Source organism: Arachis hypogaea, chromosome 10, assembly GCF_003086295.3.
Source record: "Arachis hypogaea cultivar Tifrunner chromosome 10, arahy.Tifrunner.gnm2.J5K5, whole genome shotgun sequence".
NCBI classification, from domain to species: domain Eukaryota; kingdom Viridiplantae; phylum Streptophyta; class Magnoliopsida; order Fabales; family Fabaceae; genus Arachis; species Arachis hypogaea.
Genome location: NC_092045.1, coordinates 61,725,014 through 61,797,102, shown reverse-complemented (window position 1 = coordinate 61,797,102; position 72,089 = coordinate 61,725,014). Strand labels below are relative to the sequence as shown.

The 72,089-nt window shown below is 35.7% G+C and overlaps 1 protein-coding gene across 3 annotated transcripts; it reads left to right on the top strand.

The window, feature by feature from the left end:
• Positions 1 to 41,915: 41,915 nt before the first annotated feature.
• On the top strand, positions 41,916 to 47,428 carry LOC112715630 (E3 ubiquitin-protein ligase MBR2). 3 transcript variants are annotated; one of them, XM_025767406.3, is made up of 7 exons: positions 42,064 to 42,376; positions 42,778 to 43,055; positions 43,625 to 45,359; positions 45,737 to 45,787; positions 46,388 to 46,486; positions 46,564 to 46,707; positions 46,912 to 47,428. In XM_025767406.3, exons 3-7 carry the CDS (start codon positions 43,644 to 43,646, stop codon positions 47,041 to 47,043), a joined length of 2,142 nt encoding a protein of 713 aa, XP_025623191.1. In that variant the 5' UTR covers positions 42,064 to 42,376; positions 42,778 to 43,055; positions 43,625 to 43,643; the 3' UTR covers positions 47,044 to 47,428. The 3 variants fall into 3 exon arrangements, with proteins under 3 accessions (XP_025623192.1, XP_025623191.1, XP_072060976.1); XM_072204875.1 differs by lacking the exon at positions 42,064 to 42,376 and adding an exon at positions 42,385 to 42,585; XM_025767407.3 differs by lacking the exon at positions 42,778 to 43,055 and having other exon boundaries at positions 41,916 to 42,376.
• The last annotated feature ends 24,661 nt before the right edge of the window (positions 47,429 to 72,089 follow it).

Here is a 72,089-nt window from a genome sequence, read left to right as displayed (position 1 = left end):
AAAAGTATGTTTTTTATACTTAAGCACAAATTAGGAGAAAGTCATGAAACCATGCCATTTCATTGAATAAATGTGAGAAAAGTTGATAAAATCCCCTAAAATCAACACAAGATAAACCCTAAAAATGGAGTTTATCAACCTCCCCACACTTAAACCAACCATGTCCTCATGCTAGAATCAAGAAGAAAACAAAGGGTATCAACATTTATTCAATGCAAACTAATTAAATGCAACCTATCTACATGCAATCTATCAAAATCAATGCAACTACTTGGTCAAAATAGATCAATTTCCATGAAAACATATATAAGCATAAGGGCAAAAGTAATAGCAATCAAATCAAATCCGCAACTGAATTGAGTTATTGAATATTTTTACAAACTTGCAAGAAAAATGATGATCTTAGGTGAAAACATGTAATTGAGCAATCGAACCCTCACCGGATGTGTATCCGCTATAGTCACTCGAGTGTTTAGGGTTGATTCACTCAGTTCTTCTCTAATCATGTTTTCCAAGATTTGTTTTTCATCTAATAATCAATAATTATTCAATGCATGCATATATATATATATATATATATATATATATATATATATATATATATATATATATATATATATATATATCATGAGGACAGGGGCAGAGCTAGATAAAATATTAGAGGGGGGCCAAAAATATTTATACAATAAACTAAGACTAAAATAAAATTTTAAGGGGGGCTAAACTGAAATTTACATATAATTTACATGTAAAAAATTAAAATTAGGGGAGGCCATCGCCCCCCTTTCCCACCACCTAGCTCCCCCCTGCATGAGGACTTATTCATATGTTGTAATGGGGTTAGGGTAAAGGTAGGATTGTATATGGTAAAGTGGACTTGAATTTTGAATCTTTGATTAACTTAAACTTCCTCACCTAACCTATATAACAACCTATAAAAATCAAAGCTAACCTAACTACCCATTCTTCACTTTTTTTTTTACACACTCATGCATTTCTCTTTTCAATTCACATCCCATATGCATTGATATTATTAAACTTTACCTTGGAGCATTTTGTCCCCTTTTTATTGCATTTCTTTTTCTTTTTTCTATTTTTTTCTTTTTTTTCTTTTTTCTTTTTTTTCTTTTTGTTTTTCTCATTTTTTTATCAAATGAAAATATATACAAGAGCATCAATGCATATGATTTTACATTTAATTAATACATGAGTATACACCTAATTCCCAAATATAGAAATACAACAAACCCTTTTATCCTAACCCAATGTTCTAAACTTTCCCCAAACTTGATGATAAACACTCTCACTAGTCTAAGCTAATCAAAGATCCAAATAAATGATATTTATTATTTTTCGCTTAAGGCTTGTAATGTGCTAAAATTAAGAACAAATGGGCTTAGCATAGGCTCAAAGTTGGCTAACAATGGAAGATAAAAGGTAAGCCTATTTGGGTAAGTGAGCTAAATGAAATGATGGCCTCAATCATATAATTGCATTCATACATGGAATAATGGACATAAAGAATCAAACAAATCAAAGATTAGAATCATAGAAAGAGAACCATGCACACAAGAATGAAAATAAGTGGTTAAATGATGTAACCACACAATTAGGCTCAAATCTCACATGTTTGTGTTCTTAGCTCAAAACATATTCCACAATATATAATTCAAGCAAGTTCAATGAAAAGTTTTTACTCAAATCAATTGGGATGTTTGGTGCACGGAATTGTAAATCACATTTTTCACAATTCCGGTACAACTAACCAGCAAGTGTACTGGGTCATCCAAGTAATAAAACCTTACGTGAATAAGGGTCGATCCCACAGAGATTGCTAGCTTGAAGCAAGCTATGGTCATCTTGTAAATCTTATCCAGGTGGATTCAATTGGTTATGAGTTTTGATAATTGAAAGATAAAACAAACATAAATTAAAATAAAGATACTTATCTTCATCCAATCATGCGTGCTCCCTTCCATGGCAAGCTGTATGATCCTCTCAATGAAAATGGTCCAGCTACGGTTTCTGTACGGCTAATCAACTGTCAGATTTCTCGTCTTGGGTGAAAAATACCAGGCACAACTACCGCACGGCTAATCATCTGTCGGTTCTCACTTGTGTCAGAATAGGATCTCTCTATCCTTTTGCACACTGTCACTATGCCCAACATTCGTGAGTTTGAAGCTCGTCACAGTCATCCCTTTCCGAGATCTTACTCGGAATACCACAGACAAGGTTTAGACTTTTTGGATCTCAGGAATGCTGCCAATTGGTTCTAGCCTATACCACAAAGGTTCTAAACTCACGGATTCGGTCCGTAGATCAGAGACCCAAGAGACTATACTATGGCTGTCGTCCAATGACTACGTTGAACATCATGTAGACCGCTTGTGGTTGTCAGCCACGCGGATCTTGGCTAAGCGAGTAACGAAGATAGTGGGTGATTGTCACAGATCACCCCTTCATTCTGACTTAACTGAATTAAGTACGAGAGTATATCTTGGAGAAGAAGTAGGCGTGAATTGAAAGAAAAACAATAGTACTTGCATTAATTCATGAAGAATAGCAGAGCTCCGCACCTTAATCTATAAGGTGTAGAAACTCCACCGTTGAAAAATAAATAAGAGAAAAAGGTCTAGACATGGCCGAATGGCCAGCCTCCCCCAAAGTGATCAAAAGATCAAAAGATGATCCAAAGATATCCTAGTCTAAAGATAAAGATACAATAGGAAAAAGTGCTATTTATACTAAACTAGTAACTTAGGTTTACAAAAAATAAGTAACTAAGTGTAGATAGTGTAGAAATCCACTTCCGGGGCCCACTTGGAGTGTGCTTGTGCTGAACATTGAGCTTTACACGTTGATGGTGTTTTTGTGAAAAAACGAATTTTCCAACACACAAATCCAACCGGCAAGTGTACCGGGTCGCATCAAGTAGTAATAACTCACTTAGAGTGAGGTCGATCCCACAGGGATTGATGGATCAAGCAATTTTAGTGGGTGATTAGTTTAGTCAAGCTAACATTGAAGGGATATTGGATGAAGTGTAGCCAACAGAAAGTAAATATCAAGGAAAATTAAAGTGCAGAAAGTAAAATTGCAAGTAACTTAAATAATAAGAAAATAAAATAGATGAAATTTAAATTGCAAGAAAAGTAAATTACATGAATAGTAAAGGGGCTGGGGTGCTGGAAATTAAAATTCAACAAGAAAATGTAAAGAGCATTCAAGCTGAGAGCTAGAATATGAAATGGATGCAGCAGATTTCAAATAGAAAAGTAAAAATGCTTGAAGAATTAAAAATAGAAAGCGATGTTTAATTTGCAGCAATTTAAATGAATGTTGAAGATCTCAGGGAATCAATGAGACTAGAGAACAAGTCTAGATCTCAAGCCCTTCCTTGATCAAAGTAGAAAGCAGATTGAAGAAGAAAGAAAGATGAAAGCGTAGAGAAAAACTTGGATCCAAAACTCAATTCACTGAATTATGCAGAAAATCAACAAAGAGCAATCTTAGATCAAGAATGAAACAGAATTCCTTCAAATCTCAATCCAAGATTCAAGATAGAAAATGAAAATTAAAGGAGAGAGCTATCTAATACTACTACTCCTAATGGAACTGGCCTCCTCTCCGAGCTCTAATTGATGCCTTTATATAGGCTTTACAAAATAAAAAATGAAAATGAAATTAAAACAAATTACAAAAATGAAAATCCTAATTTAATTGATCCATGTGCCTTTGAGTGATGATGTGGGCTTTGCTTGCTTTGGATTTGAGGAGAAATGGGTTTGGTTGGCTTTGATTCAATTTGGTGAGGAATTGAATTAAATTGAATTTTGGCCCATATTGCTCCCAGGAGGCTGCCCTGCCCTTGTGGAGGGCAGGGCAAGATTTGATGCGTGCGGCCTTGGTGCGAGCGTGGTGCGTTGGTGTGTGCTGCAGGATGCTGCCCTGCCCTCGCGGAGGGCAGGGCAGAAAATTCTGGTGCACCAGTTTGGTGCCTGTGCGTGCTGCTGGTGCTGCCGAATTGTTCCTTGGTGCGCCAGAATGGTGCTGGCCGTGCCACAACAAAATGCTGCCCTGCCCTCGCGGAGGGCAGGGCAGTGTTTCTAAATTGAAGTCCCGTGTTCGAGACTTGGCCGATGCACACGCTACCCATTTTTCCTTGGCTTTCTTGGCACCAAAGTAAGGCCTAGTTTCTTGCTTCCTCATGGCCCTTAAAGATGCCTTTCGTTCCTGCCTGAATTGTACGTCAAATATGGATTGCTATATATCGTTGGAAAGCTCTGAATATCAGCTTTCCAATGCAACTGGAAGCACATCAATTTGACGTCTGTAGCTCAAGTTATAGCCCTTTGAAGAAGGCATGGTCATGCTGTGAGCGCCCAGATTTTACCTTAGCGAAATTCTTGCTTCCAACCTCACTTTGCATCACGATTCTGCCCTGCCCTTGGCAAGAGCAGGGCAGTGTGCGTGCTGGCTGCTTCCTTCTTTGATTTGGTCATGGGCCACGCTTTTAAAAGCGTGGCCTAAGGCTCCAAAGTGTACCCCAACTTCAAAGTGTACCCCAAAGCTCTTTTTTTCTCCTTTTTTTGTGCTTCTTTGCTTCTTTTTCTTCTTATTTTCTACAAGATTTATAAAATTAAAATATCAAGAAAATATATCATTTAAGTACAAAAGCATTCAATATTTAAGCACAAATCATCAATTTCTTGTATGAAAAAGCATAGAAAAATAGGTATATGATGACTTGTCATCACAACACCAAACTTAAACCTTGCTTGTCCTCAAGCAAGAAAAGAATCATGCAATAAAGATTGACAACCCAAGGTAAGAAGAATAGCAACTCAATGTTCATGGTAAGCTAGTTTTCTATGCATGCTTCAATCACAAAAGAAATGTAAATGATTGATGCTTCCATCTAGCTCAATTTATGAAATCTTTTTCTTATAATTCTTCCTTGAAACAAGCTTTTGATTTATTTATTTATTTATTTATTTATTTATTTATTTTATTAGCTTCTCCTTTTGGGTGCTTTGCCCCATGAGTTGATAACAAAGCTACGACTTCTAAATGCTTTGTCTTCAAGTATTACCACTTGATACATAAGCACCACAAGCATTTAATTAGAGGACTTCATTAAGCTCATTTTTTTTTCTTTTCTTGACTCTCTAATCATTGATGCTCAGAGCCTTGAGCTTTGAGGGAGTGCTTTTACACTTGAGCCTAGCCTTGACTTCTAAGTGTTTTGTTTTTAAGCATTTGGCTTGATACATAAACACCACAAGCACTTAGCAAATAAATTGCCATTGGTACTCAGAGCCTTCAGCTTTCTCATTCTTTCCCTTTTTCTTTTCTTGCTTTAATTGTATTTGCTTCCTCAAGGTTTTCATGATTTCAAAAGATTTCACAAAATATACTAGATGAAAAACTTCAATTAAATAAAATCCAATGCAATTGAGCAACAATCAATCACACTAGCTTTCCAATACTTGTATGCACATGCTAAATTCTTCTTTAATTCCTTGTTTGTTTATGATCATGATGCTTTTTGCTTTTGAATTCACAAAACTCAAGTTGGTAGTCATAATGTCACAACAACATATTTCAAATCAAATTCAAGCTATGCTTAGTCATACTACACATGTATACAGAAAATATAAAGACAATTATGCAATTTAAAGTGCTGGAAATAAATGAGAGGAAAAGGAACTTTACAACCTTGTAGTCCATCTTCTCTATTGTTGTCATTTTCCTCCCATTCTTCTCCTTCCCATACCAAATCAGAATGCTTGCTCTTCCTTAAGCAACAATGAGAACAATGGTGGTGGGGTCTAAAATGGATCATGAATGTCTTACACAATGAAATGTTAGTAGCACATGTGTTTTAAGCAAGCAAAAATAAAAAATAACAATCAAGGCACAAGAGACAGCGACATTTGATTGCAAGCATAAGAAGGTGTGCACAATACTTTGCATAAAGAATAAGTGGCACACCAAACTTAGTGTGACACTTTCACTTGGAATTGATGCAAGTATCTAATAGATATTGGAACCAAATTTTGTTGCATAGCAACACCAAACTTAGAATGCAATCATATGTCAATTTTATTTAAAATAAAACTAAATGAAACTGTTGTATGTTAAAGACAATCACCAAGCCAATAATCTGTCATGAATAAAGCTCTCTTGGTAATGTATTAACAAACACAGTAAATAAGCAAACTAAAATGAAAGCATTAAAAACAAAGAATTAACTAAAGTAAACAGAATAACAAAATATCAAACCAAAAGAAAATTAACACTGCAAAGACATTATAGTTATGCAGACAAGTGGTGTTGCTTGAATGAATTGCATAGAAAATAAGTGGCACACCAAACTTAAAATCTTGGTGTGTCACTTTCATTTTTGATTTGATGCAATCATCCAAAAAGATTGAAAACAATTTGTTGCAAGGCAACACCAAACTTAGAATGTAACCAATTTATTGAATTTAAACAAAGCAAAGAACGAAAACAAAGCAGAGAAGAAATTATACCTACGGTTGGGTTACCTCCCAACAAGTGCTCTTTTAGTGTCATTAGCTTGACATGTTGTTCTTCACTTTCTTCCTCTTCTTCCAATTGGTTAAGAGGAATGACTTTAAGGGGGGAGAAGTTTCAGTTTTTGTCCCCTTTCTTGGTTTCCTCTCAGCAAGCTTTCTTTTGAAATTGGCTTGGTTGAGCTTGCTTGCTGACTTAGGGACAGAATTGGTGCTCTTGTTAGTTGCCTTCACTTCTTTGATGTTAAGACATGGTTGCTGTGTGATTTTTGGAGTTTGATCTTCATCCAGAGCCTTTTGAATTGGTGGTTCAATGAGCTTGTCCTTCATGTGCCTCTCTGTTTCCCTTGAGTTTGGACGTTCTTGATTATCCTCCTCACTAGCTTGTTCTTCCACTTCCTCTTTTACACTCAACATTTGCTTTAATAGCTCTTTCATGGAGGAGGTTTGTTGATCTTCCCAAGCTTTCTTCATCTCCTCTTCATACCTTTCAATCATGGATTCAAGTGTTGAGGTATTTTGGTCCAGGGAAGTTTGTGAGAGTTGTGAGTTGTCATGTGCTCTTGTCATCTCAAGGACAGTTTCAGGTTCAAATATTTCCACCACCTCTTCCTTCTTCACTAAAGATTCACTTGACTTAGTAGCCTCTTCCTCTTGTTTTTCCTCTTTCCTTGTTGCACTCACCAATTGAGCTAACATTATTTCCATGTTTTTGAATGAATTCTCTTGCTCGTTCCAGGATATCTGTGCCTCCCTCTCATATTTTTCAATCATGGTCTCAAGCTTTGAGAGGCTTTGGTTCATGGAAGTTTGTGTGGGTGGTGAATTTTGATAGAGGCTTTCTGTTGAAGCATGGTCAAGTGATGATATTTTTGGATGAATATCATATGGAGCATTAGAATTTCCTTCCCAGCCACCATTAGAATCATGACTAGCATCATTTTGTGGTGGAAGAAAATATACCATATGATTTTCTTGCTCATCTTGTGTCTGTGAAGCAAATCTCCATGGATTGGAGTGCTTAGAATCTGTGATTTCTTGGTGATATTCCCAACCACCATTAGAGATTGGTGATGGTGGGTAATATCCCATAAAATTTGTTTGATCATAAGATGAGTTGAACTCCATTTAAATTTTGGAAAACACAACACCAAGAAAAATTAAAATTACTCATATCAGAGATGAGAATTTCTTAGTGAGGCAAAAACTCAAACACCTTGGTTTCACTTTAAAACAGAGAACAAAAACAAAAAAAATGCTTGATCTAGACTTCTTACCCACTTAATCATTGTTGATCTAATCAATCCCCGGCAACGGCGCCAAAAACTTGATGGTGTTTTTGTGGAAAAACGAATTTTCCAACACACAAATCCAACCGGCAAGTGTACCGGGTCACATCAAGTAGTAATAACTCACTTAGAGTGAGGTCGATCCCACAGGGATTGATGGATCAAGCAATTTTAGTGGGTGATTAGTTTAGTCAAGCTAACATTGAAGGGATATTGGATGAAGTGTAGCCAACAGAAAGTAAATATCAAGGAAAATTAAAGTGCAGAAAGTAAAATTGCAAGTAACTTAAATAATAAGAAAATAAAATAGATGAAACTTAAATTGTAAGAAAAGTAAATTACATGAATAGTAAAGGGGCTGGGGTGCTGGAAATTAAAATTCAACAAGAAAATGTAAAGAGCATTCAAGCTGAGAGCTAGAATATGAAATGGGATGCAGCAGATTTCAAACAGAAAAGTAAAAATGCTTGAAGAATTAAAAATAGAAAGCGATGCTTAATTTGCAGCAATTTAAATGAATGTTGAAGATCTCAGGGAATCAATGAGACTAGAGAACAAGTCTAGATCTCAAGCCCTTCCTTGATCAAAGTAGAAAGCAGATTGAAGAAGAAAGAAAGATGAAAGCCGTAGAGAAAAACTTGGATCCAAAACTCAATTCACTGAATTATGCAGAAAATCAACAAAGAGCAATCTTAGATCAAGAATGAAACAGAATTCCTTCAAATCTCAATCCAAGATTCAAGACAGAAAATGAAAATTAAAGGAGAGAGCTATCTAATACTACTACTCCCTAACGGAACTGGCCTCCTCTCCGAGCTCTAATTGATGCCTTTATATAGGCTTTACAAAATAAAAAATGAAAATGAAATTAAAACAAATTACAAAAATGAAAATCCTAATTTAATTGATTCATGTGCCTTTGAGTGATGATGTGGGCTTTGCTTGCTTTGGATTTGAGGAGAAATGGGTTTGGTTGGCTTTGATTCAATTTGGTGAGGAATTGAATTAAATTGAATTTTGGCCCATATTGCTCCCAGGAGGCTGCCCTGCCCTTGTGGAGGGCAGGACAGGATTTGATGCGTGCGGCCTTGGTGCGAGCGTGGTGCGTTGGTGTGTGCTGCAGGATGCTACCCTGCCCTCGCGGAGGGCAGGGCAGAAAATTCTGGTGCGCCAGTTTGGTGCCTGTGCGTGCTGCTGGTGCTGCCGAATTGTTCCTTGGTGCGCCAGAATGGTGCTGGCCGTGCCACAACAAAATGCTGCCCTGCCCTCGCGGAGGGCAGGGCAGTGTTTCTAAATTGAAGTCCCGTGTTCGAGACTTGGCCGATGCACACGCTACCCATTTTTCCTTGGCTTTCTTGGCACCAAAGTAAGGCCTAGTTTCTTGCTTCCTCATGGCCCTTAAAGATGCCTTTCGTTCCTGCCTGAATTGTACGCCAAATATGGATTGCTATATATCCTTGGAAAGCTCTGAATGTCAGCTTTCCAACGCAACTGGAAGCACATCAATTGGACGTCTGTAGCTCAAGTTATAGCCCTTTGAAGGAGGCATGGTCATGCTGTGAGCGCCCAGATTTTACCTTAGCGAAATTCTTGCTTCCAACCTTACTTTGCATCACGATTCTGCCCTGCCCTTGGCAAGAGCAGGGCAGTGTGCGTGCTGGCTGCTTCCTTCTTTGATTTGGTCATGGGCCACGCTTTTAAAAGCGTGGCCTAAGGCTCCAAAGTGTACCCCAACTTCAAAGTGTACCCCAAAGCTTTTTTTTCTCCTTTTTTTGTGCTTCTTTGCTTCTTTTTCTTCTTATTTTCTACAAGATTTATAAAATTAAAATATCAAGAAAATATATCATTTAAGTACAAAAGCATTCAATATTTAAGCACAAATCATCAATTTCTTGTATGAAAAAGCATAGAAAAATAGGTATATGATGACTTGTCATCACACGTGCATAGGCCTTTTCTGGAGTTAAACGCCAGCTTGGATGTGAGTTTGGGCGTTTAATTCTAGTTCTGGTGCCAGTTCCAGCGTTTTATGCCAGAAAAGGGTCTCTGGTGGGCGTTTTAACGCCAGTTTGGGCCATCAAATCTCGGGCAAAGTATGGACTATTATACATTGCTGGAAAGCTCAAGATGTCTTCTTTCTAACGCAATTGAGAGTGCGCCAATTGGACTTCTGTAGCTACAGACAAACAATTAAGATAAATGCACAACATCAATCAATAAATTGCCTACTCAAAGAAAAGGATTCAAATCACATGGTGGCCAAATCATGCAATTCCAAAAAGATTTAAGAAGCTTGAAGGAAATGTAACATGTACTTAGTATTCACAGATGTTAAACATGAAAAACTCAAAACCAAGTAGCAACATATAACCTCAAGAAAAGGAAATCCAACAATGAACATCAAAAACAATTATGCTAAATAGCATTCGGTTAATAATAAGCAGCACTAAACGGCAAAAAAAAATTAATAATCCAACACTTATAATGAAAAATAGAAAATAAACAAACTAACTAACTAACTAAAAGAAATGGTTATAGATGGTGTTTGGTAGTGTTGGATGATGATTGAAGGGTGGAAAGAAAGGAAGAGAAGAAAGAAGAAGGAAAGAAATGGAAAGAAGAGAAGAAAAGAAGAGTGGTGAAACAGGGCAATCCACGTGTACGCATGGAATGACGTGTAAGCATGGATAGGTAAAATGGTGTTGACGCATACGCGTAGGTTGCGCGTACGTGTGGTGGATTATTCAGAGGGGCGACACGTACACGTGGGTCGTGCGTACGCGTGGGTGAACTTTATGCTAGAGGCACAATTCTAGCCCAAAACTCGCACAACTCTCGGGTTTTCGTATGGAGGGGTAAAAATTTTGTATCCAAGAAAAAGAAGAAGTAGATCTAAATCTAAAAAGAAAAAAACTAAGAACCCTAATCTAGAGAGAGGAGAGAGCCTCTCTCTCTAGAATTCTACATCTCTCTCTAAAGCTAAGTGTGTGAATGACCCCCTTCACTCCTCTTGAATTCTACATGTAATAAGCTCAGAAGTAAGTTGGATTTGGGCCTGGAAAGCTCAAAAATCACCCCTAGCGTTTTCAATTTAATGAGGTCACGTGCGAGCATCGACGCGTACACATAGATCACGCGTACGCGTCACTTGACATTTCTCATCCACGCGTACGCGTATGTCACCTGTACACGTCGCCTTGCGACTTCATATTCACGTGTTCGCGTCTGTTACCCGTGTGCGTCGGTGAGTGCACCCCAAATCCTTGATTTTATATGAGTTCTCCACTTTGCATGCTTTTCTCTTCACTCCTTTGATCCATTCCTAGCTTTTTCAACCTGAGTTCACTAACAAACACATCAAGGCATCTAGTGGAATCAAAGGTGTATCAAAATTAGCAAATTAAGGCCTAAAAAGTATGTTTTTTACACTTAAGCACAAATTAGGAGAAAGTCATGAAACCATATGCCATTTCATTGAATAAATGTGAGAAACGTTGATAAAATCTCTGTAAAATCAACACAAGATAAACCCTAAAAATGGGGTTTATCATATACTACCAAGTTAATTCTTGAAGCTTCCACAATCCTAGGTACCTCAACTCCATCTTTTGCTTTGAGGTTCATTCCTTGGGAACTTATGTTTTACACAAAGCACAAGGCAATAGTGCTCAACATCTATCTTCTACAAGTTTTTAAAGAGGCAAAATCAATGAAGCAATAAGCAAAGGCTATTCGAATCTTCACAATGGATTACCATAATATATATGGGAATGTGAACAATGCTCTGATGGGGACTAACCTTGACAATCCGTCAACGTTTGAGATGGTGTTGTTGGATAAAGAGGGTTAAGGAATTGGTGGTGAAGATTTAGAGAGGTTCGTGAGAAAGGTTTGGATGGTGGTAAAGGATTGCAGATTGGGGATGGGGGTGGAGTTAGAATTATGATTGGATATTTGGAGTTAGGTTAGGTTAGGTTATGTTAATTTTAAAATTTTTCAATAGCTTTCAGTGTTTGAGTATAATTATCCATCAAAAGCCATCTTTTGTAATATTATTTTGAACAAAGGCAACAAAACAACGATGGAGAGCATATAAAGAGCATTTTACTAGACCTGAAATACTTAGGATAGAAAATCTACCTGTATAAATTATATTTATTTTTCTATCCTCATACAATCATACTAATCAATAAATAAAAAAAAGAATTAAATATATCTATTGAATCACTTGTGAAGCTCCGAATGAAAAGTGTTTACTTGACCTACCTCAATCATAAACAAATCAACGAACCAAATTTTTCAACATCTCAAAGATAGGATGAAAAAAAGCCTAAGGCCAAAAAGAAATAAGTCTTTTTAAAATAGAAAAAAAATTACCTCTGCCATCTTCGTCATCTCTTTTTCCCCTTTTATCTTAGATTTTCTTTTTTTTTTTTAAGCAAAAAATTCAATTGTTATTGTTAATATGACTAAGGGTAAATGGTGGTAGTGGGGTAAGGAAAGAGATGTGGTGGTGTTGAGAGCGAAAGAGTGGGAGGAGGTGATAGTAAAATGATAATGGGTGATGGTGGGGTAGGTAGTGAATGATGAGAGAAAGTAATGGGGTTGGAGGTTGGCAGTCATATGCAGTGGGAATATGGAGTGGAGTTAATATAGATGGGATGAGAAAGTTAGAGGGTTAGGGTTAGATTTGGGCAAATGATTAGGAAAAAAATTAAAAAAAAATCAATCATTGACTATCTCAAAACTAATAATAATGTATAGTTAAAATTTATTTAAAATATTCAGAGTAAAATTGAATCAAATTAAATATTATAAATATTTTTAAAAATTTCAAAAACATCAAGAATAAATAATATACTCTATATAATTTCAAAAAAATATATTAGTGTATACTTTATAATTGATTTAATATTTTCGAGTGTAAATTTTTCATCTTGCCAAATTTTACATTGCTTTAAGGAAGGGCATTTGATATGAAAAAACTAAAGATGGTTAGAGAATTGATTAAGAACTAAAGAGAGACTTAAAAATAGGGAAGGACAGAAGAGACCAGATTTCTAATTTAAGATTTGGTATAATTTAAAATTAGAAATTCTAATTCTTCGAATTAAAGATTTTTTATTCTAGGTTGTATAATTTAAAATAATTAACAATGCCAAATAATTAAAGAGTACTCATAATTTGTCATGCCATTTTTGTTGTTAACCAGCTAAGTGTTTTTTGCTAATAAAAATGACAACAAATCACTGTTAATATTTTTGTCAAACTTAATAATTTTTTAGAAGCTATTTTATTTTTGGCATTTTTTAGGTTTAGTTTTACCGATAATGCTATACATACAAAATTTTTTGGTAACCAAATGAAATAAGGTTGGCCCAAATCTAGTAAAAATTACTCACACAACGTGCATGTGAAATACACACTACTTCTTCGCGCAATTCCTCCTCCTTATGTTGGTTTTATTGCAGTATTCTTTATTTCTAGTTCTTCTTCATTTGATTTTTTCTTCTTTTTTTTCTTTTTTTATTCGTTTTAAAGGGTGAAACAAGAATAAGAGGAAGAGGAAAAAGATAAATAATTATTTGGGAAAAATATAAAATAAAAAAATAGTGACGAAATTTTCTAATCGTGACATAAGAATTTTTTTAACCAATTATAAGTTATCAAAAATAAAAATAACAATGAAATTTCTTAACCAACTAGAAATTATCATAAATAAAAATAGCTCCGAAATTTCTTAACCATGACACAATATCTATGACAAAATACATATATGTTATTTTCTTAGTTTGCGTATTTATCTTTTATTTTATTGAATCTCTAAATTGATAATAAATATTTTGTCCATGATAAAGGTTTGAATATTATTGTATCATTGTGTTTTTCCTCCTCTTCTTGTTATTTTTTTTTTAGAGAGAGAGAAACAAAAATTTAAAAAAAATCAAAACAAAAAAGAACAAGAAGTTGTAGGATGATAATACAAAAGAAAAGAAAGAAGAAAAAGAAGATACAAAAAAAAGAAAAAAAGGCAAAAAAAAGAAAGACATAAACTAGGGATGTTTTCGAGTCGAATTGGTTTGAAGACTTGGCCCAAACCCGATTGATTTTGGTCAAATTTGACTTGGTTTTATTGTAAGTCGGGTTAGACTCAAAGCCTAAACATTCATCCTAGGTAAATCATACAACTAGGTTAAGCTAAAACATGGATCACTTGGCTCACTTCAACCCAGTTGAATTCAAAAATAAAAAATATACATTACAATGCCTTGGATTATGACTATGATATGGTGAGTATGTTGGTTACGAGGTTGGATTATGCTCAACCTTTAGATAAGATGCAAGAGTGTGTTTTGTTGTAAGGTTATGTTTGTGTTTTAGATGTAGATAAAATTTGTTGTAGTACCTCATTGTTATAAAGGATTTTTGTGGAAAAAAGACTAATTTTTTACATATTTTAATTTCATCTTTTAGTTATTACTTGCTAATATTTTTTATTTAAATATTATAATTTTGTTATAAGTTTCATATAGGCTCGATTTTTATCTAATCTTGACTTGATGTTATTGTGGCATGAAATAATGAGATTTTATTAGGTTTAGAGACGAGATAAAAATTTTAAAAATAAACTCGGTCAATATTTTAGACACAATCTATGTTAAGACAAATTCGATTTTAACCAGTCCAAGTATACCCCTAACATAAATAAAGAAGAAGAAGACGATATAAATGAAGATCACGTATGAAGAGAAAAGACATGTGTATAAGTATAACTTAATTAGACTTTTTTTTTTAAACAAGGGAGCTCAACACCAAGGTGGAGCAAAACAATAACAAGAAAAACTAACATAAACAGAATCCAGCTAGTAGCTTACAGAACTAAACAACCCCAATGTCATCTTCGGCATATCCATCAACAACACAAGGGATCTTTATACCTCCACTCCTGGTAACTAAGAAAGGACATGTCAATAATGTCTTCAACGCCTTTTTCTTTATTCTGAAATATTCTCCTATTCCTTTCCAACCAAATGTTCCAGACTATCGCAAAATAGCAAATGAACCAATTTCTGGACTCCGCCTTACTACCGGTAGCACCTGTCCAACTTTGAAAATGTTCCTTCACAGTACTAGGAAAAGACCATTTCCGCCCGAGATGAACTAACCAAGCACACCAAACTTGCCAAGTAAATTCACATCCAAGAAATAAGTGATGAACATTTTCAACATCCTTTTTACATAGAGCACACAGATTATCTTCCTGATTAATTATCCCAAACCGACACAATCTTTCTTTCGTATGAACCCTGCTAATCAAGACAAACCAAGCAAACAGCTCCACTCTTGGAGGAACTAAGCCTTTCCAGATAGTCTTGGTGAAGCTATAACTTGTTATATCCTCCGAGAGTGTTTCCTCCTGCAACACATGCACAAATGAGTTAGTAGTAAAAATACCTTGTTTGTCAAACTTCCACACAAGTCTATCATCTCTGTCAGCCGCTAGTTTAACCATTCTCAGAGCGTCATGTAACTGATTCACACTTTCCAACTCCCATTGGAACAGCTCATGCCTCCATTGGAAGTTCCATATCTACTCTAACCCATCCCAGAACCCACAATCCCCAATGATCGATCCTTTTTGGATTGAAATCGAGAAGAGTCTTGGAAACATATCCTTTAGAGTACCACTACATAGCCAAACATCCTCTCAGAAATGGGTTCTTCTACCATTACTAACCTCCATGGTAAGTCCTGTGATCATCTTATCTCTTACATGTTGGTTCTTGATCTGTAGCTAACAGATATCCTTCCATGGTCCTCCTCTAGTAGGTAATATCTGGGTGGAAAGTAGCTCCATAGGATTGAGATTATAACAAGAGCATATCACCTTCTTCCACAACGGACATTCCTTCTTTGAAAACCTCCACCACCATTTAAACAAGAGTGCTATATTCCGGATCATTGCATCTCCAACACATAAACCACCTAGCTTCTTTGGAGCCTGGACCACTTCCCACCTAACTAAAGCTATGCCATTACTACCGTTGATGAGCGGATATTTTATACGCTTTTTGGGGGTAATTTCATGTAGATTTTAGCATGTTTCAGTTAATTTTTAGTAGAATATTATTAGTTTTTAGGCAAAAATCATATTTCTGGACTTTACTATGAGTTTGTGTGTTTTTCTGTGATTTCAGGTATTTTCTGGCTGAAATTGAGGGAGCTGAGCAAAAATCTGACTTAGGCTGAAAAAGGACTGCTGATGCTGTTGGATCCTGACCTCCCTGCACTCGAAATGGATTTTCTGGAGCTACAAGAGTCCAATTGGCGCGCTCTCAACGGCGTTGGAAAGTAGACATCCAGGGCTTTCCAGCAATATATAATAGTTCATACTTTGAGCGGGGATAGACGACGTAACTTGGCATTGAACGCCAAGTACATGCTGCTGTCTGGAGTTAAACGCCAGAAAAACGTCATGATCCGGAGTTGAACGCCCAAAACACGTCATAACCTAAAGTTTGACGCCAAGAAAAGCCTTTACACGTGGAAAGCTTTAATCTCAGCCCCAGCACACACCAAGTGGGCCCCAGAAGTGGATTTCTGCACCAATTATCTTAGTTATTCATTTTCTGTAAACCTAGGGTACTAGTTTACTATTTAAACAACTTTTACAGACATTTCTTGTACCTCATGACATTTTCAGATCTGAATTACATACTTTGTGACGGCATGAGTCTCTAAACTCCATTGTTGGGGGTGAGGAGCTCTGCAGCGTCTCGATGATTTAATACAATTCCTTTGTTTTCCATTCAAACACGCTTGTTCTTATCTAAGATGTTTATTCGCGCTTAATTGTGGAGAAGGTGATGATCCGTGACACTCATCACCTTCCTCAACCCATGAACGTGTGCCTGACAACCACCTCCGTTCTACATCAGATTGAATGAATATCTCTTAGATTCCCCAACAGAATCTTCGTGGTATAAGCCGGATTGATGGCAGCATTCATGAGAATCCGGAAAGTCTAAACCTTGTCTGTGGTATTCTGAGTAGGATTCTGGGATTGAATGACTGTGACGTGCTTCAAACTTTAACCTGCTGGGCGTTAGTGACAGACGCAAAAGAGTGATTCTATTCCAGTAGGAGCGGGAACCAACCGGTGATTAGCCGTACTGTGACAGAGTGCGTGAGCATAGTTTTCACTGCGAGGATGGGAAGTAGCCACTGACAACGGTGACACCCTACATAGAGCTTGCCATGGAAGGAACCTACGTGTGAGAAGAGAAGTTCAAGGAAGAGTTGAAGTCAGAGGACAAAGCACCTCCAAAACTCCAACATATTCTCCAGTGCTGCAAATCAAAGTAACATTGTTCCCTCTTTTATCAAATCTAGTAATTTCACCCTTAATCCAAATAACCTTGTTGACATCCTAACTAAGACTAATAAAATAAATATTGATTGCTTCAAACCAATAATCTCTGTGGATTCGACCCTTACTCACGTAAGGTATTACTTGGACGACCCAGTACACTTGCTGGTTAGTTGAACGGAATTGTGAACAGAAAGTAATCAGTTAGTTAAATTAGTTCTCTTTGGCACATGCCAAAGAGCCATTAATTAAGAATCACAATTTCGTCCACCAAGTTTTTGGCGCCGTTGCCGGGGATTATTGAGTTTGGACAATTGAAGGCTTATTTTATTTCTTAGATTAGGAATAATTTATTTTTTTATTTTTATTCTTATTTTTATAGAGTCTTTAATTCTTGATAGGATAGTTTCTTTTCAAAAATTTCTTTTCAAAATTTATTATTTTTCTTTTAATTAATTGCTAATTTTCGTGAGTTTTAGTGTCTTGTTCTAAGTTTGGTGTCAATTGCATATCTACATCAAGTGTCATATTTATTCCCAATTGGCTAAAACATTGGTTTATATTCTTGATAAGGGAGCACCAGTACCTTTGAAAATATTTTTCAAAAATAATTTTTCTTGATTTAATCTTGAGCCAAACTTTAAGTTTGGTGTTTTCTTGTTAATCTTTTCATAATTTTCGAAAATTTTATTAAAGTTTTCTAAAAATTTTAAGTTTGGTGTTCTTCCTTGTGTTCTTGGTGTTCTTGTGAATATTCAAAGTGTTCTTGAGTTTTTCTTGTGTCTTGATCTTAAAATTTTTAAGTTTGGTGTTCCTTGGTGTTTTCCCTCCAAAATTTTCGAAAATAAGGAACATTAAATCTAAAAATTTTAAGTCTTGTGCCTTTTGTTTGTTTTTCTCTTTCATCATAAAATTCAAAATTCAAAAAAAATATTATTTTTCTAACTAGTTTTGAACTATTTTTTTTTTCGAAAATTTTATATTAAAAATTTCAATTTTCAATTTCAAATTATTTTCACTTTCATTTATTTATTTCGTTTTATTTTATAAAAATTTTAATTTTTATAAAATAAATAATTCTCAACATATAAATTCTCAACTTGTATTCCATTATGGAAGAAAGTATGAATGGACAGTCCAAGAGGACTTTGGGGTCATATGCTAACCCCACTACTGCTTCATATGGGAGTAGTATCTGTATACCCTCCATTGGAGTTAGTAGCTTTGAGCTGAATCCTCAGCTCATTATCATGGTGCAGCAAAACTGCCAGTATTCTGGTCTTCCACATGAAGAACCTACAGAGTTTCTGGCACAATTTCTGCAAATTGCTGATACAGTACATGATAAGGAAGTGGATCAGGATGTCTACAGATTACTACTGTTTCCATTTGCTGTAAAAGATCAAGCTAAGAGGTGGTTAAACAACCAGCCTAAGAACAGCATAAAAACATGGAAACAGCTGTCAGAAAAATTCCTGAATCACTATTTCCCTCCCAAACGGATGACACAGCTAAGGCTAAGCATCCAAGGCTTCAAACAAGGAGATAATGAATCCCTTTATGATGCATGGGAGAGATACAGAGAGATGCTAAGAAAATGCCCCTCTGAAATGTTTTCAGAATGGGTGCAATTAGACATCTTTTACTATGGGCTTACAGAAAAAGCTCAGATTTCTCTAGACCACTCAGCTGGTGGATCTATACACATGAGAAAAACAATTGAAGAAGCTCAAGAGCTTATTGATACAGTTGCCAGAAATCAGCATCTGTATCTGAACAGTGAATCTTCCATGAAAGAAGAAGCTAAAACAGTAACTGCAGAACTCAGTCCGGTGGATCAGGCTAATGAGTTTAATCAGCAATTAGACTTTCTAACTCAGCAGCTAGCCGAATTCAAGGAAATGTTACAGGAAACAAGAATGGCTAACAGGAACATGGAAGTGCAATTAAAACAGACAGAAAAGCAACTGTCAAAACAAATAGCAGATGAATGCCAAGCAGTTCAATTAAGAAGTGGGAAAACATTAAATAACTCACTTCAAAGCAGCAAGAAGACAGGAAATGAACAAATAGCTACTCAAAATCCCTCTGAGGACAAGCAGAGCCCAGAAAGGGATAAAGCTGGCGCTGAACGCCCAAACCATGCTCATTCCTGGCGTTCAACGCCAGAAACAAGCATGGATCTGGCGTTGAACGCCCAAAAGGAACATGGTTCTGGCGTTCAAACGCCAGTGACAAGCAAGGAGGTGGCGTTTAACGCCACCCCAGCTTCCACCCCTGGTATTCAAACGCCAGTGGGTGATCAGTCACATACAAGTGCTGATAACAACCCTTCTAAAAAGGCTTCCCAACCCACTTCTGTAGGTAATAAACCGGCAGCAACTAAGGTTGAGGAATACAAAGCCAAAATGCCTTATCCTCAAAAACTCCGCCAAGCGGAACAGGATAAGCAATTTGCCCGCTTTGCAGACTATCTCAGGACTCTTGAAATAAAGATTCCGTTTGCAGAAGCACTTGAGCAAATACCTTCTTATGCTAAGTTCATGAAAGAGATCTTAAGTCATAAGAAGGATTGGAGGGAAACTGAAAAAATTTACCTCACTGAAGAATGCAGTGCAGTCATTCTGAAAAGCTTACCTAAGAAGCTTAAAGATCCTGGGAGCTTTATGATACCATGCACGTTAGAAGGTGTTTGTACCAAGCAAGCTTTATGCGATCTTGGGGCAAGTATCAACCTAATACCTGCATCTACTATCAGAAAGCTTGGTTTGACTGAAGAAATCAAACCAACCAGGATATGTCTTCAACTTGCTGATGGCTCCATTAAATACCCATCAGGCGTGATTGAAGACATGATTGTCAAGGTTGGGCCATTTGCCTTTCCTACTGACTTTGTGGTGCTGGAAATGGAGGAGCACAAGAGTGCAACTCTCATTCTAGGAAGACCTTTCCTAGCAACTGGCCGAACCCTCATTGATGTCCAAAAAGGGGAAGTGACCTTGAGAGTCAATGAGGAGGAGTTCAAGTTGAATGTTGTTAAAGCCATGCAACATCCAGATAACCCAAATGACTGCATGAATGTTGATATTATTGACTCTCTGGTAAGAGAGGTCAATATGGCTGAGAGTCTCGAATCAGAGCTAGAGGACATCTTTAAAGATGTTCAGCCTGATTTGGAGGAATCAGAGAAGATAATAGAACCTCTGAAAATCCCTCAAGAAGAGGAGAAACCTCCAAAACCCGAGCTCAAACCATTGCCACCATCCCTGAAATATGCATTTCTGGGAGAAGGTGAAACCTTTCCTGTAATTATAAGCTCTACCTTAGAGCCACAGGAAGAGGAAGCACTAATTCAAGTGCTAAGGACGCACAAGACAGCTCTTGGGTGGTCCATTAGTGATCTTAAGGGCATCAGCCCAGCCAGATGCATGCACAAAATCTTGTTGGAGGATGACGCCAAGCCAGTGGTTCAACCACAAAGGCGGCTGAACCCAGCTATGAAAGAAGTGGTGCAAAAAGAGGTCACTAAATTACTAGAGGCTGGGATTATTTATCCTATTTCTGACAGCCCCTGGGTGAGCCCTGTTCAAGTTGTCCCTAAGAAGGGTGGCATAACAGTGGTTCATAATGAAAAAAATGAACTGGTTCCTACAAGGACAGTTACAGGGTGGCGTATGTGCATTGATTACAGAAGACTCAATACAGCCACCAGAAAGGATCATTTTCCTTTACCATTCATAGACCAGATGCTAGAAAGACTAGCAGGTCATGAATACTACTGCTTCCTGGATGGATATTCAGGTTATAATCAAATTGCAGTAGATCCCCAGGATCAGGAGAAAACGGCATTCACATGCCCATCTGGAGTATTTGCATACAGAAGGATGCCATTTGGCCTGTGCAATGCACCTGCAACTTTTCAAAGGTGCATGCTCTCTATTTTCTCTGATACGGTGGAAAAATTTCTGGAAGTCTTCATGGATGACTTTTCAGTATTTGGAGACTCATTCAGCTCCTGCCTTAACCATTTAGCACTTGTTCTGAAAAGATGCCAAGAGACTAACCTGGTTTTAAACTGGGAAAAATGTCACTTTATGGTGACTGAAGGAATTGTCCTTGGGCACAAAATTTCGAACAAGGGGATAGAGGTGGACCAAGCTAAGGTAGAAGTAATTGAAAAATTACCACCACCTGCTAATGTTAAGGCAATCAGAAGCTTTCTGGGACATGCAGGGTTCTATAGGAGGTTTATAAAGGATTTTTCAAAAATCGCCAAACCTCTGAGCAACCTGCTAGCTGCAGACACGCCATTCATCTTTAATGAAGAGTGTCTGCAGGCATTTGAAACTCTGAAAGCTAAATTGGTTACAGCACCAATCATCTCTGCACCAGACTGGACATTACCATTTGAACTAATGTGTGATGCCAGTGACCATGCCATTGGTGCAGTGTTGGGACAAAGGCATGACAAGCTTCTGCATGTCATTTACTATGCCAGCCGTGTGCTAAATGATGCACAGAAAAATTACACAACCACAGAAAAAGAGCTACTTGCAGTGGTTTACGCCATTGACAAATTCAAATCCTACTTAGTAGGATCAAAAGTGATTGTGTACACTGATCATGCTGCTCTTAAATATCTACTCACAAAGCAAGATTCAAAACCCAGACTCATCAGATGGGTGCTGCTTTTGCAAGAGTTTGATATAGAAATAAGAGACAGAAAAGGGACAGAAAATCAAGTAGCAGATCACCTGTCCCGAATAGAACCAGTGGAAGGGGCGTCCCTCCCTCTCACTGAAATTTCTGAAACCTTTCCGGATGAGCAATTACTAGCCGTCCAGGAAGTGCCATGGTTTGCAGACATTGCAAACTACAAGGCAGTGAGATTCATACCCAAAGAGTACAGTAAGGTGCAATCAAAGAAATTAATCACAGATGCAAAATACTATCTTTGGGATGAACCATATCTCTTTAAGAGATGTGCAGACGGAGTAATCCGTAGATGTGTGCCTAAAGAAGAAGCACAGAGGATCCTTTGGCATTGCCATGGATCACAGTATGGAGGACATTTTGGAAGTGAACGAACAGCCACAAGAGTCCTCCAGAGTGGCTTCTACTGGCCTACTCTCTATAAAGATTCCCGAGCATTTGTGCTTAACTGTGATAGTTGCCAGAGATCAGGCAACCTGCCTCACAGTTATGCTATGCCTCAACAAGGAATCTTGGAAATTGAGTTGTTTGATGTATGGGGCATTGACTTCATGGGACCTTTCCCGCCATCATACTCAAACACCTATATTCTGGTGGCAGTGGATTATGTATCCAAATGGGTGGAGGCTATTGCAACACCCACTAATGACACTAAAATAGTGTTAAAATTCCTCCAGAAACATATCTTCAGCAGATTTGGTATCCCTAGAGTATTAATCAGTGATGGGGGCACTCATTTCTGTAATAAACAGCTCTACTCTGCTCTAGTACGTTATGGAGTCAACCATAGGGTGGCTACTCCATATCACCCACAAACTAATGGGCAGGCTGAAGTCTCAAATAGATAACTTAAGAGAATCCTGGAACGGACTGTAATTAACCGTAGAAAGGATTGGGCAAGAAGCTTGGATGATGCTCTGTGGGCATATAGAACAGCATTTAAGACCCCTATAGGGACCTCTCCATACCAGCTTGTGTATGGAAAGGCATGTCACTTGCCAGTGGAACTGGAACACAAGGCCTACTGGGCAACCAGATTCCTGAACCTTGATGCCAAATTAGCTGGAGAAAAACGATTGCTCCAGTTAAATGAGCTAGAGGAGTTTAGACTCAATGCTTTTGAAAATGCGAAAATTTACAAGGAAAAAGCAAAAAGACGGCATGATAAGAAATTGTCATCCAGAGTCTTTAAACCAGGACAAAAAGTTCTGCTATTCAACTCTAGGCTCAGATTATTCCCTGGGAAGTTAAAATCCCGGTGGAGAGGTCCATATGTGATCACAAGTGTATCACCATATGGATACATAGAACTTCAGGATAGTGACTCTGACAAAAAGTTCATTGTCAATTGACAAAGAGTCAAACACTATCTTGAAGATAATTTCGAGCAAGACTGCTCAAGACTGAGATTACATTGAAGATCAGTGACAGTCCAGCTAATGACGTTAAAGAAGCGCTTGCTGGGAGGCAACCCAGCCATTTACAAAGTCTATTTACTGATTAAATAAATTTTCTTTTCTTTACAGGTTTAAGTCTAAGTATCTTCAAAGGTGAAATAGCAAAATTACTGAAGTCCCAAGAGTTACAGAGAAATTTGGAAGCTCACTGGCATGAAAAAGCCAGTAAGAAACACTTTGGGCGTTAAACGCCCAAAAGAAGCACCCACTGGGCGTTTAACGCCAGTAAGGGTAGCCTTCTGGGCGTTAAACGCCAGAAAGGAGCATCTTCTGGGCGTTAAACGCCAGAAAGATGCACCTTCTGGGCGTTTAACGCCAATCTGCTAGCATTCTGGGCGTTTAGAAAAACGCCCAGTAAAGAAGGACCTCCTGGTGTTCAACGCCAGAAAGAAGCATCACATGGGCGTTGAACGCCCAGGAGAAGCAACATTTGGGCGTTAAACGCCCAAACCATGCAACAGTTGGGCGTTTAACGCCAGGATGGTGGGAAGGAGGTAAAATTCGTTTTTCTTCACATTTTTTCTAACTTTTTATGTTTCAATTCATAATTTCTTGCATAAACATATTTCAAATTATCACCTTCAATTCCAAAAAGTTTATCCTAATTTCTAAAATCCAATGATTGCAAATTTTTTAGATTTATCTTAACCCAAAAGAACAAATGGCTTTCCAATTCAATCCATCATCTTTTCAAATTTGTTTTCAACACATCAATTATCTTTTAAAATCTCTTTCAAAAATTAAATTTCAAATCTATCTTTTAAATTATAATTCATATCTTTTTCTTTTCAAAATTATATCTTTTTCTAATCATATCTTTTAAAATCATATCTTCTATTTTATCTCTTTCTTATTTTTTTCGAACATTACCCACCCCCCTCCCTATATATTGTGTTCGGCGTCCCCTCTCCATCACCATTCCACAATTGCTCTCCTTCTATCCCTCTTCTTTCTTCTCCTTTGCTTGAGGACAAGCAAAACTCTAAGTTTGGTGTGCTTATCCGTGATCACAAAAACATCTCACTTAAGATCATGGCTCCTAAAGGAAAGCAAACCGCCCCAAGAGGGAAGAAAGAAAGCGCTCCAAAGCCACTTTGGAATCAAGGGAAGTTCTTAACTAAAGAACATTCAGACCATTACTACAAGATAATGAGTCACAGATCAGTGATCCCGGAAGTCAGATTTGATCTGAAAGAAGATGAATATCCGGAGATCCAAGAGCAAATTCGAAACAGGAATTGGGAAATTCTGGCCAATCCTGAAACGAAAGTGGGGAAGAACATGGTTCAGGAATTTTATGCTAATCTATGGCAGACAGAAAGACAAAGAATCATTGGAGCTGCTCTCTTTGACCATAAGACCTTAGTCAGAGGGAAGATCATTCATACCAATTCTGACAAGATCAGGGAGATATTCAAGATTCCTCAACTGAAAGATGACCCAGATTCCTTTAATAGGAGAATGATGAGGGTCAATAAAGGGTTGGACAAGGTTTTGGAGGATATATGCATTCCTGGAGCCAAGTGGACTACCAGTACAACTGGCATCCCAGTTCAACTCAAAAGAGAAGATCTAAAACCAGTAGCCAGAGGCTGGCTGGACTTTATTTGTCATTCCACATTGCCCACCAGCAACCATTCTGAAGTTACCATCAAAAGAGCTGTCATGATTCACTGCATCATGTTGGGAAAAGAAGTGGAAGTCCATCAGCTGATCTCCTGTGAGCTATATAAAATAGCAAACAGGAATTCTAAAGACGCCAAATTGGCTTATCCAAGCCTAGTTTCTATGCTTTGCAAAGATGCTGGAGTAAAGATGGGAATAACTGAATATATCCTAATTGAAAAGCCCATTACTGGAACATCAATGATCAGACAACAGCAGCAAGAGGATGCAACCAGAAGGAGAGCACAAGAAGCCCTCCCAGAACTGCCCCAATTCGAATATTGGGAACAGCTTGAGGCTTCTGTTTCTAGATTACAAGAAGCTATGGATCAAATAAAGGAAGAACAGAATAATCAAGGTAGCATGATTTGCAAACTGCTCAAGGAACAGGAGGAGCAAGGGCGTGATCTAAGGGAGCTGAAGCGCCAAAAATTAATCCTTGAACCACACCCCAAAGAATTAGAGGAGCATCCACTCCTCAAAACAACAGGTTGCTGAGTTCCAATTTTTCTGTTTTAACTTAGGGATAATTATTCCTTTTAGAAATTGACCTTAGAAGATATTTAGTAGTAATTAGGATGTCTATTTTGATTTTATTTCCAATTAAGCTATGATTTATTTTTCTCATCATCATTAGGCATGAATAAAGTAGTAGATTTTCTTTTAGAATAAAGAAGTAATTTATATTTTTCGAGTTCTTAATAATAAAATTTATAATTAATTATATGTGGTGGCAATACTTTTTGTTCTCTGAATGAATGCTTGAACAGTGCATACTATGTACTTTGAATTTGATGAATATTGGCTCCTGAAAGAATGAGGAACACGAAAAATATTGTTGATGATCTGAAAGATCATGAAATTGATTCTTGAAGCAAGAAAAAGCAGTAAAAAAAAAAAACACAATATTCACAAGCCATGGGCACTAGCCAAGAGTAAAAAGGATCCAAGGCTTTGAGCATCAATGGATAGGAGGGCCCAAGGAAATAAAATCCAGGCCTAAGCGGCTAAACCAAGCTGTCCCTAACCATGTGCTTGTGTCATGAAGGTCCAAGTGAAAAGCTTGAGACTGAGTGGTTAAAGTCGTGATCCAAAGCAAAAGAGTGTGCTTAGGAGCTCTGGACACCACTGACTGGGGACTCTAGCAAAGCTGAGTCATAATCTGAAAAGGTTCACCCAGTTATGTGTCTGTGGCATTTATGTATCCGGTGGTAATACTGGAAGACAAAGTGCTTAGGGCCACAGCCAAGACTCATAAAATGACTGTGTTCAAGAATCAACATACTACACTAGGAGAGTCAACAATACTATCTGAATTCTGAGTTCCTAAGGATGCCAATCATTCTGAAAATTTAAAGATACAGGGAGATGCCAAAACTATTCAGAGACAAAAAGCTACAAGCCCCGCTCATCTAATAAGAATCTGAGCCTCATTTAAAACTCGAGAATATTATTATTTCTTTATTTCTGTTAGAACCTATTTTATTCATCTAGTTGCTTGAGGACAAGCAACAGTTTAAGTTTGGTGTTGTGATGAGCGGATATTTTATACGCTTTTTGGGGGTAATTTCATGTAGATTTTAGCATGTTTCAGTTAATTTTTAGTAGAATATTATTAGTTTTTAGGCAAAAATCATATTTCTGGACTTTACTATGAGTTTGTGTGTTTTTCTGTGATTTCAGGTATTTTCTGGCTGAAATTGAGGGAGCTGAGCAAAAATCTGACTTAGGCTGAAAAAGGACTGCTGATGTTGTTGGATCCTGACCTCCCTGCACGCGAAATGGATTTTCTGGAGCTACAAGAGTCCAATTGGCGCGCTCTCAACGGCGTTGGAAAGTAGACATCCAGGGCTTTCCAGCAATATATAATAGTCCATACTTTGAGCGGGGATAGACGACGTAACTTGGCGTTGAACGCCAAGTACATGCTGCTGTCTGGAGTTAAACGCCAGAAAAACGTCATGATCCGGAGTTGAACGCCCAAAACACGTCATAACCTAAAGTTTGACGCCAAGAAAAGCCTTTACACGTGGAAAGCTTTAATCTCAGCCCCAGCACACACCAAGTGGGCCCCAGAAGTGGATTTCTGCACCAATTATCTTAGTTATTCATTTTCTGTAAACCTAGGGTACTAGTTTACTATTTAAACAACTTTTACAGACATTTCTTGTACCTCATGACATTTTCAGATCTGAATTACATACTTTGTGACGGCATGAGTCTCTAAACTCCATTGTTGGGGGTGAGGAGCTCTGCAGCGTCTCGATGATTTAATACAATTCCTTTGTTTTCCATTCAAACACGCTTGTTCTTATCTAAGATGTTTATTCGCGCTTAATTGTGGAGAAGGTGATGATCCGTGACACTCATCACCTTCCTCAACCCATGAACGTGTGCCTGACAACCACCTCCGTTCTACATCAGATTGAATGAATATCTCTTAGATTCCCCAACAGAATCTTCGTGGTATAAGCCGGATTGATGGCAGCATTCATGAGAATCCGGAAAGTCTAAACCTTGTCTGTGGTATTCTGAGTAGGATTCTGGGATTGAATGACTGTGACGTGCTTCAAACTTTAACCTGCTGGGCGTTAGTGACAGACGCAAAAGAGTGATTCTATTCCAGTAGGAGCGGGAACCAACCGGTGATTAGCCGTACTGTGACAGAGTGCGTGAGCATAGTTTTCACTGCGAGGATGGGAAGTAGCCACTGACAACGGTGACACCCTACATAGAGCTTGCCATGGAAGGAACCTGCGTGTGAGAAGAGAAGTTCAAGGAAGAGTTGAAGTCAGAGGACAAAGCACCTCCAAAACTCCAACATATTCTCCAGTGCTGCAAATCAAAGTAACATTGTTCCCTCTTTTATCAAATCTAGTAATTTCACCCTTAATCCAAATAACCTTGTTGACATCCTAACTAAGACTAATAAAATAAATATTGATTGCTTCAAACCAATAATCTCTGTGGATTCGACCCTTACTCACGTAAGGTATTACTTGGACGACCCAGTACACTTGCTGGTTAGTTGAACGGAATTGTGAACAGAAAGTAATCAGTTAGTTAAATTAGTTCTCTTTGGCACATGCCAAAGAGCCATTAATTAAGAATCACAATTTCGTCCACCAACCGTCTTCCTTACTCCACAAGAATCTTCTCTGTAAGGAGATCAATTTTTCAGCAATAGCCTTCAGCATCTTGTACAATCTTAAGTAATATACTGGTAAGCTATTTAAAACAACTTTGATAAGTACTAGCTTTCTAGCTTTGTTTAGCACTTTTGACTTCCATAAGCTTAGTTTCTCTTCCACCTTATCTATTATTGGCTTCCAAGTCTTGACCAACCTCGGATTAGCTCCTAGAGAAATTCCAAGGTATCTGACTGGTAGGGTAGCTTCTTTGCACTCCAACAAGCTACACATACAATCCACCCATTGTTGGTCACAATTGATTGGAATTAAATTGGATTTGTCAAAATTGATGCTTAACCCCAACATCAGCTCAAAGCAGCGTAAGAGTCTCTTGTAGTTCTTTATAGTTTCCTCCTTTGGCGGACAGAACAAAATAGTGTCATCTGTGAACTGAAGATGCGATAATGCTATGTTGTCTCCCCCAACCAACAAAGGGGAGATATTGCTGTTTCAAACTGCCTCACCGATCATTCTATGGAGCACGTCAACAACAAGTACAAAAAGGAAGGGAGATAGTGGGTCACCTTGTCTCAAACCTCTTTCCATCATAAACGGCTTTTTGGGTGAACCATTTATCAACACTGACATAGAAGCTGTGCCCATGCATTCCATAGCCCAAGCCCTCCATCTTCTCCAAAAACCCATCTTCTGTAAGACGATGTCCACAAAGCTCCACTTAACTCTATCATATGCCTTCTGAAAGTCTAGCTTGATGATTGCTGCCTCTTTTTTCCTTAATTTGAGCCAATGCATAGTTTCACACGCAATGAGTGCCCCATCATGAATTTTGCGACCTTTGACAAATGCACTCTGAGTTTCCCTAACCAGCCCTGGCATCACGGCTCTCATCCTCCTAACCAACACCTTAGAGATCACCTTATACACACATCCAACCATGCTAATCGGGAGAAGGTCCTTGATTTCCTTGGCCCCAACAAACTTAGGAGCCAAAGCAACCCAAGTGGTATTAGCGTCCTTAGGTAACTTGACTATCTGAAAGAAAGCAATCACAACTGCCGTAAACTTAAGCCCGATCTCATCCCAGCACTTCTTGATAAAGTTCATGTTGTACCCATCACTGCCTGGTGCTTTAGATGATTCACAGTCCCACACTGCCTCTCTAATCTCTTCAACTGATGGCAAAACCTCTAGCTCCACAGACTCCTCTTCAAATATCCTAGTCACCAATCCATCCCTGAAGCACACCCTAGGAGACTCCTCTTGATGATACAAATTCTTGTAAAACTCCCGGATAGCAATCTTTATTCTAGCTGAGTTCTTAACCAACCTCCCATTAATCATCAGAGTATCAATCCTGTTATTCATCCTTCTAGCGGAAGCTATCTGGTGGAAATACCTAGTGTTTTTGTCCATCTTCTTTGCATGCCTAGATCGTGACATCTGCTTCTAATGCATCTCTTTTCGGACATACCATCTCTTACAGCAGGTTACCAACGCCTTCCTTCTTCCCTCCATTGTTCCATCATACACCCCACTACTTACTTTGTCATCCAACTTCTTTATCTCTTCATCAAACTGCAGAATTTTAGTATCCATGTTCCCAAAATTGACCTTGTGCCATCTTCCCAGAGGAGCTGTCAAAGCCTTCAATTTGTCTGTGAAGTTTATATCCCCTAAACCCTTCCATTCCTCTTTAACCATTCTTAGGAAACCTTCATGAGTAAACCATGAGTCAAGACTTCTAAAGGGTCTTGGGCCATCTCTCATCTTAGTATCTTCTACTATCAATGGACAGTGATCTGACAAACCCCTTGGTCCTCCTCTTAACCGAGTCTTTGCGAATTCCTCAACCCATTCCAGGCTGACCATCACTCTATCAATCCAAATACATGAGCAGCCTCTAAACCATGTATATTTACGGTCATTAAACGGCAAGTCCACCAAGTGCATATCCTGTATCCAAGATTTAAACTCTTCAGCAGCTACAGTTAAACTATCAGCACCTTTTCTTTCCTCTATATGGACCTGACATAAACCAGCAACATAGCTCAACTCCTCCCACACAACAAGTTTTTCCTCTCTAACATGAGCACCATAAACCAAAAAGAATTCACAATTGAAATTATTCTTTAATAAGACCCCTTCAACACACAGCCATAAACCAAAAAGAATGCACAATTGAAATTATTCTTTAATAAGACCCCTTCAACACACAGCCATCTCTTCCCTTTATAACAATTATTCATCTTGAACATGAAATCATCCTACATTAACAATAACCCACCCGAAGCACCATCGAAAGCAACATATTCCCAACTTACACTATTACAGCCCCAAAGACGTGCAACATCAAATCTCGTCACAACATGTTTTTTAGTTTCAACTAGCCCTAGCATATTCAATCTATTCTTCGTCTTCAAGTCCTTAACCATTCTCGACTTCCCATCACCCCCCAACCCCCTAACATTCCAAGAACAAAAAATCATTTTAGGATATTATTACGCACCTTTTTGGAGTTTTTAGGTCTGCATCACCTTGCTTTCGCCTTCTGTTTTACCAACCATTTTTTAGCATTTTCCTCATTCTGAACTTGGAGAATGGCCATTATATCTTCTTCTTCGTCATATAGAATTGCGCCGGATTCCACTGCTAGATCCCATGTCCTTTTATTTTCCAGCATTTGCTCCTCTAACGTTTAACTCAGATTGTCACTCATTCCCCCAATATTTTCAACATCTACTCCCTCCCTAGCAGCCCCCTCAACTTCATCCCTACGCTGCGCCAAGCTCTCCCTGCCTGCCAGTGAACCTGTACGTTCTTCAACATCCAAGTCATGAATCCCACGTTTCTGTGCCCAGGTCCTCATTCCAGTCTCACTAACCACCTCGTTATCACCCTCAATAATCGTGGTCTCAGCCACTTCCCTTTCATCCCTTGTCTCCCCTATCCCTTCGCTTCCGTCAGTATCGTGTATGTCACCTCTGCCGCCCCTTGTTGTTGAGCCCTGAACTTCCTTCATCTCAGCTTCTTTGTCATTCAACCTGTCTCCATCAGTCAGCCCAATCGACCCCTCTTTAGCCTTTCTCTTCTCCAGTGAAGCACATAAACGCACTACTTTCTCAGCGGCGCGAGTCACCGTGCCAGAGAGGGGCGAGCAGCCACCAACATCGGATGTCATGGCTATATCCCCACTGTTTGCCACTTCGCCCTCTCCATCTCGCTGTGAGCGTGGTTGCTCGTTCGTTGCAGCAGTCCATCGCCATAGACCTTCCCTGGAGCAGCTACGCATGGATCAGAGAACCTTGCACCAGCGTTGTTAGCTGAAGCCCAACTCGGTTGATAGGAGCCTAGCCCACCAGCAGCTCCTGATCCAGCACCTGTTTCAATTGGGTCAGCTGGGGGATTAGGGCCCAATTGCAATAGCAAGCCCTTGTTGTAGCAACTAGTGTATCTGGCCCAACTTTCATGAGAGCTTGAAATTATTCTTTTTCCCCCTTTGACACCTGCTCGCAGCCCACTTAGTCTGTTCTCAAGAATTTCAGATTGAGTCCTTTCCGAATCGTCCTCATCACTCACTAGATCCCCTCCCACAAAATTAGCCCTTTCGTTAATTCCCTCTTGATTAGAATCAGACGTTACCATATTCATGAGGTTGAGATTTAAATTGTCATAATTCCATTCATTCAAAATTTCTTCTAAAATTACCATTCTGTCCTTATCTTCTTCACCGTCTCTTGTCACCATCGTTAACAGCTCCACTACGTCATCCCTGAATTCCTGTATGTCTATTTGCCGTGCCAATTTTATAACATTTTCTGTTAAGCCAAGAGTTGCACCATTCAATTTTTTGTTTCTGCTTGTACCTCCATCATCCATACTTACCAACTTACACCTGGTGTGGAATTTATAACCCACACTTACTAACTGGTAAGTGCACCGAGTCGTACCAAGTAATACCTTACGTGAGTAAGGGTCGATCCCACGAGGATTAATGGATCACGCAACAATGATTGATTGGCTTAGTCAGGCAAGCAGAAATTGGTTTTGAGATGTTCAAAAGGTTTAAGTGTAAATTCAGAATATCAAAGACAGACAGATTAATAAGTTGGGAATAAAATATTAGAGAAAACAGTTAAGGTTTCAGAGTTATATATTTTTTCCAGATTTATTTTCTTACTAACTATTTTAATCATGCAAGATTTAATTTCATGGCAAACTATATATGACTAGACCCTAATTCCTTAGACCTTCCTAGTCTCCTCTAAAATTCATTAATTGCCAATTCCTTGGTCAATTAATTCTAATTAGAGGGTGATGATCAATTTCTAGTTTATATGCCAAAAGAATTCTAATTATCCAAAAATAAGGGGATTATATGTCACGTATCCCGTTAAATACAAACAATTAAAATTCAGTATAATATGTTTTCAAGCTGTTGTTCAAATAAAGAGCTTTTTCAAGTTTTACAAGAACTCAATTAGAACATGGGTCATACTTCCGTTCCACCCATATTCATAAATTAAAGAGCGAAAACAATTATTGAAATATAAATCTAAACATGGATTAAATTAGAAAGATCAAACGAATAAATCCATACAAATAGACAGAGCTCCTAACCTTAACAATGAAGGATTAGTTGCTCATGGTTCAAAGAAAAAAATAAGGGTTCTCGTAACAATCTGGTACCTGTCTAAATGTACAGAGTTTCTATTTATTACTAATCCTAATAGGTTTAAAAGTAAAAAATTAAAAATAATATCTTTTCCTCAAAGATAAGATTTGAATTTAAATTCGAATTAATTAACAGATTTTCAGTTTATGGGTGGGGACCACTTTCATTTGTCCATTCTGCAACTTCTAATATGTATTTTTTGGGCCGGAAATTGGGTCAAAACAGTCCAGAAATCGTAACCAGTGTCATTTGTATTTTTGCAGATCGCGCATGTGACGCATCTGCGTCATCCACGCGTTCGCGTCATTTGTGCAGATTCCAGTCCACGCGTTCGTGTCAGGCACGCGATCGCGTCATTGCAATTTCTCCATTCCGCGCGGTCGCGTGAGCCATGCGTCCCCGTCGGTCTTCAATGGTCATCTCTTTGGTTTCTTCTTTTTCTCTGCAGAAACTTCATCAAATCCCTCTGAATGCTACCTAAAATAAATAAAATTGCACAAAACTCAAAATAGCATCCATAGTGGCTAAAATATAATTAATTCTTAATTAAACTCAACAAATTAGATGCAAATTCACTACGAAAAGATAGACAAGATGCTCACGCATCACAACACCAAACTTAAACTGTTGCTTCTCCTCAAGCAACCAAGACTAATATAAGCTTATGATGTGAATTTGCATGAGTATGAGAGTTCGATTAAGCTCATGTCTCTTTTTATAGTGGGGTTTATAACTGTAATCCTGAATAGATTTGGCATCTCACTCTCCTTTGAATCAAGAATGTTATTGTCATTCAGAGTTAGAATCCGGATGATATTATGAATTCTCTGATCTTTACATTTCAGTTTAATCCTTGAACACAGCAACATTTACTTTAATTTATTTTTCTTTGGTGCTTTGCACCTTGAGCCTAGCCGTGACTTTAAATGTTTTGTCTCAAGAGTTACTTGACACAGAAACACCACAAGCACTTAACTGGGGAACTCTCTTTGAGTTCTGATTTTTCTTTTAATTACTCCCAGATAGTGGTGCTCAAAGCCTTTGGCATACTCTATTAAATGTAATTGATCTCGACTCTAAGTGCTCTGTCTCAAGGATTACTTGACACAATCACACCACAAGCATATGACTAGGGAAACAACTCTTTGAGCTTTTAATCATGTCTGACCTCCCTAGTCATTGATGCTCAGAGCCTTGGACCTTGTTTTTATTTTATTTTTATTTTTTTCGCTGTTTCTTTTGCTTCAAGGATTAAATTTTTATTTATTTCAGAGAAGGCATAATAATTCTCTATATTTCTGTTCCTTATACATCAACATCCCTTGATTCAAATTCAAATATACTCTGTTCATATCATGCATTCAAAAATCATAGAAAATACCACCACATTTAAGTAAATAAGACTATTCTTAAAATTAAACTCAATTTCTCATGCAATACATCACTTCTTTTTCTTTTCTTTTTAGATTCAAGTTCAGTGAGTGGTACATGAAACATCTTTTCAGCATTAAAGAAATTTAAAAAAAACTAGTCCTAGAATTCTAACTAATAAAAGATCATGCAACAAACAAAGTAAGGAGGAATAAAAATGAAAGGAACTCAACCACTTTAGTTATCCTAGCGGTCGCTTTATTCTTCAGGTTGTGCTCCTCCGTGAAGATGATTCGCCTCCCTTTTGGTGCCATAGGAATAAACAGAAAAGCTCTAAGCGAAGCGTCAACACCAAACTTAAAGGTTTTCTTGTCCTCAAGCAAATAAGAACTGAAAATAGAAAGAGATAAATATTATGAGGAAAGAAAAATAAAAGGATAAAACAATAAGAGAGAATTAGGATTGGGAGCGAGAGAGAGAGAAAGAAAACTGCGCGGTGAACTAGTGTGGCGTAAGCGATGCGAACGCGTGGGGCACGCGTTCCCGTGATTGCGTTTTAGTTAGTTCACGCGGTCGCGTCGATCACGCGGTCGCGTGACCCATGTTATGCTTCGGGCGCGAGTGCAGCCTCGCGCCTGCACAACTTTCTGTTCGAATTTAAATATTTGCCAAATTTGGGGTGACGCGATCGCGTAGGGCATGCAATCGCGTGAGTGGCTTCAGAAGGGAATGACGCGGACGCGTCGACGACGCGGTCGCGTGATAAGGATTATGCGTCTAGCACCAAGCCAGCACCACTCTAGCACAATATTTGGTTGTGCACCCTTTTTACGTCGAAAATCAGGGCACGCGGCCGCGTGGGTCACGCAGTCGCGTGGGAGGCTAATATTCCCACATGACACGGACGCGTCGGTGATGCGGTCGCGTGGGGCGATTTGTGCCACTGGCACGCCTCCAGCCACGCTCCAGCGTGACTCTCTGTTCGTTTTTATTTTCTCCCCTCTCCTTGCGACACGGACGCGTCGCTGATGCGGTCGCGTCGCGTGGCTTCTTTTTTTTTGAAATATTTTTTTTATATAGCTTGAGGTGTTCGGTTCCTGGGAGAACATAGCTGCATGATCAGAAAATTAGTAAGAACTCAACAAAAATAAAATAACTAAGAAAAACTACTACGAAAAAATAGTGAAGGATACGAAATTATCGGGTTGCCTCCCGACAAGCGCTTCTTTATCGTCATTAGCTTGACGGTCAGCTCCCCTAAGGAGGAGGATCATAGGGGCTCAGCTCTTCACCCCTTACTTTGAACTTCTTTCCTGTGTCTCCATAACGTAGCTTAATATGCTCCAGAGAGAGGATTCTGATTACTGTATAAACCCATGCTGGATTGCTGGTCAATACTACCTTCATTCCTGGGGAGACACCTTCAGTGGGGATCTTTTTGTTTCTCCATCCTCTGGGTACTTTCTTCTTTTTGGGAACCTCTTCCTTGGTAGATGATGCATTCCCAACACCAAACTTAGGTTTGATGTCAGGAGGAATTTTATTGACTGTTACCAAGGGAGGTTTGAGTTGCAGATTCTGCTGTGTATAATCAGGCGGTTTTTGAAGGTTTGGATCAAGAAGCTCAGCCTGCATGCACCTCTCTTCTTCACCTGTTGGATGTATATCTTTGAAGACATGAAAGACCAGTTGCTCATTATGCACTCTAAGCACTAATTCACCCACTTCTACATCAATCAGAGCTCTTCCAGTGGCTAGGAATGGTCTTCCTAGAATTATAGAGGCATTCTCATCCTCCCCTGTGTCCAGAATCACAAAGTCTGCTGGGAGGAAGAACTTACCCACTTTGACCAAGATATTCTCCACTAATCCGTATGCATGCTTCATAGATTTATCTGCCATCTGCAATGCTATCTTTGTGGGTTGTGCATCTTGGATTTGCAGCTTTTTCATCACAGATAAGGGCATTAGATTTATGCTTCCCCCCAGATCACATAGGGCTTTCTCAAAGGTTGTGCTCCTAATGGTGCATGGAATTTGAAAGCTCCCTGGATCTGGCATCTTCTTTAGCAAGTTATTCTGAATTATAGCACTACATTCCTTAGTCAGGACTATTGTCACATCTCCCTTTAAACGCTTTTTCTTTGACAACAGCTCCTTCATGAATTTGGCATAGATAGGCATTTGCTCCAAAACCTCAGCAAAAGGAATATTGATTTGTAACTTTCTGAAGATTTCCAAGAACTTTGAGAACTTCTTGTCTTTGGTCTCCTTTTGTAGTCTCTGAGGATATGGCATCTTAGGCTTGTACTCAGGAGCCTTTGGCAGTGTAGGATAAGTGTCAAGAGAGTCTGGGAATGGGTTGTCTACACGCTTTGGAGGGACGTGCTCTACTTCTTCCTTCTTCTCCTCTGGAGCATCCTTTTCAACTAGCTCTTCATTGACCTTGGTCTCAGAACCAGCTACTTTACCACTTCTCAATTGAATAACCTTGCAATCTTCTCCTGGGTTCACCATTGTGTCACCTTGAAATGCACTTGCAGACCTCTCAAGTATTTGCTTGCTCAGTTGGTCTACTAGCACCTCTAAATTTCTAATGGAGGCTCTGGTTTCCTGCATAACTTGTGCTTCTGCACTTGCCACTTGTCCACTTATCACAGTGATAGCTTTGCATTCCTCTCTTGGATTTGGAATTGTGTTATTAGGAAGGTTATTAGTGGTCCTCTGATCAATTTCATTAACTCTGGTGGCTATTTGACCCATTTGAATCTCCAAGTTCTTGATGGATGCTCTGGATTCTTGTCTAAAACCTGTCAATATTGCTTCCAAATCATTGTTCTGTTGGAAACCGCCCTGAAAATTATTGTTGAAGTTCTGAGGTCTCTGAGGTTGATCCCTCCATCCAAAATTTGGGTGATTCCTCCATCCCTGGTTGTATATCTTAGAATATGGGTCATTGTTGGGATTCCTAGGACAACTCCCCATGTAATTCACCTGTTCAAAAGAAGGTTGAGCATAATCATAATTATCATTTTGCACAAAATTACCTGCCATGTCATAAGAGACTTCCTGTGGTGGATTTTGGGTGTTGATAGCTGAGACTTGCATGCCACCCATCTGTTGAGTAAGTAGATTTATTTGCTGAGACATCAGCTTGTTCTGAGCAAGAAGAGCATTAATAGCATCTACTTCCAACACGCCTCTCTTCTGAGGGGTTTCAGAATTCACAGGATTCCTGTTAGAGGAGTATAAATATTGGTTGCTTGCAACCAATTCAATCAGCTCAATAGTCTCCTCCGGTGTCTTCTTCTTGTGCAATGAACCTCCTGCAGAATTGTCTAAGCACATTTTGGACATTTCACCCAAGCCTTCATAAAATATGTCTATTTGTGTCCATTTGGAGAACATGTCTGGAGGGCATTGCCTAGTCAGTAGCTTGTATCTCTCCCAAGCTTCATACAGAGTCTCACCATCCTTTTGTCTGAAGGTCTGAACCTCCATCCTAAGCTTGGTCAGCTTCTTTGGTGGGAAAAATTTTATGAGAAACTCAGTAACCACCTTGTTCCAAGTATCCAAATTGTCCTTGGGTTGGGAATCCAGCCATAGCTTTGCTCCATCCCTCAGAGCAAACGGGAGGAGCATGAGTTTGTATACATCTGGGTTTACTCCATTTGTTTTCACAGTGTCACAAATTTGCAGAAAACTAGAAATAAACTGATTTAGGTCTTTGTGGGGAAGACCATGATACTGGCAATTTTATTGCACCAGGGTGACCAGTTGAGGCTTCAACTCATAGTTGTTCGCAGCAATAGGAGGTACCACAATGCTTTTTCCATAAAGATCTGCAGTAGGGGTAGAATAAGAGCCAAGAACTCTCTTTTGTTGATCATCTCCATTCGGATTTGCCACATTGACATTAGCATTATTATTAGGATCCATAGTGGGTTCTGTAGCCTTGTAAAGCCTTGCTTGTTGTAAACGCCGCCTGAAAGTCCTTTCAAGTTCAGGATTAAAGTCTAAGAGATGTTCTTTGTCTCTGTTCCTGCGCATAAACAACCAGAAAACAAGAAAGAATAGGAATCTCTACGTTAGAGTGCAGAGAATTTCCAGTGATGTAACCTGTGTAAAGAGATAAAAATATTGAATAAAATAAAAAAAGAAGAATAATAAATAGCCAACACCAAACTTAATTTCAGAAATTAAAAGATATTGGTGCTAAATTTTTTTTTGAAATATATAGATATATATATTTTTTTTAAATTATATAAATAAAATAAAGGAAAGAAAAAAGGTACGGCGTAAAAAAAGGGGGGTAAACGAAAAGAAAAAAAAAAAGAAAATAACGTAAAAGAGAAAAGAAAGAAAAAAGATAACGTAAAGGAAAAAAAAGAAAATACCGTCAAAAATTTTTTTTTGTTTTTTTTTTAAAATAAATTTTTATAAATTTAAAATTAAAATGCCTAATCTAAGCAATCAAACAATTGGTAGTTGTTAACCACTATCAATCCCCGGCAACGGCGCCAACAACTTGGTGCGGAATTTATAACCCACACTTACTAACCGGCAAGTGCACCGGGTCGTACCAAGTAATACCTTACGTGAGTAAGGGTCGATCCCACGAGGATTGATGGATCAAGCAACAATGATTGATTGATTGGCTTAGTCAGGCAAGCAGAAATTGGTTTTGAGATGTTCAAATGGTTTAAGTGTAAATTCAGAATATCAAAGACAGGCAGATTAATAAGTTCGGAATAAAATATTAGAGAAAACAGTTAAGGTTTCAGAGTTATCTATTTTTCCAGATTTATTTTCTTACTAACTATTTTAATCATGCAAGATTTAATTTCATGGCAAACCATATATGACTAGACCTTAATTCCTTAGACCTTCCTAGTCTCCTCTAAAATTCATTAATTGCCAATTCCTTGGTCAATTAATTCTAATTAGAGGGTGATGATCAATTTCTAGTTTATATGCCAAAAGAATTCTAATTATCCAAAAATAAAGGGATTATATGTCACGTATCCCGTTAAATACAAACAATTAAAATTCAGTATAATATGTTTTCAAGCTGTTGTTCAAATAAAGAGCTTTTCCAAGTTTTACAAGAACTCAATTAGAACATGGGTCATACTTCCGCTCCACCCATATTCATAAATTAAAGAGCGAAAACAATTATTGAAATATAAATCTAAACATGGATTAAATTAGAAAGATTAAATGAATAAATCCATACAAATAGACAGAGCTCCTAACCTTAACAATGAAGGATTAGTTGCTCATGGTTCTGAGAAGAAAAATAAGGGTTCTCGTAACAATCTGGTACCTGTCTAAATGTACAGAGTTTCTATTTATTACTAATCCTAATAGGTTTAAAAATAAAAAATTAAAAATAATATCTTTTCCTCAAAGATAAGATTTGAATTTAAATTCGAATTAATTAACAGATTTTCAGTTTATGGGTGGAGACCACTTGATTTGTCCATTCTACAGCTTCTAATATGTATTTTCTGGGCCGGAAATTGGGTCGAAATAGTCCAGAAATCGTAACCAGCGTCATTTGTATTTTTGCAGATCGCGCATGTGACGCGTTCGCATCATTTGTGCAGATTCCAGTCCACGCGTTCGCGTCAGGCACGCAATCGCGTCATTGTGATTTCTCCATTCCGCGCGGTCGCATGAGCCATGCGTCCGCGTCGGTCTTCGCTAGTCATCTCTTTGGTTTCTTCTTTTTCTCTGCAGAAACTTCATCAAATCCCTCCGAATGCTACCTAAAATAAATAAAATTGCACAAAACTCAAAATAGCATCCATAGTGGCTAAAATATAATTAATTCTTAAATTAAACTCAACAAATTAGATGCAAATTCACTAGAAAAAGATAGACAAGATGCTCACGCATCAACACCCCAGGCCATATGTTTCTCGTCCTACCTCTTTTACCAGAACATCAAAACCACTGAGACATACTGTAATATGTATCCATTCATTGATTACATCCAGCACGCTTGTATCGATTTGCACATGTCCAACACTAAAGGAATTGCGCGATTCGGTCAAATTATCACACCCAACTACTTCCCCCCATTGATCTCCTATCATTTTGAAGGTGTCCGCTGACCATACATGTAGAGGAACTCCATAGCATTCCAATCACACTCTCCTAGTTTCACTCCTCTCAGCCTCTTCCCATCTCCATACACTATGGAAGATTTGTAGAAGACTATTCATTTTAAAAGTGTAAGTTTCTTCGGCGCTCAGCACAGAATCAAAAGTCAGTAGGGCTTTATATGCACCCAGCTCTCGTACTTGGATGACTTGAGGCATGTTTATCTCGATCATATCCTTCAAAGAACAAAAATCAATGGCCTTTTTCGTCCCTCCTATTAGACTTCTCTGCAACCAATCGAGATTTTCTTTTGCCACCGTTACCTCGATCTTCTTCTTAGTCCCCCCCTTTATATTGGGATCTTGTTTTTTTTTCGCCTTTCTGAGCTCCAAAGTATTCAACCGCACGTCGCTAGCCTCCTCGCGTTCTGGCTGCCAACCCAACTTATTCTGATCATCTTTTCCTCTCTGAGGTCTCTTCGTGTCTTTCGTACCCGATATCCTTCTGTATTTTGCTTCCCCCACGAATACAACTTTTCCTCTCAACTTCATACGATTCATTTCCTTTATTGCCTTCAATGCCCCATCCTTCGTAGTATATCGTACGAAAGTAAAAATGTATATGTTATCACCTTTTTGTTTGCGTGATAAGTATATGTCATTTATACGTCCACTCTAATTGAACAGCTGAAAAAGTTCTTTCTTTGAGATGTCTTGAGGAAGGTTATCCATGAAGATGGAAAAAGAATCATGCTCCAGCCTTCGATACTCTTCTCGATTCCAAATTTTCGGATCATCGTCATGTTTCCTATTCCTACCCCTTTCTGTGTTTCCCACCCACGCTTTCTCTCTCTCTCTCATCTCTCTCCTTTCTTTTAATTGTTCAACTTAATTAGATTTATTTTAAAAACTGTTTGATTATCTAGTATTTTTAAACTTTTATTGATGTCAAAATTTTTTCAATATTATTTTAATAATCTACTCATTTAAATAAGTAATAAATTTTTGTCCTGATCCTAAGGGTTTGAATATAATGTCAAAAGATTATTAGAACTGGACCAATTTTTTATTTTTTGATGACTATGCAGAAATAAAACTTGGTTATAATTTTTTTTCCATTAAAAAATGATTATATACTATGTATATAATAATTAAATATTTTCAAAATATATATCAATTATAAAAATTGCTTAAGTTATGAAGTTAATTTGAAGCAATAAATATTAATTATGCACAAATAATAATAACACAAAATATTATTTATAATTATACTAAACATATGCAAGAAATAAATATTAAATTGATCATTTGTATAAAATATATTAAAATATAAAATATATATTAAAAATAAATTAAACAATATATATTTATTATTAATATATTTATATATTAATATATAATAATTAATTTAATAATTAATTTTTAATATACAAATATTATTTTATAATTATTTATGCGCTCTCTTTAGGTATCTATGTTATCAAGTTGAATTAATGTAATTTAATTAAATTATATACAATTTCAAAAGAAACACATTATGATATTAGTGGATTAGTGGACATTTAATGTGGTGATTTGAAGGTAAACTACTAACAAGTCTATATGCGACCTAACAAAAGGTGCATGAGCCATTCATTCACTGCCATGGAAATGGTACCCAATGGAGGGAGGGTTGGTCCACACACCACTCTTTCTTTCTCTCTGACAAATCTTAATTTAGGGATTATGGATCGATTACTGTGCTTGCCTGCTTCCTACTCTCTCCCTTTAATCACTCCCTCTCATGCTTTCCTTCCATCATCCTTTTGTCGTCTTTTGTTGCCCTCTTTCTCCTCACTCATTTAATAATACAATAAATAATTAATAAATATTTATATAATAAAAGTTAAGGGAAAAATAACATAACATAATAAATAAAAGAAGGGAGGAAGGAAGAAGAAGATAACCATCATCATATTCATAGTTGGAAACGGTTCTCCAATCAAACCCTCGATTTCTGACGTACCCACCCCAATTTGAATCCAGGGATCCCTTTCGGGTAACTTCGATTTCTCTCTCTCTCTCTCTCTCTCTCTCTCTGGTTTCATCTTTACCGAATTTTCCTTCGTCAAATCCTATGTTACTCGATTATGCTAATGAATTTTCCCCCTTTTTAGGTTATAGAGATGTATGAATTCGAGTTTTTTCTGTCATTTCTTTAATCCGTTGTGTCGATTATGTGGGTGGAGGAACGCGCTCACCAATTAGGTTTTCATCCCCAATTTCGCTATTTTCTAACCCTGCTCTTCCGGAAGATATAATCGATTTTTCTAATTTCTAAGGCTTGATTGTCTTTGTTAAATTTTCCAATAAGTATTTTTTTAAAATTCATTTTTTATTTGTCTAATTTTAGTTTCGCAGCTGGATTAACCTAAGCTTAATTATTTTTGGTTGTCTTAGAAAGCATGGGAATTTAGAATTTGGGTGTTGTAAAGTTCCACTCAGTTTCATGATGGTCTTCGATTTTCACCTGGTTACTGTGAGGCTCATGTAGTGTCTTAGCTTTTCGGTGCCTTACCTCTTAGGATGCAAACATTGACCATTGCATACTGCACTCTTTGGTATAGCTGAGAAAGAAGGGGAGTAGAAGCTTTGCATTGAGACATCATTGCAAAATTTTAAAACTGTTCGTGGTTTTCTCCTAACACCTAAGCTTTAGTGTTTGTAGTCAGCACAAGGTAAAATTGCCTGTGTTCATTTCTCAACTTAACAAATGATTAGTATATTTTTCTAGTGAATCTCTCTTATAATTACAAGCTTCTGTCTAATGTGCTTGCATTAAGATTTATTTGTTATCAGAGCTATGGCATTATGCTAATATAGTTGTAGATTATGTGATGTTGACACTGGAGGTTTCACCCTCCAGGAGATCCTTTTCTCCTCCCCATACCAGTTGTTTTTACCTCTTAAATGACAGAAAAATAAATATAAGTTGTCAGGAAAGTTTTCAGCGCATAGTAATAAAATACTATTGCATTCTTATATCTTAACCTATAAAAGAGTTTGTTTTTTTTTTTTTTCTTTATTGATATCCATTCTTCTGAAATGCATAATATTGGTCCCATTGTATTTTTGTGTGTTTTACCTCATTCTAATCATTGGTTGAATAAATCTAAATTTTGACCGGGTCTGTGATAAAGCATGCTATGCTCTACAGTTTCATAACCAAAGGTCCCTTTATGCCACTTTATGCAGCTCTGTTGTAGCCTATGAGAACCTAATATATGTTTTCTGGTGATCAATTTAGGTGTAATAGCTTGATTCTGATGCAAGGTCAAAGAAGGACAACTGGATCATTCCCTGCTATTGTTGGTATGATGCAAGGGCCTAACTCGAGCGGCACTGATATGAATCATCAGTCTTCCTTGAATCATGTGCAAAGTACCGTAGATTTCCGGTTGTCAGATTATAGAGGGTCCACTGGCGAGACTGCTTGTTTACGAGCTACTGGTCCTAACATACAGAGTTTTAGTGGCTGGAATACTGGTGAACCGAGTTCTAGACTGAATCTGATCAACCAAGTCAATGATGAAGGTCTAAAATCTGAACATGGTCCATCTTCATCATGTAGTGCTACTGCCGAGGATGGTCTCAGAACAGAGGAAAGGTCATTTGAATCAAATAATATGATTTTTCCAGTTAGTTCAAATACTAATCTACATGGAAATCATTCTAGAATTCAGCCTTCTTTTTTGCGAGGATCCAGCTCCAGTCATATAACCCAGAATGGTAATCTAGATATGGAGCACACAGCACAAGCTGCTAACCGTGGGAAAGGCATAGCAGCAAGTAGCAGTGTGAATCACAATGATAGTGGTGGATATGATAGAGAGCAAACAGCATTCAGCAGTGCTTCATACAATCGTCATACTGGAACTTCATCCAAAAACCCTGGATTCATGACTTGGGGAAATAGTGGCAGTTCAAGTTCCGCTTTAGTTAATTGGGGTTCTTCCTGCAAGAGAAAGGCCCTTGAAGGTAGTTCTGGTCAACTGTGTACTGGAGGAAGCTCAAACACTCTTTTACAATCCGAAAATGGATGTTGGCCCACTAATCCTGTTGATCTTAATGTTTCAAGCAGTTTAAATGTTTCAATGCCCTTAGAGGATGTTCCTGTCACTCTTCCTCCATTACAGCTGAACTTGAGAAGTGAAGTGAGCCAAGGAGCAACTGATGCATTTCCCTTAATAAATGTCCCAGAAAATGTGGAAAGGCCTCTCAGAAACTTTGATAGGAGAATGGCCCATGTACAGCATCAGGAATCTATACCTCTCAATTTACCATCAACAGTGAGTTCTAGGCATCATAATCATTCTTCTCCCCATCAAATACCTGGCTCCCACTCATTTAATGATTCTTTGGAATTGAGGTTAACGCCTGGAGTAAATGCTGCTAATTCTGGTGCTCCTCAGAACCAGTCACCTCCCCTTAACATGCCTCCTTTTCCTTGGAATAGAGCTTCTAACCCTAGAGGGGCTAGATCTTCAACTTCTCATAACTCTGTAGAAAGAGTCGTACAGGAAGATTTTAATATAAGAATTTTTCCAAGAGAGAGTTCTGGGCACCCGACGAATGTACCTGCACCCACAGTACATGAACCAACACCATGGCGTACATCCTCTGCTAATGTAAACAATTCTGGAGGTGTACCTACTACATCTTGGATGGGATCTAGTTCAAACATCGTTCCATTACCTAATCCCAGCTGGATTGTTAACCCTGAAGTCCCTACAGATAATCTGCAAAGATTGTCAGAGTTCAGTCCTTGGTCTCTTTTTCCATCAATTAGCTCAGCATCCAGTGTTCAGAATGGTCATTCTGCTCCATCCTCTTCAGGATCTTCTTCTATTACTCAGGGGTCCCGCAACAATCAACCATATCTAAGAGCAGCATTGTTGATGGAAAGGAGGGGTGGCGATGTACTCTCTACTCCGCGAGCATTAACCGTTGACAATGAGGGAAGACGCCGACTAATATCTGAGGTATAATCTTGGCTTCATATTCTTTTTTATGGAATATTTTGCACTATTATTTCTAGGCTACACCATGATGCAGGTATGCTGGAATTCCCGTAAAAGTTTATTCATTTAGCCATGAATTAAGAATTTAGACCTTAGGAATATGCATTGGTTTATACGCAGTTCGAATTTTCAAGATTCGTACCATTGTGTAAAAATATTTATGGTCTTGTTGACTTGATGTTATCATCTAATTATGTATGCAGTTCTTTCTCATCTTTTCATTTTCTTTCAGTATTCTTGTCTTGTCAACAGGATTGCTTAGCTGTTTTAGCCAACTAACAGTCATCTTGATGCAACCATCAGTCTAACTGACCTAATTTAATTGTTCTCTGTGCCAGATTCGCCAAGTCTTGATTGCAATGCGGAGGGGTGATAACTTAAGGGCTGAGGTTCTAAATTTATTGCATAAGCATATCTCTTGATCATATGTTGTGTTGTGAAATCCATCTTGGAAATTTTATCTGCTTTGGTTGATCACCCTTAATGATATATCAATGTCCCTACTTCTCCTTCATCTTATGGATATCTAAGAAGGAAATGCTATGTTACATGTGGATTTTGGACTATATGTGAACAATTATCACCAAGCATACCCTATCATTGAATCTAGATGAAGAAATGCTTAAAAAAAAGAAAAAAAAAAAAGTATGTTACATTTGGATTTTGGACTGTATGTGAGCAATTATCACCAAGCATACCCTATCATTGAATGTAGATAAGAAATGCTTAAAAAAGAAAAAAAAAAGAAAAAAGAAAAATTACAGGCTACACCTTCCATGTTTACTTTATTTTGTTGTTGATTCTCTCGCATGCATTTTTGTGCCTATAGTCAAGTTACAAGACAAACATTTGCTTTTGATTTTTGAAGCAAGAACAAGCTGAATTGGTAACTTGCTTTGTGGCAGCTGCCATATTCTTGTGGACCTCGTATTACTCTATTGAAAATGCTAACTTAAGGACGTTCTCCTTTGCCACTTGTGAAATGTCAGGATTATATGCTTTTTGACCCTTTCATATATCATGGGATGGCTGAACTGCATGACAGGCACAGAGAAATGCGCCTTGATGTTGATAACATGTCTTATGAGGTAAAAAACAAATGATTGTTATTCCTCTACATTGGCAATGTTTCTGCGATTTCTTCTGACTTAAAGTCGAACTGCAGGAATTGTTGGCATTGGAGGAGCGAATTGGAGATGTCAGCACTGGATTGAGCGAGGATGTCATTTTGAAGTCGATGAAACAGCAAATATACATGTCTGTTATGGCGGAGTCTTCTACAGATCTTGAGCCTTGTTGTATCTGTCAGGTAAGAGTTATAGTCTCAGCTAATTAAGGTGCAATTGCAAGTTCGGAAGGAAACAGCTCAATGAGGAAAAGGGAGTCTGTCTTACTCTTGAAGCCCTTTTCTTCTTCTATCTTTTCCTCCAAGACCCAAACTCCCCAACACACCCTTAAAGTAAAGAGGGGATTCTTCTTATAACATTTGTTATTGTTCTCCAATGTTCTGCAGGAGGATTATACTGAAGGAGAGAATGTTGGCTCGCTAGATTGTGGACATGAATTTCACAGTAATTGCATCAAGCAATGGCTAATGCAGAAGAACCTTTGCCCCATTTGCAAAACAACAGGCTTAGCTACATGATAGGGGGAGCCTCTATGGCTCTATCATGTGAGCCTGGAAGGAAATTTCCCTATTGTGTCTAAGTTTGATCTTTATATGGCTCTATCTATGACTTGTTTACCGTCATGAACTTCCTCTTCCTTATGAGGACTTGACCTCTCCTTTGTCATCGTTTGGGAGAGGGAAAAAAAAAGACGAAAAAAAGACAAGAAAAATGGTAATCAAGAAACATTGGTGGGTGACTTATAATAGTTTCGTTTATACTGTCGTAATGGATTATTTTCATGTCATTTATGATAGCAACAAGCACTTGAATTTTATTTAATTTCAACATAAATTTAAGACTGGTGGCTGCCAAGAGTATTATTATTAAGTGATTAGTGATTGCCTTTAGTTGCTTGCAAAATATTTGTTACAATACCTGGTAATTCTATTCTGTTAGTTTCACCTAATGCTTGTTTGAACTGACTCAATGGAGATTAGTTACGAAGTGAGGAGCTAGTACTTTTGGATTAATCTTTTCAATTGTGTGTAGGTCTTTACCAAAATGCTCTGAAGTTGATTTGTTTTTCACTTTTTCGCTGTCTCTTTGGGTCAAGACTTCTTCATTTTAAGATTTTATAGCTATCTTTATTTTCAAAGATCGTTAATTTTATTATAGTTTAATACTTTAGTGGATAAGTGCCTTAGAAAGTTATCGTAGAGGAAAAATTAAAAAAAAAAAGTTTTCAACATATACGTTCTGTAAAATCTTTTAACATTTTTCCGTTCTCTGTGATCTTACTAAGTTTTTTCTTATTTAGTGTTTGTAAAATTTTAAATTATTTCGTTACTCTATGCAGTTTTACTAAATTTATAATTAGGTATTTATAATTTAAAAATTTTTAATTAGGTGTTTATATTATTTTGAATTTTGTAATTAGATTTTTATTAGCAAAACAAAAAAAGCTAGAATTAAATCCCAAATTTTGAAAGTATTCTCAATATTAGAATATTTTGTTAACCATGTCGTTTTCGGCTTGACAAGAAGTTAATTACAAACTGAGACTTAATTGAAAGTTTTTAATTTAAAAATTTTAATTACAAATTTAATGAAACATTAAGAATTGAATGAGCAATTTAACTTTTATAAAAATATTTGATTATATTACTATGAAAATGTTTTATTATTCTATCATAATATGCTTAATTATTTGTGTGTGAAATATTTGATTACTCTAAGTATTTATTATTTTATTAAAAAATATATAAAATAATATGTATAAATACATAAATATGTGGGGATTAATTTTGTGGTTTGTGGAGCATTTTCATTCATCAAAAGTATTATCATAGAATTCATTAATTAGGTATATGTATCTTAGGTAATAATATTGGAATTTAATTTTGATGCCATTATCAAAGTAAAATAGTTTAATACATGTATCTAGGGGTGTTCGTAGTGCGATTTGATTCGGTTTTTTAGAGAAAAGTCATCCGATCCAATCGTTTAATTAATATGCGGTTCGGTTTGGTTCGGTTTTTTACCGAGACCATCCGAACCAAACCAAACCAATTAAATTCGGTTTGGTTTGCTTCGGTTTGTTCGGTTTTTCAATCAATTCAAAAAAAAACTTACCATATTATTTCACAAAGTCATCAAATTGAAATCAACAAACAAATATACAATAACTAACAAAGTCTTAATCCATGAAATTCAATGACAAAAAAATTAACAAGCGATAATTAAATAAGTTTAAAAGTTTAGTAGTCAACACAACATAAAATAAATACAAATTTTCAGTGTTTCTACTAGGATTGGCGCAACAGGCAATGCAGTCGGAGATCTGATGCTCGTAGATTCATTTGGAAGAGGAACCGGCACAGCACCAATGCATCATAACACAATCTCTTTCATGACCATTTATATGCTATTTTTTGTTTTGGTATCCTGTAAATTTTTGCAAATTTAAACAATAAGAAATGATATTTCTAGCACATAAATATCATGATTCACTAAACATTAAAAATACCTGCAGTTTGATAGGTTCTCCAAAGTTGTTCATATGAACTCTTTTCACTGAATGCATAAAATCTGCAAACAAAGATCCAAACATTTCAAGCAATTAGGAGATCCAAAGCTAACTGTATCATTGAACAAGTATGTCTAGCTAATCGAAGAAATGGAACACTTACCCTTCGACATCAAACAATACTAAGCTACTTCAGAGTATGATAAAACCTATTTGACCAAGGTAGGTTTTCAAGATTACACATCTTCCGGCAGTCACATAATTCTTGGACAGAGCATCTCCTAAGCTTTTCAAGTTCTACCAGATTAATAAAGCCAACAGTAGTGGCAGTGATAGTTCTCAATATGCTCATCAACAATGAACAGATACATTAAACAATCAGAAGCAATTTTCCTAAACAAATACATTGAACAGTGAACCACAGAACCAATTTTCCTAAACAAATACATTGAACAATCAGAAGCAATTTCCCTAATCAAATACATTGAACATTGAACCACATAACCAACAACAAGAAGCAATTTCCCTAATCAAATACATTGAACATTGAACCACATAACCAACAATCAGAAGCAATGAATAACAAATAAACCAATGAACAGTGAACCAGCAATCAAAAGCAATTTCAATAAACAATGAACAATAAATAACACAATGAACAACAATCAAAAGCTGTTGAACAGAATAAAACAATGAATCAATAATTATTAAACAAAAATTAGTCAAATTACAAACCTGACTCGGAGACGTTGGCCAGAAACGCTGTTGGGAAGAAGGCTTTGGCGCTGCTGGGTAATTTGTGGCACCAAATGAATTCCTTATGGCAACTACATCAGCACCCAAATCTAAAATCTAGCAATTAATTATATATAAAATGCAGTTAAATATACCTTACACCTTCTCTAACAATCAGAACCTAGAATCCTAACAATAAAAAACACACCTTTTTAACAATCAGAACCTAGAACCCTAACAATTAAAAATAATACACATTCATAAGCTAAAACCCCCAAATACAACAAACTGCAAAAACAAATGCAACAATCAACAACAATTAGCAATTTCAAAAATACACTAAACAGTGAACATAGAACATAAATTATTCACACAGAAGCAGAAATTCAAACAAATAAATGAACAATCAACAACAATCAACGACAAATAGATAATGCATGGAACATAAATTATTCAAATTAATACCTTACTTGGAGGCTTCAAATCTGGTGTCCGGCACTCGGAGGGGCTGGGAGGTGCTGGTTCGGCGCTGCTCGGAGGGGTTGGTTTCGCTGGTTCGTGCTGCTGGGAGGGATTGAACGTCGCTGATGGGTTCGCGCTACTAGGAAGGGCTAAACGTCGCTGCTGGGCGGCTGGTCCGGCACGGCACTGCTTGGAGGGGCTAGGAGGCGCTGCTGGGAGGGGCTACAAGGCGCTGGTTTCGCGAGACTGGGAGGGGCTGGTTGGTGGGACTAGGAGGGGCCGCGAGGCGATGGGAGAGTGGGAGGCGGGGCTGGGATGGGGAGGCGGGGCTGGGATGGGGAGACGCGACTATGAGGGGTTGGGGGTAATGGGGCTTCTTTGAGAGAGAGAGAGAGTGGCCGCGCTAGGATAGGAGTTAGGAACATTAGGTTATCTGATGGGGGTGGGATGGGCCGGTGAGGTAATGGGCTAATAGATTTTAGGGTTTTAAAGTTGACCGGTTCGGTTCGGTTCGGTTAGGGTTTTTAGTGTTAAAACCGAAAACCGAACCAAACCGCATAAAAAACAGCAAAATATGATTTTTTCGGTTTTTTCGGTTATCGGTTTGTTCGGTTTTCAATTTTTTTGGTTTGGTTGATCGGTTTTGTTCGGTCCGGATCGGTTTTGAACACCCCTACGTGTATCTAGTTGTATATTATCACGTTAGAAAAAATAACTGTTTTTTCTATTAATTACGTGAATAGTCATCTAAAAGATCAAATGTGATTCAACGATTGTGTAAACTATATGGTTCTAATTAAAAATCGGACCACACTAACAGGGAATCGGAAGCCTTTGTGGTTCGGTGCAACGAGAAAAATATTTATTCTAGAAATCGCTTTAGAACCGTCATGAAACCACTCATTCAAAAAGTTTAAACTAATACAAAAAAATAACATGAATGGTTATGTCTCTAATAAGAACCACTGAACTGGCCTGGAACTAGTTGGTCAGACCGAACCGAGAACCAATCGATTTTCATAAAACAACACCGTTTTGGGTTTTGTGTTAAAAAAAATCTTAAAGCAGTCTCATTCTGATTTTCCTCTGCGCAGTCTGATTTTCACCTCTGTTCAGTTCAATAGTTCAGAGCTTCTCTCGAAAGAAACTCTAGCAAACTAGCCTCCACCGCTGACATGGCTGTTATTCTCACTGTTGTCGTCCGTCGCGCTCAGAATCTGTCGTCTTCGTCTGGCCATCGTGCTCCAAACCCTTTCCTCATTCACCAATTGCCAGCTTCTTCATCATGCTCGTCGTGCTCCAACCCCTCTACCGTCCAGTCTACCATAGCCTCCAACCACTTTGCTCACTCGGCAGCTTCTTTGTGTCGCGTCGCAACACCAATTTAGTTGTCGTTGCCCGTCCTCCGCAATATTAGATTATAATATAGATGACATTTTACTGTTTATATTAGACTATAATATGTTGTAGTGCGTTTATTTATATTTTATTATAAAACAGTTATTTTGGTTGAATCACAGTTAAACTAATTAAACAATGAACCAATAGCTAGGGGGTTTGATAATCAGTCTAATTTTTGAATTTTTGATAAAATATTTTAGACGGTTCGTACATCAAAATTAAACTTAATGATATTATGTTTATGCATTTTTAACTTGGTTCTTATTCTATAATAATAATAATAATAATAATAATAATAATAATAATAATAATAATATTTTTTCCCAAAGATAAGAGATTCAAATCTATCACCTCTTAAATAAATATAAAAAGATTATGTCATTTGAGATATAAATTTTTCGCAACAATTATTATTTTCAAACTGGTTTTTGTTGCATGTGATGTTATACAATATAGTATACTGTGGTGGTCATGTATGTCTTTGTTAATCATCAGCGCAGCCTCCAAGAATATAAAATTAAAACATAGTTGAAACAAATATATAAAATTGAAAGAAACTTGGCACTGAATTCAATAGTCCCATAACGTTTGGACTATTAAATGATTCCGTAATAAAACATATTTTTAAGTTTTTTTAATAATGGTTAAATAGTCCTTATTTAATTTTAATTATAAATTAGTCCTTTATATATTATTTAATTGTTAAATCTATTTTTTATGTTATAAATTATTATTTTATTATTCATTTATCATGTTTATTGAGAATCAAAAACTAAAACAATAACAAATTAGATATTCCATTAATCGTAATAAATATTTTGCAATCTTAATCGATCATAATTTTATCATTAATCCAGTTACATACGTACTGGGTTGGAAAAGTCGTGTTTGTTAAAAATCCAATCGATTAGATGCACAAACCAATCGATTGAAACTCAAGCTTCCCAAACTTCAATCGATTAGAATTGATACACAATCGATTGAATTTTGCAAGGAATGTGGGGTTTTTCTTATTCAATCGATTGGTCTCGATTGAAATTATCAAAACAATATGAGATTAGTTAATTCAATCGATTGATTCCGTTATTCTTTCAGTAAATTAATCTCCAAAATCTTATTTGGATTCATATTATTCACCCATCATATCTTAGTCACATGGTTGGTTAATGTCATTATCCTCATGGTATTGCTCATACATCTCAGTGTCCGTGAATATACTTGGCATCTTAAAAATTTACTAATGAAAAATATTTTCAGTACACTACGTCCTATAACGCTAAAATTATTTACTTTTGTAAAAGATCTTTTAAAAAAATATCATTTAAAAAAATATCATTTTTCAAAACCCTATTTCTCAACTTTAATTTTCTAAATATGATTTTTTTTTAATTTAGAGCGAGTTAGCCGTGCTCTATACTTTTATAGAGTTTGCCTGACCCCCGAACTCTATAATTTGTATAGAGTTCGCCTAACCCAGCGAACTTCACTCAAATGTTTTTCAAAACCAACGAAATTCAAATTTATTTTTAAGCCATTATCGTCTACAAGAGTACATAGGAGTACACAAAAATACACATACAATAAGCATGACTTTTTCAACATTAATGACAACCATTATCATCGTCTCTAGAAATACACGGATACATGAGAATAAGCCATATTTGACAAGAATTTTTTTCTCATTATAAATTAAAAAAAACTATTATGTTTAAGTTAGCCATTTTGTTTAGAATTTGAAGTGAAGTTTGTCGAGGTTAGGCGAACTCTATAAAAATTATAGTACGGCTGCATAAAAAAATTCGTATTTGGGGAATTAAAGTTAAAAATGGGGTTTTCGAAAATAATAATTTACCAAGGGAGTTACAGAACCAATCGATTGAATAAGAAAAAACTCTACATGTCTTACAAAATTCAATCCATTGTGTATCAATTCCAATCAATTGAATTTCTAATAAACACGATTTTTTTAACCCAAACGTATGTAATTGGATCAATGATAAAATTATGATTGATTAAGATTGCAAAATATTTATTACGATTAATAAAAAATCTAATTCGTTATTGTTTTTGTTTTTCATTATTAATAAACATGATAGATGAATGATAAGATAATGATTTATAAAATAAAAAATAGATTTTATAATAAAATAATATATAAGAGATTAATTTGTAATTAAAATTAAATAAAAATTATTTAACAATTATTAAAAAATTTAAAAAACATATTTTGTTATGAGACCATTTAACGATCCTTTCCCAAAAAATTTAGTCATTAAACAAACAAAGCATCACCAATAAACATTGTAAATTCGTAATTCAAACAGCAAACTAAATTTTGAAAAGAATTTAAATAATGGTTAGATTTACTCTAAGTCCTAATTAAGTGACAATATAATTGGAAGATAAGTTTTAACTTTTAACCGAAAAACATTTCACATGTGAAAATAATTTGGCACTGGATTCGGTGGTCCCAGAATGTTTGGATCATTAAATGGTCTCATAACAAAACATATTTTTTAAATTTTTTAATAACTGCTAAATAGTCATTTTTTAATTTTAATTATAAATTAACCCTATATATTTTATTTAATTATAAAAATTATTTTTTATTTTATAAATAATTATTTTATCATAAATCTATCATGTTTATTAACAATTAAGAACAAAAACAAAAACGAATTAAATCTTCCATTGATCCTAATAAATTTTTTTGCCATTCCAATCGATTAAAAATTATATTTGATCCGTGACGTTTGTGATGAACCATAAAATCGTGTTTGATTGAAAACCAATCGATTGGTTGTGATATCCAATCGATTGAATTCATGAAAATAATATGGATATGCCAAATTCAATCGATTGAAGTGTGCTACCCAATCGATTGAAATGTGTATTAGCAACTTGAGGTCTCACTATTCAATCGATTGGTTATGTTACCCAATCGATTGAATTTTGCATGTGACTTCCAATTCAATCCATTGGTATGAGATATTTCAATCGATTAGAAAGTGATGTAAATGTGTTTTTTTGGCATTCAATCGATTGATAATATAATCCAATCGATTGAATTCATAAAAACAATATAGATTTGCCAAATTCAATCGATTGAAGTGTGATACCCAATCGATTGAAATGTGTACTACGCCTATTTCAATCTTGTTATCGTTTTTAGAAATTATCTTGTTATTCATCTATCTTATCTTTAAAATTCTATCTTCAATTTTTGCAATTTTATTTTGATTTAGATACTCTAATTTTATCTTTTTCTTAATATTAACATTATAAATTGATGAATAATCTATCACCAATTATTCAATCCCACCATTAAAATCGTGTATCATTTTCTTTGATTATAAAAAATAGATCCTTTTGAGCATTAGTCTTAGCTTATCGTTTATCATATTTGAATTAAATAAAAATTCAATAATAATATTTATTTGGACAGAAAGGATCGCGTCATCGCGGTGAGAAATAGTTTAGGAGATAAGGTATCGATTAAGAAATTTACATACTTTCAAATAAATCTATATGGTTACTTCTGTATTACACATCAGATGAATCGAAGTAAGAATATAATTTTAATTTTTATTAGAAATGTACGTAGCTAAATTTTTTATAATCAAAGAAAATGATATACAATTTTAATTGTGGGATTGAATAATTGGTGATGGATTATTCACCAATTTATAATGTTAATATTAAGAAAAAGATAAGATTAGAGTATCTAATCAAAATAAAATCGCAAAAATTGAAGATAGAATTTTAAAGATAAGATAGATGAATAACAAGATAATTTCTAAAAATAATAACAAGATTAAAATAGGCGTAGTACACATTTCAATCGATTGGGTAGCACACTTCAATTGATTGAATTTGGCAAATCCATATTGTTTTCATGAATTCAATCGATTGGATTACATTACCAATCGATTGAATGAAAAAAAAAAACACATTTACATCACTTCCCAATCGATTGAATTCTCATACCAATGATTGAATTGGAAGTCACGTGCAAAATTCAATCAATTGGGTAACATAACCAATCGATTGAATAGTGAGACTTCAAGTTGCTAATACACATTTCAATCGATTGGGTAGCACACTTCAATCGATTGAATTTGGCATATCCATATTGTTTTCATGAATTTAATCGATTGTGTATCCCAACCAATCGATTGGTTTTCAATCAAACACGATTTTATGGTTCATCACGAACGTCATGGATCAAATATAATTTTTAATCGATTGGAATGGTCAAAAAATTTATTAGGATCAATGGAAGATCTAATTCGTTATTGTTTTTGTTCTTAATTGTTAATAAACATAATATATTTATGATAAAATAATTATTTATAAAATAAACAATAGTTTTTATAATTAAATAAAATACATGGGATTAATTTGTAATTAAAATTAAAAAAATGACTATTTAACAATTATTAAAAAAATTTAAAAAACATCTCATTTAATAGTCCAAATATTCTGAGACCACCGAATCCAGTGCCAAACAATTTAGAATTGCTTATAGAGATTTGGTCCGTGATAATGCCAACTCAAATATTTATGGGATGTAATTACTAATAAGTATATATTTTTCCCTTTTAATTAACCAACTATCAAGTCCTTATCCCGTGTATTCTTTTATTTTTACTTTTTTCATTTGATACCGTATTTTCAGAAAATTGGAAATTCTGTATTATACATTATTGTGTCAAGGTGTATGTTATATATTTTTAAAATTTAATTTTAATGTATTATCATAATAAAAATATTTTATATATATATATATTTAATTATATAATATTAAATAAAAAATAATTATATATTTTAAAAAACATGTTATTGAATGTCGATATTCATAATAATATTTTATGATAATGCAAGTATTTTTCAAATTTTATACTATAATAACAGTAGAAATGAGAGAGATTCTGTTATTCTTTATCGAGTACGAAATTTTTACTCCAAATTCTAATGACTCATTTATTTTTAGATTTAATTATTTTGTTAGTCTCTATAGTTTTTATCAAATATTTAGTTAGATTTTTATATTTTTTTAATTAAATTTTTATATTGCTTTAATTTTGTAATTAAGTCTTTTTTAGTATAAAAAGTATTAGAATTAACTGAATATTTTTTCGCAAATTGAAGGTATTTATAATTAAAAACTTAATTAAATTTTTGACAGCATATATTTTAGTAAAAACATTATGTTAATTTTAATATGAAAATGACATAATTACAAAATTAAAAACAATATAGAGATCTAATTAAAAGAAAAAAAATATAAAAACCTAATTAAAAATTTGATAAAACTATAAGAATCAATCGAATAATTAAACCTTATTTTTATTTATTATTATCTTCTTTTTTCAAGAATCGATAAAAATATTATAAAATTTTAATTTGACAATCATTCGTATGATGTTTTAAACACTTTTTCAATAAATAAATAATAACTATGAAAAAGGCTAATTTTTTTTATATTGATTAAATATATGTGTAATATATTGTTATTGGAAGATTAGATATTTTTTTATATGGTGTTTTATTTAAATTGGACGGTCCGATTTGTTTGATGAAAAAAATAAACTATAAATCGGAGGGTCCGATTTGCTTGAAGAAAAAAATAAACCCCAAGTCAAAAGGTCCGATTTGTATTTTTTATTTTTTTTTATTTGTTAAAATAAAAATTAAACAGTCCGATTTTAACATTAATTTTTTTATTTTCGAAATCACAAGTCGGATTGTCTGATTAATTTTGTTTTATTTTATTTTTTTTAAATAAAACGGATCCTCAGATTAGAATTTTTATTTTTTTAATTTTTTTCTGAACTCAAAATGGATCTTCCAATTTCTACTAAAACACTATTGACACCACATATATGAAAAGCATCACTCTTTTCTATAGTATACTCAATCTTCTCTTCCGTATCAAAAATAAAAAGCGCTATGAAAAATATCTCATTAATAATCAATAACTAAATAATAATGCTCATTTCTTTCGTACTAGTGATACGTACTAAGGGTAATCCTTTTTGTGACGCCAACGTTTCCTTTGCTTTCTCTTTTCTTCAAAAGTATAAGAGAATCTCCCTTTTCATCATCATCATCATCATCTTCCCAGAATTTTAGGTATATATATATAATCTTGCTTTATGCCAGTGATTACTTACTCTACGTTACTTTTTAAAACTGATGAATACTGACTCTATTAACAGATATATTTCATACTGTGTTTGTTCTTTAACAAATAACAATGATTAGCATGTCAATAAAGTTTCTAAAAGATCCCTTTTTTTACGGAAGCATATGTAGAAGAAGTGGCAAAACGCAACAGAGAGAAATAGAAACGGTTTCAAGAAGAGTTCACTTTAATTTGCGTGTTGCGCATTTTCTGGGTTTGGATGGTTTTGAAACATGCATCCAGCTAATGATGGACTCAAGATCAGAGCAAAATCCATGGACATGGATTAGAGAGGGATAGACCTCAGTAATGGATTTGCGCGTTGCGGTTTTCAATAGTGAGCGGTTTCTAAATAATAAATATATTGAGCTGTACTATTTGTATATTTTTTATTTAAAAGCAAGTATTTATTGAAGTGTGAAATTTCACGGGCAGTTTTTTTTATATAACTTCATTAATTAAAATGCTTAAATAATAATTTAGTTAAATATATTAAATATTTTAATAATTTTTAATTAATAATTTTATATAAAAATATTTATAAATAAATTTTTAACTAATATTATAATTTAAAAAAATAATGATGATATTATATAAATATTTTTTTAATTAAATCTTATTAAATTAATATAAGTCTAGCAAAAAAAAAATATTATATATATCATTTTTTTAAGTATTGTAGTACATAAATTTTTGTTAGAAAATACACTTTTTAATATAGTATAATTTTTGTACATAATACAAATTTATTGACAAAATATGGAAAGTTTTACACATAATACAAATTTTTGTATATCACATAAATTTTTGTTTGTTAATTTATTTTATTAATTAAGTGAGTTAATATTTTGAGTATGTGGTCCTCCAAAAATTTGTGTTGTACATCAAAAGTGCTATACACTAAGATTTTTGTGTTGTACACCAAAATTTATGTGTTGTGTGTATTTTTGTTGGTTAAATGTCAATATTTTGCGCACGTGGTCTTTAAAAAATTTGTGTTGTGTTATGCACCAAAATTTTTATACTGTGTGTATTTTATTGGTTGGTGTATATATTCTAGGCATGTGGTTCTTCAAAAATTTGTGTTGTATAATAAAATGTTTGTGTTGTGCACCAAAATTTATATGTTGTACATCAAAATTTATATGCTCTAATTTCTAAACATATATAAGAGAAGAAGAAGATAAAGACGACGAAGATGACGATGATGATAATAAAAGAGGATGGAGAGAAAAAAAAAGAGAGAAGAAATTAAAGAAGAAGAAGGTGGCGGCAGAGACGAGGATAGTGGTGGTGGCGGTCGCGACAACGACGACAGTGGTGGCGGTAGCGATCGACGACCACAACGATATTGAAGAAAGAAGCGCGTAGAAGAAGAAGAACCAACAACACCGAGTACGTACAAAGGAGCGTGCGATGATTTGGTTGAAAACTTAATTTAAAAAAGGTTTGAATGCTTAGCTTTGTTGAAAATAAAATATAATTTTAAATAATGATTATACTCGTAAATATTTTAAGAGTAAATTATTAAAATAATACTTAAAAGTATATACTATTAAAATAAATTTTGAAAAAAACAAAAATAAGTCTTAAATAATTTAAAAATATGATAAAAATAATAATAAATTTAATATTTTTTATTGTATAAGTGATAAACAAATTTTATATTTAATAAATAACTTTTATATTTGATTCAAATTTTTATAGATACCTTTGGTAATTATTGGCCTTTTTCTAATAATTTCGGTGTTACATAAAATAAAATTGAAGAAAAATTTACTTAGTGTAGACATACTAAATTTAATGGATAAAAATGTTTCTTTTTAATATCGTTTGTAAAAAATCATACAAAAATTTAGTATTCAATTTTTTTAAAATATATATTTAATCTTTAATTATTTTTATAATACTTTTAAATTTTTATAAAACTTATTTATTATTCATATCTTTGTAAAATTATTTTTGTTAACAGCAGACACTTTTAAATATTATTAGTTTTTTTTTTCTCAAAGGTTATAGGTTATTTTATTTTAAATAAAAAAATATTTTGTCTAAAATTCAGGACTACATAAAAGAAAGTGGTGTTCTCCCATCTTTCACTTAAACATTAGCGAGGCACAGTAAAAAGAATGAAACTAAGAAAAAAGCAAAGTTTGAATTAAGTTGGGGCTTCAATGGGTCAGTTTACAAATTCTTGATTTTGTTTGGTAGCAATTGCCATAAATTCTTCAGGATTTATAAATTGGCGTTTGAACACCCTCATACATCTTTCTTTCCATATATGCAAGGCAATAATTAAAGTAAAACGGGCCGAGTTCTTACTCATAGATCGGTAACCCGTGAAAACAATTTGGAGTATCCACCAATCGAAAAAAGATGCAGTTCAGATTTGGGGTTAGGTGCGTTATTGGACTCTTGCTCCAAGTTTCTAAAGTATCTGGACAGTTGAAGATGTAATATAACAAGGATTCTGGTTCAGCATTGTAAATGGGACAAGTTAGTGAAGTACTTGGGAATCGCTGATTTATGAGTTGCATGACGGAAAGTTTTTGCATGGAGGAACTTCCACCCGAATACCTGAATCTTGTGTGGGGCTGTCAGACTTTAAAGGAAATTCAAGATTTTTGGTTGTTGCATAATATTTGGACAAAATTCTAGAGAAACATGGTGGAAAGGTAAGCAACTCTATATCCTGAAACTGCATCATATATCTTGGATTTGTTGAGTGTCCATTAAATTTCATCCTCTCTTTCTTCTGGTACTGTAGATAATATTCTCTGGACAGCATCTTCAGAGAATATTGAATTAATCAGGGCCTAATTCCATTGCTTATGTATAGAGAATAGATCACGATCTAAGAAGATTGAATGTCTAGCTTGGGATTGACTTGTAAGAGCTGGTACTGAGAATGGATATGGAGGTGGGAGCCATGGATCTTTAAAGATTCGGATTGCTGTTCCAGAACCAACTCTCCAGTTTAACCCCTTTTCAATGACATTTCTACCTACAAGGATACTCCTCCATCCCCAAAAAGGTAAGGACCCCAACTCTGCATCTAGAATAGAATTATATCTGAAATATTTTTCTTTTAAGATTCTAGATAATAAAGAATCAAGATTAGTGGCAATTCTCAAATATTATTTACCTAGGAGAGCCAAAGTTTGTGCACGCAGGTCTTTAAAGCCAAGTGATGAGCGGATAATTTGTATACTTTTTGACATTGTTTTTAGTATGTTTTTAGTATGATCTAGTTAGTTTTTAGTATATTTTTATTAGTTTTTAGCTAAAATTCACTTTTCTGGACTTTACTATGAGTTTGTGTATTTTTCTGTGATTTCAGGTATTTTCTGGCTGAAATTGAGGGTCCTGAGCAAAAATCTGATTCCGAGACCAAAAAGGACTGCAGATGCTGTTGGATTCTGACCTCCCTGCACTCGAAGTGGATTTTCTGGAGCTACAGAAGCCCAATTGGCGCGCTCTCAATGGCGTTGGAAAGTAGACATCCTGGGCTTTCCAGCAATATATGATAGTCCATACTTTGCCCAAGATTTGATGGCCCAAACCGGCGCTCAAAGTCACCCTCAGGAATTCCAGCGTTAAACGCCGGAACTGGCACCCAAATGGGAGTTAAACGCCCAAACTAGCACTAAAGCTGGCGTTTAACTCAAAGAAGAGTCTCTACACGAAAATGCTTCATTGCTCAGCCCAAGCACACACCAAGTGGGCCCGGAAGTGGATTTTTATGTCTTTTACTCATCTCTGTACACCCTAGGCTACTAGTTCTATATATATAGGACCTTTTACTACTGTATTTGAATCGGGGTTCTTCTGGTTCCCTCTCTGGGGCCGAAACCAATGATCACTTTTGTTCTTATGTATTTTCAACGGTGGAGCTTCTACACACCATAGATTAAGGTGTGGAGCTCTGCTGTACCTCGAGTATTAATGCAATTACTATTGTTCTTCCATTCAATTCCGCTTGTTCTTGTTCTAAGATATCACTTGTTCTTCAACTTGATGAATGTGATGATCCGTGACACTCATCATCATTCTCACCTATGAACATGTGACTGACAACCACCTCTGTTCTATCTTCGATTGGGTGAATATCTCTTGGATTCTTTAACCGGAATCTTCGTGGTATAGGCAAGAACTGATGGCAGCATTCAAGAGAATCCGAAAGGTCTAACCTTGTCTGTGGTATTCTGAGTAGGATTCAATGATTGAATGACTGTGACGTGCTTCAAACTCCTGAAGGCGGGGCGTTAGTGACAGACGCAAAAGAATCAATGGATTCTATTCCGGCCTGATTGAGAACCGACAGATGAATTCCGCTATGCTGTGACAGAGCATATGCAATCGCTTTCACTGAGAGGATGGGAGGTAGCCATTGACAACGGTGAAACCCTACACAAGCTTGCCATGGAAAGGAATAAGAAGGATTGGATGAAGACAGTAGGAAAGCAGAGAGACGGAAGGGAAGGCATCTTCATGCGCTTATCTGAAGTTCCTACCAATGAATTACATAAGTATCTCTATCTTTACCTTTGTGTTATTTTCGTTCATCACCATTACCATTTGAGTTTGCCTGACTAAGATTTACAAGATGACCATAGCTTGCTTCAATACTAACAATCTCCGTGGGATCGACCCTTACTCGCGTAAGGTTTATTACTTGGACGACCCAGTGCACTTGCTGGTTAGTTGTGCGAAGTTGTGTAATGCCATGGTACTGAGCTACCAAGTTTTTGGGGTTCATGACCGGGGATTATGAGAGTTGTGAAAAGTATTGTTCACAATTTCGCCCACCACCAAGCCCTCCTTCTTTCTTAGCCGTTATCATTGTATCCCAACTAATCCAAACCATACAATGTTCCACAGCTTGTTGACCCCACCAAAATTGATTAAGGATGTGATGGATTTTCTTGATTAGATTATCTGGAAGTTTGAAACAAGACAGGGTATATATCAGGATTGCTTCTCCTATTTCCCTTAGTAATACTTGTCTTCCTCCATTAGATAAAAGACATCGTTTCCAGCCTTGGACCTTTTTGATAACTCTTTCTTTGACAGCAGAAAATGTAGCCTTTTTCGATTTATTTACTAAAAAAGACAGTCCTAAATACTTGTCTTGAACTCCAATGTATGAAATATTCATGGTAATAGCAAGTGATGTGCATATATCATGAGGAGTGTTATTGCTGAAGAAGATTGCAGATTTATTAAGGTTAAATTTTTGGTCACCAAAGCTTTCACAGTCCCCTAATAAATCTAAGATCCTTCCACAATTGTCTTCTGATGTCTTACAAAATAATATAGAATCATCTGCAAAAAGAAAATGATTAACCTTAAAAAGCCGTATGGTTGGCCTTCCACAACTACATAGTAAGAAATCGTTGTTACCAATTCAATCCAACCTATCCACGTAGAATTAAATCCCATCTTCTTCATGATAAACCACAAAAACTGCCACTCAACCCTGTCATATGCTTTACTCATGTCAAGTTTAGGGGCCATCTCATACTCTAAATCTCTCTTTTTCTGCTTGAGGTAGTGCATACACTCATGTGCTATCAGGATATTATCTGAAATGAGTCTCTCCTTTAGGAATGCGCTCTGATTAGGGCTAATAAGTTTATTCTTACACCCTTATGATCTATGAACCAGTATCTTAGAGATGATTTTGTATAATACAGAGGATAAATTAATGAGTCGTACTTGGAACATGTCACAAGCATCAAGAATCTTAGGAATGAAGCAGATGTTAGTGTGGTTGAAACTCCTTAAAATGCGCTCTCTTAGAAAGAAACTTCTAATTGCCTTGAATACATCCTCGGCCACAGTATCCCAGTAAAATTTGAAGAATTTAGCTGTTATCCCATCTTCTCCTGGAGCACTCTGCAGGTGTATACTAAAAGTAGCTTTCTTTACTTCCTCAAAAGAGACTGGCTGTTGTAGCCTACGATTCATGCTAGCTGTAACCTTAGGCTCAAAGTCTAACAAAAAAGGCCCAGGATCCGTCTGATTGGTGGAAGTAAAGATGCCCTTGAAATACTCCTCTGCCACCTTGGCGATGGTTGCATTAATAGTAGCCCACTCTCCATTCTTAGCCTTGAGTCTCTAAATTATGTTCCTCCTAGATCTTATCTTAAATTTTCGATGGAAGAAGCTAGTATTTTTGTTTAGCCATTTAATTCTAGATTTATCCTTCCAATAGAGCTATTCATTCAAGTAAGCCCTCTCTAATTTTTGCTCAAGTTCTATGATTTTAGGACCTCCCATTAAACCTGATGTCCTCATTTCTTCTAGCTGCCTTATAATTTCATCAATCTATTTTTTAGAGTTTTAAAGACTACTCCTTTGTCATATCACTAGCCAATGTCGAACGAGTTAAAACTTTTGAGCTAGTCGAAACATGGAGGATCCTTCGACTTTTGTGTTCCAAATCTCATTAATCAAAATTTGGACTGAATCCTCCTCACACCATTGGGTCTGGAATTTAAATATTCTTTTTGAACATTCAGTTTGTAGATTAGTGTAAAAAAGAAGAGGGATGGTCTGAACTAGTCTCGGACAATCTAAGAACTGCTAGATTATAGAACAGTTACTGCCATGTTTCTCCTACTAAGATTATATCCAATCGTTTTTGAATCAATCCAATCGGAGAGTGGGATTGTGACATCTCTTTGAGATTGTGGATTATCAGGAGTTACCCGAAACCCCGACAATTTCATGTAATAAGCTTCATATCTCTTCGGGTGCTATTGAATGGCTGGCACCCTCCACCCTCATTTTAGCAATCATATCATCAACCATACAGATCTTCTTAGCCTCATTTTCATTTTTCTTCCCTTGATTTCTTCTTTTTATTCCTCAAAACAGCTTACTTGAATCAGTCCCTTGTCTAGCAAGTTGTTTCCACTTAGAACCCCTGCTGGTCATTCCTTTATTAGGTAAGTTCTGTAGGATAAATCCATCAGTGTTCATAGTACTAGTAATATCTTGCAGAACTAATGCCTCACTAGTCTTTTCAATTGACTGCCAAACCACTTCTGAAAAATTATCATCCTTCTTATTTCCTTCAGATGTCTTCATAGAGTTATTTTTTGTCCTTTTGACACTCAAGCTGGCAAAATTATTTATCAACCAGTTTGGGATTGGCTTTTTTCTCGGTTGGGGAGTGCTTGAGTTTAAGTTATTGAAGCTGGAGTTATCACTAGTTCCTCTACAATCGATCCTCTTAGCCACTTGATCTACTTTAACCCACTCGCCAATACGATCCTGTTTAATAGCGCCCGCTGATGAATCCTCCATGAATTTAGAACAGTGTTTGGAATCATGTCCTAAATGAGTACAGTAGGTACAGAAAATTCTAATCCTCTCGTATCGCAATCCAATTTCCAGCACCTTACCATTCAGTTCAGCCATACTAATACTGTCTTTCACCCTTTTATGACCATCCAGCCAGACTTTGGTCTTGAGAATTCGAAATTCTTTTCCACAAATAGAGAAAAAATCAATGTCTATCACCTCTCTAATTTTCTCCCCAAGTCTTTTTCAACCTGAATAGTTTTGAACTGCTCAGACAGACCATAGAATTCGATCCAGATTAGAAAACAAATAATGCTTTTCTGGTTCTGTTCATCCGATTCAACCCATCTTCTCACATGCAAGATATAATCCTTAAAGAGTCAAGGAGATCCTTTTTCGATTCTGAGAACATCAAGATCATTCTCAAAGAATAATTGGAATTGATTAGGACCTCTCTCAATCGATTGGAATCTCTCTGATTTATCCCATATCGTCGTCCTTAGGGCATTGTCAATTGTGCCAATCGAAAACACCTTATCTGCAAAGAGTCTCCCCAAAAGACTCTTAATACAAGCCTCCATCCTTCAATATTATCTTTTGTTTTCAATACCACAATATCTTCCTCATCCTCCTCACCACCTAGATCAATTTTAGAGTTTCTCTTTTGACCGAAATTTATATTAGATTGAAAGTGTTAATTGAAGAGAAGTTGATTATAAAGTAACAAAAATTAAGAATACAAATTATTGTGATCGAGAAATAAAAAAATAAAAAAAAAGTGAAAAGATCAAAGCTCTAAATAAAACACTAATAAAATCCTAGCAGAACACTGAATTTTAAATACTATTAGTTTACTCTTATTTTAGTATACGGATGTATAAGCGTTACTGCCATTGCAATTTGGAAACAATAGAAAACTTCACATAGAAAATAATACTATATGACTGACTATAAATATTAGAATAATAGTACCGTGTCAATTTAAAATCCTAGTGATAAAGTGAATATATACCCACGTACGGTATATAAGGAATTGAGTGTAGAAAACTTATTTTTCTTTCCACTAATTGCCAAAGGTGTAAAGAGAATATATATTACAGCAAATTTTGCTGATTTGCTCCCACCATGACATGCATAAACTTAGCTTCATTTGCACAGCTAAATTGACTACTTCATTAAAGCTTAAAAAAGCATATAAATTGTCATGTAGTTGTACCCTCCTTACTGCAGAGGCTTAACTTCATTATTGTTGTTGTTGTTGTTCATGAAGGGTATATATTAGGGAAATATGAAAATTTTAAATAACAACGGTTCTGCTGAATATGACTACTAATAATGCTAGTAATTTAGGTGTTACATTAATAAAGCTCAATGTAATCTATAAGTTACTTGAAGAATGGTATCTAATAATAAGCCATTGCATATATATAATGCTGTCATCCTTAGCTTTATTTCTCCTCAAGAAGCTTGCTAGGTAGATCATTCGAACTTTAAGATAAGAACAAAGATGGTTATTATGCCAAATCATTTGAGTGTTAATTAATTTGAATTATTCAAGTGGTTAACTTATTTGTAAGTAAGTGTTAGAAGATTGGAATCCTCTGTCTATATATGCAGCAATTCTATATATAGTTTATGATAAAATTTTAAATAGAACACATATTTACACAGTGAATTAATCTTTTAGTAGGTGGAATTAAAAAATGAGGTGAAACAAAAAAAAAAAAATCATCTCATTGTTTTAAAAGATAAGGTCGGATTAATTACTGTTAATAAACTTTTAAATAATTTATCATCTATATATAGGTTTAAAATTGTTTTTTTTTTATAAATTAATGATTATTCATGATATGTATTAATTACTTGCTTCTGGAAGCTGGTTATGTTCTATGAATAGACGCAACTCACAGAATTAATTACGTATATCATATTAAGACGATTTTAATTAATGGTGAAAAAAATATCATAATTATTAAAAATAAATATAATATATGATAATATATTTTATGCTAATATGATAATATATCAACATAAGATAAAAGTACTTTGTTTAATTTGCGGGCTTTTTCTAATTAGTTTGTTAGTGGATGTTTTTATAATATATAATAATAGAGTTATACTACGTGTACATCAAAATTGATTACTAAAATCAATTATTAGTATAAAATACATGTTAAAATAATACACACTAAATTAAATCACATATATATTTATTCATAAATATATTGATGACTAATTTTAATAACTAATTTTAGTGTATAAATAATATTTTTGATAATAATATCATAAAGATGCTTGTATATATAGGGTCTTAATCTATCTGGTCGTTTAAAATACAATAATTACATAAATTTTTAATACAATACATTAACTATATTATCTTTTAAATGGTATATGTGTGTTATGGAGTATATAATTCGATCTGGTACAAAGATTCGACTAGAATTTAAACACTTTAAAAATTAATTTGACGTGCTTTTATTGAATTTAAAGTTGAATAAGAATCATTATTTAAGATTAGGTTTTGAGTCAAAGCAAATTTAGTTTGACTCATTTTCATATGTATTTTAAGAAGACTAAAAAAAAACATATATGTTTTAAATTAATTCTAATATTATATTATATTAATTATAAGCTTATTATTTTGTTTTTGATCACACTTGTTGAATTAGAAAATAGATCAAAAAAACATGAAATTAGAATTTATGGAAAAATTCAAATTCAAATACATATATCAACTTCTTGATAACAAATGTATTTTTTTTTTCTTTATAAATAAGTACATCATAAATTTTTGACATAAAAATTATCAAAATTTGGATTTCACCGGTTTAGACCCGATTTTAGTATGACCCGAAAGTAGTGTGATTTTACATTTTTACCGAATTTAGAGACGGATAAAGGTCTTAAGAATAGACTCGGTCATTATTTAGGGTCGGATTTGGGTCAAGACGACTCCAACTTCACCCGATTCCATATACACTCCTAATGTGTATAAATATTAGTGCACCTTTTTGTTTTAAAATAAAATTAAACTTTTAGATTTAACAATGACAACTGCAATATAATTTAATCTCATTTTTAGACTATTGCAATAGAAAAATCTCATGAAAATAGGGTTTTATATTTTCTAAGTAGATATTTTTATCTTTTTAAAATATAAGTTTAATTTTAATACATTGAAAGTGTAAAATATTTTATATTATTGTATAATTATAATTATTTTTTTGGATGACCATTCACACAATAAATATAAAAAATAATTATTTTTACTAGTATGATGTTATGTGATTGAATGTTAATATAAAACAAATAATTTTATATTAACAGTGTATCAAAATTAAATTTTTAAAATATATATAATAAATTTATAATCTTCATTCTTTTTTGCAAATTTTTATCCTTTTTTTCCAACCTCCCCCTCCCCTCCTAAAAAAATCTGTTTACCTTTTGTTAAGTATTTTTACCTTTTCCTAGCGGTTACTACATTTACCACGGTAAGACCGTGATCCTCGTCCTTTGGCTCTTGTCGCCGCTTCGCCGTTCGGGTCTTGTCTTTTCCGTCGTGGTCACGACTTCGTGTCCTCGGTTCCCTGATGATATGGGAAAATTCGGCTAGTTTTCCGTCCCTGATCGCTTATTCCAGTGCGTCCTTCAAGTCGAAACAGTCCTGCGTTTTGTGTCCATAGCCCTAGTGGTAATTGCAGTAGGGTGAGGGGGTGTAATTGGTGAATTTTCCCACGCGAGGAAGCGGCCTGGGTGCCTTGCTTGGACCGCCATCTCTGGCGTGTTCCTTTTCTCTTTCTCCGTTGCCGTGCTGCCTGGGTTGGTGGTAGGAGGGCTGCCGTTTGTTGGCAGCAACGATTCGGCTGACTTCCTAGTCATTAATGTATTCGCGGGCTACCGTTTGGATCTCATGCATCGTCCAGACCGGTCTTGTGGTGAGGTACTTTCTGAAGTCCTCGTTAAGGAGTCTGTTTGTCAGGCAGAGACTAGCGACCGAGTCTGTTAACCCTTCGATTTCCAAACACTCGTCATTGAAACGATCTAAGTACTTCCTGGTCGTTTCGCCGATTTTTTGAGTGACGCCGAGCAGATTGATCGGATGTTTGGCCTTTGCAATTCTGGTAGTGAACTGTGCTAAGAAGGCGCAGCTGATATCCGAGAAGCGGCCACGGATCCCTGCGGGAGGCTATTGAACCACTATATCGCAGGGCCTGCTAGGGTAACCAGGAAGGTGCAGCATCTTACTTCGTCTCCAACTCCTTCTAGGTTCATTCTGGCCTCAAAGGCCGTGAGGTACTCCTGGGGGTCTCGAGTCCCGTCATACTTCATGTCCGTTGGTTTGTCAAAGTGATTTGGCAACCGGACCTCGAGGATGGAACGATGGAATGGGGTGGTGCCCATAATGACGTGTTGTCGTGTTTCTCTTGGCCTCTCTTCTCCGTTTCCGCGGTCTCGCCTCATGATGCCTACCCGCTTACCTCGGGCGTAAATGATTGTGTCGTTTCGTCTCCTAGGGCGTTCCTGGTCCTCCCGGCTACTTCCCGATTCAGATCTCGAGACGGGAGTAAGTCGGGAGCGACTGTTTCGGTGGGAGGTTCTCCCTCGACTTTCGGGGGACTGGGAGTAGTCGGGGTCGGAGGTCTCTTGATGACGTTCCTGACTCGCTAATTGGCATTCTAGGTTCTGCACCCTATGGCGCAGCTCTTGCATTATCCTAGCGCTGTCGCTACCTGTTCCCCCGAAGGGGCGTCTTTCACGGGCTCTTGATTGTGGCTCGGTTCGTCGTGGAGGGGATCTTAACCGCTCGCGTGGGGAGGCAACGGAGGCTACCCCTTCGAGACCCACCGGGTGGCCTTGGTCCCCTGGACCTGGCACGATCTCCATTCAAGCGTGTCCCCACAGACGGCGCCAATGTTCGATGAGTTGGGTACCGAACGGTTCGAAACGATCCTCGTAAGGACAGGTGGGGCACAACCTGGAGATGGTTTGCGAGGGTGAAGGCGGAAAGCCGACGTCCCGAGCTCTCGAAGAGGAGGGGGGTGTCACCTACAATGACACTCCGACGCTCAAGTTAGTCGAATGTGCAGGCGAAAAGGAGATAAGGTAGCATGTGACGTACCTTGGGGGAAGGGCAAAACCTTTCCCATATATACCATGTCAGAGGTGGGCCCATCAAGGACATGCCCACCTTTCTTGATGCCTCCTTTCCACAGCTGTAACGCAGCTGTCAGGGACGCGTATCCGGGTCGGAGATTGAGCATCTCGTCCCTAACCGTTCGGGTCGGATGGTATTCGAGTCGGCCCAAACTGCTGGTGATTTAGACCAGGCCGTAACAATTTATAATCTTCATTCATTTTTGCATATTTTTATCCTTTTTTTCCAACCCTCCCCCTCCCCTCCTCGAAAAAAAATCTGTTTACCATTTGCTGCTACCTATTTTTAAAAACACAAATAAGTAACTTAAAAAATCAAATAAAAATTTCTTTTTAAAAAAGTCACTCCTGAAACATTTCCTAATAATAAGAAGAGTGTGCATCAGTGTATGCATGCCTATATTGTGTAAGTAGAACATATTCTGTAGGTTCGAACTATTATTTTGCTTAATAAATAACATATAATAAGAAAAATTATTATTATTTTATGTCTGTATATATTAACAAAGTAATCATTAACCATGAAACTAAACAAATTTTTACAATAAAATAATCAAATATTTCATAATAAAATAATCAAATATTTTTATAGAAATATCAGTAAACTTTTATGAATAAAAAATTAACTATTATATTTTTATACTTTTATTAAAATTTTAATTATATTATAACATAAAACTAATTTTATTATAATTTTGTGAAATTTGATTATAAGTGTAAATCAATTAAGATTATATTACTTATGAAATTTAATTACAAATATAAATGTATAATCAATCCTATTTTGATATGTATTTTTATACCAATTGTAATTAATGGTAATTAAATTTTTATATTTATATAAATGTGGACGTGGACGTACGCGCATGCACGCGTACATATAAAACAGATAATAATTAAAAAAAAAAAAAGAAAACCAGCTTTTGTATTTGGCACACAGTAAAATTTATATCACAAACCACTATTCATATGATGTCTTAATTATAAATTATTACAAAATTTAGTTTTGATGATTTTACATTTAATGATTTTAAATTATATTTTTCTGTGAAGTTTTTTTTTTTTTTTTTTTTTTTTTTTTTTTTTTTTTTTTTTTTGCAAAAAGTAGGCTCTCACTTGATGAGTCTAATCTGATGACAAAGGAAGTATCTGTTATACACAATAATGACTGCAATTACCTTATAATTGTATTTTGGTTTGTTCTTACATTGCCAATTTCACTTCATTTTAATTTCCCTTTCTTATTGTTTTAGTTGTTATATATATTATTAAGGAGAATTGTTTTTATTACACCAAATCGAATCATCTTCTTTTATTATTAATTAGATGAAGTATAAAATTTAAATGAATTAGATTTATTTTATATCTCATTTTAAAGAGGAGAGAAAATTTTTTACGAAATTATTTCTCTAAAAAATTTAAGACAATAAAAAAAGCACATAAATAATTATATATTTAGCACACCTCTTTATATAAGAGTTTCTTTTTTAATTTGAATGAATTTTTACCCGTACAATTTTTTTCTTTTTATTTGTCGTATGTTAAAATTTTTTTGAATTTTAAATCATTAAATCTTAAAAACTTTGATATCATGTCATGAAATTACATATCCTAAAATTTTAAGTTAACAAAAAACATATAAATGATTATATTTGTAATAAAAAAATACTAAATTTAAAAGAAAGATCAAAAAAATTAAATTGTTCATGAAAATTATACATATCATGACAAAAAAATTTACTTTTTGTATAAATTTATTTAATGAATGGAATCTTCTAAACATATTGAATAAATTTTTT

What these genes read in the sequence shown, in the direction of transcription:
- LOC112715630 (XM_025767407.3), top strand. Translation starts at nt 43,644, where the DNA reads ATGCAAGGTCAAAGAAGGACAACTGGATCATTCCCTGCTATTGTTGGT. An exon ending in GTGATAACTTAAGGGCTGAG is followed by an intron (nt 45,788 to 46,387) that starts GTTCTAAATTTA and finishes GTGAAATGTCAG; the next exon opens with GATTATATGCTTTTTGACCC. An exon ending in TTGATAACATGTCTTATGAG is followed by an intron (nt 46,487 to 46,563) that starts GTAAAAAACAAA and finishes GTCGAACTGCAG; the next exon opens with GAATTGTTGGCATTGGAGGA.